This window comes from Chiloscyllium plagiosum, unplaced genomic scaffold, assembly GCF_037043375.1.
Source record: "Chiloscyllium plagiosum isolate Xiang-an unplaced genomic scaffold, Cpla_swu_hap1 HiC_scaffold_45, whole genome shotgun sequence".
In the NCBI taxonomy this organism is placed as follows: domain Eukaryota; kingdom Metazoa; phylum Chordata; class Chondrichthyes; order Orectolobiformes; family Hemiscylliidae; genus Chiloscyllium; species Chiloscyllium plagiosum.
The window spans coordinates 102,189,412-102,261,500 of NW_028270183.1; the positions used below are offsets into that span (position 1 = coordinate 102,189,412).

Sequence of the window (72,089 nt, forward strand, 5' to 3'; positions counted from 1 at the left end):
AAAAATCAAGCACCACCAGGTTATGAACCAACAGGTTTATTTTGAAGAACTAGCTTTCAGAGCGCTGCTCCTACATCAGTTCGTTGAAGGAGCAGCACTCCGAAAGCTAGCGCTTCCAAATAAACCTGTTGGTCTATAACCTGGTTTTGTGTGATTTTTAAAGTTTGTTTTAAGGAAGGAATTGTTTTTTCATTCAAATATACAGGCTGTTCAAGAATTCTATCTAGCCTTCCATGGTTTTCTTTTAGAGACCACACATTTATAGATTAGATTAGATTAGATTACTTACAGTGTGGTAACAGGCCCTTTGGCCCAACAAGTCCACACTGACCCTCCGAAGAGCAACCCACCCAGACTCATTTCCTTACATTTACCCCTTCACCTAAAACTACGGGTAATTTAATATGGTCAATTCACCTAACCTGTACATTTTTCGGATTGCGGGAGGAAACCGGAGTACCCGGAAGAAACCCACACAGACACGGGGAGAATGTGCAAATTTCACACAGACAATTGCCTGAGGTGGAAATTGAACCAGGGTCCCTGGCGCTGTGGGACAGCAGTGCCACCATGCCGCCCACAATTCATATAATTTTCACTGTAATCAGTATTTCAAATTTGCATCAGATTTAAGATGAAAATGAGGACCAATTAACGAGTACTTCCATGAATGGAAAACACAGTAAATTTAATTTACAGAAGCAAATTCAAGTTTGATCCGGATAAGCAAATAAATACTTTGAATGGAAATGATCCGAAAATGTTTACATCTACATTTGAACTAAGTCAAATGACTCTTTTTTTGAAATAATTAGACCGAAAACCTGTTTGAAAACATGAACAAATCAGGACTATCGACAAGTCTTGCTGTTAGTGCTCTTGGCCAATCGTAATAAAAATAAATACTACTTTGAGTAACAAGTATCATGTGTAATTGCTGGGCTGAAAAGTAAGAGGATAGCTCTTGTATTTATTGGCAAGAATTATAACCAAATGTTTACTGTGGTTACTGCACTCAGTAACAATAAGATCAAGATCAATGGCTGTTAGAATCCTTGGCCACTCGTAATGGAAGAATAAACACTGCTGTGAGCAATACGTATCTTGGATAATTACTGAACAGAAATTTCAGAAGACACTCATTGTATTTACTGGAGGGAATGATAATCAGATGCTTACTGTGGTGATTGATCTTAGGGACAATAAGACAGTTACTCAGATTATTCCACTGAACAGTAATTAAATGATCATGAGACCATTGCCTGGCTTTATGAATAGTGTTTTGTGTGAGCATTGATTTCAATAACATTGTGATAATATACAAGTCTGCAGGTTAGGGGAGTTGGCTATGCTAAATTTCCCATAGTGTTAATGAATGTTTAGGTTAGGTGCATTAGTCAGGGGAAATGTCGAGTAATAGAGCAAGGGAATGTGTCTGAGTGGGTTACTCTTCGGAGGGTCGGTGTGGACTTGTTGAGCCAAGTAGCCTGTTTCAATACTGTAGGGATTCTATGACTCCATGATTCTTTGGTTTAGGAATAGATTGATAAGCGAGTGCTAAAGATACTATTCAAAGTCAACAAAATCTTTATGTTTAGTAGAATTGCTTAGCAAAATGCATTGAAGCCATTATACACAAAGTGAGATAAGTGGAAGTAGCAAGGTATTTTGATTAAATAAAATGAATGTCATTATTTAGATATTTTAAATTTGAAAAACTACAGTGTCCTCAAATCTAAAATTTAGAGACAATGTAATGTGATACATACATTTATTAATGACCTGAAGATAATAAATTGCAGATTCTGTGATTATTGGAATGAACAACAGACAGAGCAAATCCAAAATTGGATTGAAAAGCAATTCAAACTCTGCTTAGATATTTTCTAATCACCATTCTAAGCTGCTTTGGCACATCTCTGTTGAAGATGGGAACTCAACCCACACTTCCTGGTCTCGTGGGAGACACTCTACTGGAGCTCCAAAGGTTTTTTTCATCCCACCAAGGAAGGGTGGGATTATAATTAATTGTGATTACTCAAATGAAAACTAACCAGTGTTCACTCTGATAATTGGGCTGGGAATTAACTCGTCTGTTTCTATGCAATTGACTGAGAATGAAATGGTAATTCACAATAATGATGGTACTAAGTATATAGGCTCTTATGTAAAAATGAATATCGTGACAATTGAAGGAAAAATAAACAGACATATCATGCGCTTATTTTAAATTCATGAAAAATACAACTGCTGAATATGTTTAAAGCATTTTTTCTGATAATGAAAAGATAATTACAATGCTTATCAGCAGATGTAATCACCAAAAAAAAAAGTTATTCACTGTGACTATTCAGCTGCAGGCAGCTCCCCTTCCTTACACAAATGTACAACTTCCAATAATTCAAAATGTACTCTGATTGATAAAGGGAAGAACAAACACATGTAAGTTTTTTCTCGTGTTAACAAAAAAAGTCACAAATTTGATTTTTTTTAGCTTTAAAATATTTAACCCTTGCTGAGATCAGAAATACAATAAACCTTCACGTGGAAGAAAAATATAATCAAATCAAATCAAAATATACATCGATATTCACAATAATTGGGAGATTGAACACTGCAATATCTTTCCATCAGTTGATGTACTGAGCCATAATTCCACTTTTATATCCTTACTGGATTGATCAGTTATTAGATATTAGCAATAACTGTTTGAACATACAATGTGCCGAAATAAACAGTAATTATTGGTGAAATGTCATTAGATATCTCTTACTCGATGAGGCTATGGTTACTTTGATTGTTGAAATGAGTGGCATTCAGATATTTCCAATGAACATTGGATGGAAAATCAATCTTTTTGGTATAGTCGTGAAAAAAATTTTTATTGGAGTATTGGCAATAAGAAATATAGGATTAAATTATGATGTGCATCGCACTTTACCAAATATTTTCAAGTTTTCTAAAAGGTTTCTAGTCCAATCATCAGTTTAAAAGGGGTAATTTTGGTTCAGCAGATCAGTAACTGCAAACATTTTTAACACATCTCCATCAAATCTGATAATTCAGAAAAAAATACCAAAGCATTACCTGTCTAAATGTCAAATTATATCTTTAGATTAGAGTCAAGTTCATTCTCCAGTTATTTTATTCCTATTTTTGACACCAGTGACTAAACATTGATTAGATTAAATGTCATATGTGTTCGCCATGAGTTTTCTCTCAAAGATCTGTGCAACACAGGAATGGGCCCTTTGGCCCATAACGTTGAGCTGAACATGATGCAAAATAAACTCACCCCTTCTGTCTACCCTTGGTCCATATCCTTCCAAATTATCTAAATTAACATTTAAAAAGTCCTAATGTATCTGCCTCTACCACCAACCCTGGAAGTTCATTCCAGACACCTACCACTCCCTTTGTAAAAAACAAATTGCCCCTCACATGCCCCTTGAACTGTCTCCCCTAACCTTAAACGCATGTCACATACTTTTGACGTTTCAACTCTAGGAAAAACATTCTGACTGTCAACCCTATTTACGTAACTCCTGATTGTATAGACTTACATCAATTCTTCCTCATCTTCCGCCACTCCACAAAAAAGCAACCTGAGTTTTTGCACGTCTCCAAATCCAGGCAGCATCCTGGTAAACGCCCTCCGTACCCTCTCCAAAGCCTCCTTACCCGTCCTATAATGTGGCGAACAGAAGTGAATACAATACTTTAAGTATGCCTTAATCAAAGTCTTATAAAGTTGCAACATGCCATCCTGACTCTTGTAACCAGTTCCCTGACCAATAAAGGCAAGTATGCCATTTGCCTTCCTTACCACCGTATCTACTTGCATGGTCACTTTCAGGGAGCCATGGTCTTGAACGCCAAGATCCCTTCGAACAACAAAGCTGTTCAGGATCCTGCCATTACCTACTTCTCCTTAATATTTGAGCTCCCAAAGTGAAATACCTCACAGTTGTATGGATTAAACCTTGCCTTTAATTTATCTGCCCATATCTGCAATGTATCTTTTTTCTTGCTGCAGTCTTTGACAACCCTCTACATTATCCACAACTGCACTGAACTTTGTATCGTCTGCCAATTTATTAATTCACCAAATTAGATTTTAATCCATGTCACTTACATATATTTGTCCCGCATCAGAAGGGTTCCAGTGCAGATCCCTGTGGGAAAAAGACAGAAAATGAGGAAAATGCATAATTCTTGAATAAATGAGGTTTCTTTCAATGACAAAACTCTTCTGATGAATAATCTCTGAAGGTGTGATTTTTGTTTTGAAATTAACCCAATATTTTAATTCTCAGTTTACTGATATTAATGAATATCCAGTACAAACTGCTTTGAAAATATTGAATCATTTTAAGTGTTGAGTTCTAACATTAATTATTCTTTAATTGGAATTTCAATTATCACATCATTATGAGAGTTGAATCTATTATTTCTTAGTGTCAGTATCATGATGAAATATTTACACTCGTTTCAGGTCAACACACCTGCAATCCAGCAAAGTTTTCTCACCCAACACTCATAGTAACTATCTCATTCTCTTTCATTTGAATTCTAGTGTTAATTAAAGGATTATTAATCAGTCTTATCAATTAAGAGATGGCTAACTAGTTTTCACATCGATATTTCAGTTCTTTCAAACATATTGCACAATTACATTGCAATAAGAGTTTTCTCATCATTCTTAAATTTGTTATCAGCTATTTTTGTTTCCAGTATCCACAGTTTTTTGCGTTCTTGTATTGATTGTATTTCATTTCAATGCTAACAATTCTATATTTCTGATTATTACGATAAGAGCTAAGTATTTTCATGTTAACCATTATATAAATTTCACGTGTTTCTTGTGTACACAAACCAGAATTAACAAATGTTTGCTCTATTCTTTTACAATAAATCTTGAATTCTTAGAAATCATAATTTTGTGAAAATGAGGGAAATTATCTTTCGCTTAATAGTCACATTGAATGACTAATGCTTTATTTCCAAGTCATGTGCATTACAAAGCAGTTTAATTTTGAGTACATAAATAATTGCTTCAAACAAATTTAATTACTTGATTATCATGAGATTTATATTTATTTAAGATCATTGTCGCTTCGTTCCAATATTTTTAGAAATTACTAATTCCTTTTATCGGTCCATTACACACTGGAATTGTCTAATACAATCCTAGTCTGATTATCACAATAAATATTTGAGCAGTTTTCCCTGTGAGTAACCACACTAAGTATGTGATTATAGTCCTGCCCTTCTTGCATAGGAACATTATGTAGGGCTCTGGTAATGTCTGTACTGAAAGACCAGGAGGTATGGATTCAATTACAACCTTCAACAGAGATGTGTCAAAGCACCTCAGATTTGATTAGAAAATATCTAAGTGTCTACTGAATTGTTTTTCAATGCAACATTTTCTCAACTTGTATCTGTTGTCCATTGTAATGTTCACAATATCTTGAAGTTATTTGCTTACGGTCACTGACTACACTATGAATGTTATTATGCTGCTTCCAAATACCTCTCAACTTTTAATAACTTTGCAGTCATAAAGATTCTACAGTGTAAATTATATTTAAGGTAAGGGGGAAAGATTTAAAAGGGATCTGAGGGGCAACTTTTTTCACAAAGTGTGTTTGCCTCATATGGAATGACCTGTGAGAGGAAAGGTGGTGGCTGGTACAATTATAACATCTAAAAGACTTTTGGACAGTTACATGGATAGAAAACGTCCAGAGGGATATGGAACAAACACAGGAAAATGGGGTTAGTTTAGTTGAGGGAATATGGCCGGGCTGCCTGAATGGCCTGTTTCCGTGCTGTATCAAGCTAGCATTGTACAATTCAAACTTGACTGTGATTGGTAAAGGAGAGAACAAATGAGTGTTGATTCTATTTTGTGTCCATAAAAAAGTGACATGAATTTTAAATAATTTTGTCACAAGAAATAGTCCACTCTTATTGTGATAAGAAATACAATGCATGTGAGCATTGAAGTGAAATATAATTAAATCAATTCAACTGTGTTGATATGGTTAAAATAAATATTGATATTCACAATGATTGTGAGTTTGTACGCTGCCATATCTTCACATTACTTCATGTACTGAGCCATTATTACACATTTATACCCCCTACTGAATTGAACAATAATTAGATGTTAGCAACACTGAGATTTTGAAAATCTATCAGTGCACTTTAAAGAAGGAGAAATTTATGTAATTTTATCCTGATCGATGATCAAACATTTGTGTCTGAATCAGGAAGAAAGTAAGGAGATAACCAAAGTGAATATCAGAGTGACCACGAGATACAGTTCATGGAATTTGATAGAAAAAGTAATTTGCATAATTTCATGGTTATTGAACGTTAATAATTAATTACCTCCGCAGGTACCGAAGCAGTCCAAGTCCAAATACACCAAGATCTGGACAATATCCAGGTATGGGATGACAAGGGGCAAGTAACATACATCCCACGCAAATGCAGGCAATGACCATCACGTATAATAAATAATCTAACCACCATCCCTTGACATTCGATGGTGTTGCAATCACTGAACACCCACTATCAACATCCTAGGAATAATCATTGATCAGAAACTGAATTGGTCTCACCACATAAGCACAGTGGCTACAAGAGTAATTCAACTGCTGTCTCCTGAAAGCCTGTCCAACAGCTACCAGACACAAGTCAGGAGTGTGATGGAATACTCCCCACTTGCCTGTATGAGTGCAGCCCGAACAACACTCAAGGAACTTGATTCCATCCGGAACAAAGCAGCCCGCTTGATTGGCACAGCATCCATAGGTATCCATCCCCCACCATCACTGATGCTCCGTAGCAGCAATATATACTATCTACAAGATGCACTGCAGGAATTCCCTAACCAGCACCTTTCAAACTCATGGCCAGTTCCATCGAGAAGGACAAAGGCAGCAGCTAGATGGAAAAACAACTATCTTCAAGTTCGCCTATAAGGTACTAATCACCCTGAATTGGAAATATATAGCTGTTCCTTCACTGTCGCTGGTTCAAAATCCTGGAAATCCCCACCCTAAAGTTATATACCCACAGCAGGTAGATTGCAGCGGCTCAAGAAGACAGCTCACCACCAATTTCTCAAGGGCAACTAGGGATCGGCAATAAATGCTGGGCCCAGCCAGTGACACCCACATCACATCAAATAAATATTTTAAAAATGTCTACAAGATCAAAACAGCTCCACACTGTCCTAGCTGCAATCTCTGCCCCTTCTTGAAAAAAAGATAAAAGAATCTGACCTTGCTCAACTTTCTCATCAAAATCGAGTACAGTATTCACCCCAGCCCTCTCTTATATGAACCAGCAGCATTTCTACCACCAACAGTAGATCCTCTTAAAATATTTTGTCAGTAACTTTTAATTAACTGGTTACTAAAATTACAATGCAATCTCTACATACAGATCAAATACCTTTTATGCAACAACACATTTTCTAACAACTTTTGTCGATCTCTGTCATTCCTTTTAGTTAGATGATGTAGGGAGGGATGGAAACACGACAGTGATGTAAGATATATGTAATGCAGTGAGACAGGAAAGCTAGTATGGCTCATGTTGACTCTTAGACCCCACACAGTGAAGCAACACATTCACTGCATAATAAACATAACACAACATTTCAACCCCACTCACACCCGGCATGACAGAAATAAAATGTGAATCAGTTGGACAGGATAGGTTTGTTACAGCTAGAGTTTGGAAGAATGAGGGGTGACATGACTGAAGTATCTAACATCCTGAATGGTTGGATAAGGCGGATGTGGAAAGGATGTTTCCACTTGTGGGTCATTCCTGAACTAGAGGGAACTGCTTTAAAATTGGGTTCACCCTTTCAGGACAGCGATGATGATATTTGTTTCCTATCAGAGGGCTGTGCAAGTTTGGAACTCTCTGCCCCAGAAGGTGGGCTCACTGAGTATTTTTAAGACACAAGTTGATAGATCCTTGTTAAGGGACGTTGGGGGAAGATGGAACACAAATCACTAACAGATCAGGCCTGGTCTAATTGAATGGTTGGGCACGCTCGAGGGGCCGAATGGTCACCTTCTGCTTCTCTCTCACATGATCCAAGGAATGAGATCTTTGTTTAAAATTAATTTACTGGGATGTAGGTGCCACTGGCTGTGGGCAGCATTTATTATCCAGAGGGCAGATAAGAGTGAACCACATTGCTGTGGATCAGGAGTCACGTGTAGGCCAGACAAGGTAAGGATGGCAGCTTCCTTCCGTAAAGGACATCAGTGATCCAGATGGGTTTTTCCTGACATTCGAGAATAATTTCATCAATAGACTCATAATTGTAGATAAATTCAAGTTCCATGTCTGCCGTGGTGGGATTCGAATCAGGAACCCCAGAATATTCGCTGGGTCTCTACATTAACAGTTCAGCAATGATAGCATGAGGCTGTTACCGAGCTACAAAGTGTGGAAACCAAAACCTTGATCAAATAGTTAGAATTAAGGAGTGTTGAAGGGAATGGGGGAAAAGAATTACCAAGTTTAGGTTCAAGGCAACTGAAACTAAAGCCATCAACAGGGAGGAGATTAAAACAAGAAACTCACATGCAGCTGGAATTGGATAAGTGCAGATACCTCAGGGAGGTGTGGAACTACGCAGGGAGGACAGGGTGAAGTCACGGGTAGATTTAAAAGCAGTGAACCAAATTTTGAAAATATCTTTCTGAACATGATGTAGATCAGGTTAAAACTGAGGTAGGTGTCTGACACAACTTGCTGCAAGGACACAGACAGCAGAATCTGAGGTGATCATAAGGTATTGGAGGTAGAATGTGGGAGACGAGCTGGGACTGTATTGGAGTAGTCATAGTGAGAGGGAACAAATGCTGGATGGAGGGTTCAGCAGCTGATGGACTGATGCTGAGGTGAGTAATTGGTAACTGAGCAAGTGACCACCATCTGATAGGACAAAGAAACTGATCCATCAGCCTGAAACTGACTGACCACGTGGCTGTCAGTGGCTCCAACACAAGTGAATGGAAACATTGCTCAGAGCCTGTTTCTGTAACAGTCAACACAACCAGGAAATAAAAAGTGAATAATGAGCTGAAAACAAGGTCACTGCTCTATTAGAGTCAAAATCATTCAATGTTCAGTTACTGAACATTATTGATTCACAGAATATTCTAACCTGCAGAATCACAGTAAAAGGGGAAAGTAAACAACATTCTTGGCAAAGACATAATGAACCAACTGCTTGTATAAAAACAGCTCAGCACAAAGGGGCTGAATCCTCCACAAACTGACAAACACAGATACCATCAGATTGATAGATAGAGATTGAAAAACCCTTCCCTGCTGATGGTGTATGATAGAAACCATTCTCAGTGTGATCTGTCTCTGAAAAGAGTCTCTGTTTCCCCTCAGAAAAGTAGGTGTGTCGCGCACTTACAGACTAACTTACAGACAAAGGAAACCTGATCAGGGGTTCGCATGTTAATTATTGCACACAACAAGAGCTTTGACCAAAACAAATTCCAGTGAAACCAACAAAGCAATGAGAAAGGTGAATTAGTCTTTATAATCATGCAGCCTCTCTCAATCAAATAATCCCAGTCAACTTCCAAACATTTTAAAACTATTAATCTCAATGTATACATATTTATTTACTTCCCTAATTTCCTCCAAAAATATATCTAATTATTCTCTTCAAAGTATATTTTATATGATCAATTCATAATCACAATTCATTTCCAATTATTCTTAGAGCAAATCAACTTGCAAACTAAAATAGTTTTCATGTCAATAATGATACTGAAAACTTTGTTATGTAGTTTAATCATATTTCAAAATATTGTTTTGGTTCATTATTGTAGTGAAGCTAAATTTAAAGTCTATTTATTTTCTCTGATATCCTTCCATTACTTTATTCCCTAATAAGAATACATGGTGTAATGGGTGACAAGCATTAAAATAAAATCGAATTTTCAATGCAAGAACTGATATAAATGATCACATATTCTTCAGTTCATTCATTGCCGTTGATGTTAAGAGTTATTTTCACTGTATGATCACGTTAAATTCACTTAAATAATCACAGTACAATTCTAACCTCGAAAGATATGTAAAGTGATTGTCAAGTTATAAATATTTCAAGTAAAAGCAATTTCACATTTTGTTCTGTTTTATTCCAGGAATGACGGAATGTGTTACATTATTATGGGAAACAGGAACAAGTGAAGGTGGTGCCTCTCTGACGTGAGGCCTTAAAGCTAAAGGGCCAGGTGGTAGTTACAGTGGGGGAGGTACCTAGTGCCCCGCTCTCCTTAGAAGGCAGTGAGAATGGTGACATTGGCTGGAACGGGTTAGATGGTGAAGCGCCCACGTATCGACAGAGGGACGGCAATGGGTGGGATGACGCACCGCCCTGTAAGGCCCAGAAGGCCATGTCCATGGCACCGCTGGGCATCAAAGCTCAAACTTGGACAGACAGTAGGGAGCCAAAAAGGGAACTGACAGAAATAAACCTTAACCGTTTACCTGACTGAACAACAGGTATTGGTGAATGAAAACCCAGCCTGATAGAGAAATGGTATTAATGGGCCTTATTGAGACAATATGGATGAATTAATTGAGGTATACAGTCTCACCGAAGATGGTGTCAGCCAAGATCTCTCAGGCCAAGATGCCCTGAAGTGTACAGCAGAACCTGTCCCTGCAATGAGAGGGTGGGGGTGTGAGCCGGTTCCCCCCAGTGCACAGCCGATCAGTGCCTCTAGGCATTTACAGATATTACAGGGACACACTGAGGAGGAGACAGGCTGAATGGGCTAAAATAATCTTGGTGCCTCAGGGACCCAAGGGTAATATCAAGAATCATACAGAGAGGAAGCCTGAGGTGTGTAAGGACCACGGAGGATTACGAAACCCCAACCTGTGATGAAATAGGTTTGAAGTATTTAAAAGATGGCATGGGACCCCATTTAACTGTAATTATAAACATGGGACTCCCAGTGGGAGATAATTCTAACCAAATGCTGAATTGGGCCGTGAGAGCTGAGGCAAACGCAGAAACACAGAGGAATAGCTGCAGTACAGGGAGGGTAATCAGACCCACAATGTTACAACGGAAGCAGGAAAGGGCACATAGCCAAGGAACGGAGGCAGAGAGAGGGAGATAGATGTTCACATTGTGTGTGGCCTGAATTCACGTTGGCACATGCATAGCCCATGAATATTCATTGATGCTGTGTTTGGAAACCAGCAGAACATAATATTACTATGGGAGCATTTATATCAGTTACCGATACGGATTTGCCCCTCACACCTCAATCACTAAAATGAAAGCCATTGGAGAGAGAATCGAGGAAGCTGGATGAAATAAACTTCTCCCGACGCAGATCACGGATATGGCAAAATATATTCAAATATGGGAGTCTGAAACTGAGGAAGGGACCATTCTGGGAGTTGCCAGTTTAGAACAGTTAGGAGCAACTATTGATGTAGAGACACGAACTGTAACATGGGAACAACCTGGCCAGGCCCGGGACAGGAAGAAAGGGAGAGGCGACATCTCCACAGTCGTTACCTTGCAGGGAGACTGGAACAGTCAGGGAATCTGGGAGTTATAGCTAGGACCCAAACAGCAGTGTGGGTTACTCAAACAGGAATGTGGGTTATTATCTATGGATACTGTAAAGATCTAGGGCCCTCTCACTCCCCACACAAACCGGATCCCATTAAAGCTGGGGCAGAGGAGGCGTTAATTGTGACAGTAACAGATTGAGAGAAGCAGGAAATAGTCAGACCGACAGTATCCCAGGCTAATTCACTGAATCCAGACGGCTCATCCCATCTCACTATTGAGTATACCTCCCTCAGTAAATCTGCCATTAAAGAGTATCCTACAGTTGCAAACCACACCATTGTATTTAATGGATTGAAATCACAACAGGATATAGTCTCAGCCCTTGATATTGTGAATGCGTTCTGGTTCCTAATGGCAGAATAAGCTGGTGTTTACTGTCGAAGGATAACAGTACACCTGGATCCAGTTACCTCAGGGATCCTTTAATATTCCATTATATCCCACCGATGTATGGCTGATAGAGTTAGTCTATTTAATCTCACCAACACCTCAGACAGTTGGTGAGAAAGAACATATCCAAATATTAAACATAGTATTGTGTCAGTTCAGGCAGGCCGGGCTTAAAATTAAAATTAAAATTAAGAGTGCAACTGGGAAGGTAGGTAGAGGTGTACCTGGGACATCATATCAGGGAGATCAAATCAGGAAGACAGAGGGGATAATCCCAGTGGAACGAAAGATCATGATTTTAAAACTATTCACCTGCACATCGCGAAGGGGTAAGGCAAACTTTAGATTGTTTAATTATTGGAGGCCTTTTGTGGAGAATTATCCAGAATTGGCAGAACCACCATAAGCCCTGACAGAAACACTGACATTAGCCAGGGGTCAGGGAGTCAGCAGAAACACAGACAGTCAGCATGCCTTTGGTATAGTTCATGACCATGTGTTGGTCGGGCTCGGTGAGGTCCATCACCTTGTCTGGGGGCCACATGGAGCATGAAGAACCGGTCAGAGAGTTAGTGGAAACAGCTAACTTTCCCAGTGAAGCAGCAATAATGAAGATTAGAGCTCACAGGAAAGTAGAATCCTCACACCAGCAGGGCAGTGAATATGTGGCTAAGGCGGGCGAAATACTGACTGAAACAGTGCAGACATTTGAGGAGATGGCAGTGGCAGTAGCTGCAGAAGTGAGAGAGTAAGGTTTAAAGATATTCCCAGAAACAGTCCCACAACTGGAGAAAGAGGAATGGGAAAAGGGTGGGGCAGTAATAGGACACGACAGAGTCTGGATGATCCAGCAGTGCCATCACACTGTAAAAGACAAACATTATTAAAAACATATCATGGGTCAGTCTGTATTGGGCAGGATACAATGCAATATCAGATGCTCCACTACAGGGAGAGGCCTGGAACAGGGGGAGATACAGCAGCTTTTTGTTGAAGGGGTGTAGTCTTGTACACACTGTATGAGCCAGGGAAAACAATCAGGGTAAAATGGAGGCAGCAGCAGGGACGCAGGGGCACATGGGTACAGTTAAAGATGGATTTTACACCCACCCCCAACCCAATCCCAGGGAAGGAGATCCTGCTGGGTCTTAATAAACAGGTTTACTCAGTGGGTGGTAGCATTCCCCTGCAAATTCTGACCAAGGGACACATGTTACAGGGAACATAGTTAAACAGCTCTGTGGCCTGTTTGGTACTAAACAGAAATCCCATCTCCCATACCAACCCCAGAGCTCAGGGACAGCAGAAGGAATGAAGCAGACACTGAAAGCTAGTCTGACTAAGGCCCTCCCAGAGACAGGCAGGGATGGGTTAGAGTACTCCCCACCATCCTAATTAAATTGACATCAACCCCAGCAAAGGGAACGGGGCAGTCCCCCTTTCAATTAGTGACCGGACGGACTATGCAGATACCACAGGGTGTGGTATTGGGAGTGCCCGAGATGTGCAATGGCAAGGATAGGGTTAAACAATTCTTGAAAGAACTGGCAAAGCAACTACATGAGCTGAGAGGGGAAGTTGCAGAGGGACAGAGAACCAGAAACTGGGAAAGGGAGCACAGAAATATCCGAGCTGACATTCCAAACCCAGGAGGTCGGGTCGGGGGAAAATGTTATCGGAACGCATGAAGGAAACCCAGCTGTACTTGGCTGGGGGAGCCACAGAGTTCTCGATAGGGAACGCTCCCATCATGCCACAGTAAGGAGCGTTGAATAAAGGTCACGTGTGCTGCTAAACTCAGGCCCCTCTTTGATACTTCTCCCAGCAACAGTTGTGCAGAGGCATGTTGCCGGCTGGAGGTCTGTGGCCAGTGCCGTTGTTCCACAAGGATCAGAGCTGGGACATCTGTTGTTTGCAACATATATCATTGATTAGCATGAAAATGTAAACAACTTAATTAGCAAGTTTGTAGATGGTACAATTGATGAAGCTGTGAACAGTGAAGAATGTTGTCAAAGGACACAGCAAGAAAGGTCAGTTAGGAGGTTATACGGAGAAATTACAGATAGATCTGAATTGGACAAACGTGTGGTGATGCATTTTGGGAGGCACATTGCATGAGGAATGTATACACTAAACGGAAGGGCCCTGAGCAGCATTAATATACAGAGGGATCTTCAGGTGCAAGTTCACAGCTCCCTGAAAGTGGTGAAGGAGGTGGATGGCAGGCTTGCCTTCTTCTCTCAGGGGACTGAATATAAAACTGTCATTAGGCCACCTTTGGGGTATTGTGGGCCATTTTGAGCACCGCATAAGGAGGATGTGGAGGCTTTGGAAAGGTTGAAAACAGGTTTACCAGGATGTTGTCTGGATTGGGAGAGGTTGGAAAGACTTGGATTGCTGTCACTAGAAAGTCAATGGCTGCGGGGTGACCCAAGAGGCACAGACAGAGTGAATAATCTGAGTCTTTTACCAAGATAGAAACGACAAATTCTAGAGGCCATAGATTTAAGGGGAGAGGGGGCACGTTTAAAGAAAATGAAAACCAAAACAACTGCAGATGCTGTAAACCAGAAACAAAAACATTTTCGGGAAAAGTTCAGCAGGTCTCGCAGCACCTGTGAAGAAAAATCAGCGATAACGTATCTGAGGAAGGGTGACCAGACCCTAATTATTAACTGATTTTTCTTCATAGATGCTGCATGACCTGCTGAGCATTTCCAACAACACCTGAACAAGTTAAAAGGGAGTTGTGTCAGACAAGTTTCTTATGCAGGAGGTGGTCAGTGACTAGAATGTACTTGCCTGAGAGATGGTAAAAGCAGAAACAATCACAATGTTTAAGAGGCATTTGGGCTGACACATATGCGGGCATGTGTTGGCAGGGATATGGATCATGTACAGGCAGATGGAATTAGTTTGGAATGGCATCATGGTCCACACAGACATGGTGGGCCGATTATTCCGGTGCTGTCCTGTTCTGTTTTCCAGGGGGTAGAATGTGTGGAGGGAGAGATAATATTTTGAGTGGAATATGTCTCTTCTGTAGAACACACAGTAAGTTGACAATTTTGAGAGAAGCAATGTAGAAAGGGAATATATGTTTGAATGGCACAGACACAGGGCTTAGGACAGCAGGAATGGGGGGCAATGTGTACAAATCATTAAAGGAGAGAGAATATAAAGTGTTTTGAGTAAACGTAAAGGATACTGGGCTTCATTAATAGAGGGAATGATAACATACTCATGGAAAAGATGCTGACCATTGACAAAGCTCTAGTTAGGTCACAGTTAATCATTGCATCCAATTCTGGTCACCAGATTCCTGATCAGGCTGGGAAAGTTAAAATACCACAGAGGGACCTGTTTCATACTTTGCTTTCTTTCAGGATGGAGGAGAAAGTGAGGTCTGCAGATGCTGGAGATCAGAGCTGGAAATGTGTTGCTGGAAAAGCGCAGCAGTCAGGCAGCATCCAGGGAACAGGAGAATCGACGTTTCGGGCATAAGCCCTTCCTGAAGAAGGGCTTATGCCCGAAACGTCGATTCTCCTGTTCCCTGGATGCTACCTGACCTGCTGCGCTTTTCTTTCAGGATGCATTGGCGACTCAAGGGTGAAACATTCTCCTGCCAAAGGTCTCACTGCTGTATTGTAAGAATACAAGGCCTGTACTCTTACAACACAGACAGAACACCTCAGTAGGGGCAGGCGGACTGTACCTTCGAAATAGAACGTATTGCAGGAAAAAATGTGGATTCCCCCGTAATCCCAGACAGAGGAATTTGCCGTTTCCAGACAAGACTGAGAGTCCTGGGTACAAGCCTGTTAAACTGCCTCCCGGTCCCATTATCTTACCTCCCCTCCATATGAGCATAGGTAAGTGAATCCCCCATTAACTGAAGGAAGAACCCTTCTGCCTTAATCTCTTCCCATCAACACATAAACATGAACAATACGATAATCAGTTTCTGTAATCCATCACACGTTATCACAGGACATCGCCATTCATCAAGCTTTGTAAGGTCATAATTACCTACTTTAAACTATATAATGACAATCGCCCATATGGCTGATATGCCTTTGTCTAATTCCTATTAAATATACTGTCTCTGTGGGTAAGGCAGAGATTCGTGAAGGTGAGTCTCTGCAAGTAGACACTCGGCTACTTCAGAGACGCTTTGAAACTCTCGCCGGCTGTCCGATAATAAAGCTACTGCTGTTCTGCAGAAAACTTGTCTCGTCTGGATTGTGGAACAGAATAGGCATCAACAAGGAAGGATATGAGTGATCTTCAGGGTGTGGCGTACAGACTTACTGGAGTAGTTCACTAATGAAGAAAATGCAGTCACTGAATTGATTTGAAGAAATTGCGATTTTCTTTGAAGTAAACAAGTTGAATATATTTTTGATAAAGCTGTATAAGATTATAACACCTAGATATAGCAGACAAAAATATCTGTATTAGATAGGTGATGGCACAACAATTAAGATCAGATGTAAAGTTTTGAGAAAGTGGGAGATGAGCAAGTGTTTCTGCTGACTGTATTGGCTGGAAATATGCAGAACATGCTGCCTATTACGGTGTTGCAAGCAACACGATGAATGATTGATAAAAACAAATACATCAGGTCTGAGGGAAATAAAATCTCAGAGTTTGGGGGACGGATGGGGAATGGGAATGTTGGATTCTGCTACAGAGAGACAGCTTGGATTTGATGGGCCTCTTTCTGTGCTATAATGCATTTTATTTGGACCTACTTAACTTGATCTGGTCACCGATTAAATTGTCATTGAGGTAAATCTGCTCAGTGGTCCTACTCAAACCAATACAGGCTGTCCCTTCACAGCAGGAGATAATGTTTACTGCTTTATACTGGGTTCTGGGAGGAGGGAGGGGGAGCGGTGGGTGGGGTGGTGCTAACGGTGTGTATAACAGTCTGCCAGCATTTATCTGAAATGAAAACACTAGTGCAGCCACACTAGGGACAGACTCTGGAAATGTGGGGAATGCCAGAAGGGAATTCTTTACCCATTCCCACCTGGAAACGAGCCAAACCAGACAGCCCGGGGAGAAGCTGTTCACCTGCTCTGTGTGTGTGTGTGTGTTGGACGAGGGAGATCCAGTAGATGTAGTGTACCTGGACTTTCAGAAAGCTTTTGATAAATTCCCACACAGGAGGTTAGTGAGTAAAATTAGGGCGCATGGTATTGGGGGCAAAGTGCTAGATTGGATTGAAAATTGGTTGGCTAATAGGAAACAAAGGGTAGTGATAAATGGCTCCATTTCGGAATGGCAGGCAGTGACCAGTAGGGTACCGCAGGGATCCGTGCTGGGACCGCAGCTTTTTACAATATATGTTAATGTATAGAAGATGGTATCAGCAATAACATTAGCAAATTTGCTGATGATACAAAGCTGGGTGGCAGGGTGAAATGTGATGAGGATGTTAGGAGATTACAGGGTCACCTGGACAAGATAAGTGAGTAGGCAGATGCATGGCAGATGCAATTTAATGTGCATAAATGTATGGTTATCCACTTTGGTGGCAAGAACAGGAAGGCAGACTACTACCTCAATGGAATCAATTTATGTAAAGGGGCAGTAGAGAGAGATCTGGGTGTTCTTGTACACCAGTCAATGAAGGCAAGCATGCAGGTACAGCAGGTAGTGAAGACGGCTAATAGCATGCTGGCCTTCATAACAAGAGGAGCTGAAAATGTGTTGCTGGAAAAGCGCAGCAGGTCAGGCAGCATCCAGGGAACAGGAGAATCGACGTTTCGGGCATAATTCCTGAAGAAGGGCCTATGCCCGAAACGTCGATTCTCCTGTTCCCTGGATGCTGCCTGACCTGCTGCGCTTTTCCAGCAACACATTTTCAGCTCTGATCTCCAGCATCTGCAGACCTCACTTTCTCCTTCATAACACGAAGAATTGAGTATAGAAGCAAAGAGTTGCTTCTGCAGCTGTACAGGGCCCTGGTGAGACCACACCTGGAGTACTGTGTGCAGTTCTGGTCTCCAAATTTGAGAAAAGACATTCTGGCTATTGAGGGAGTGCAGCATAGATTCATGAGGTCAATTCCTGGAATTGTGGGATTACCTTACACTGAAAGACTGAAGCGACTGGTCTTATATACCCTGGAATTTCGAAGACTGAGAGGGGATCTGATTGAGACGTATAAGATTATGAAAGGATTGGACACTCTGGCAGTAGGAAACATGCTTCCGCTGATGGGTGAGTGCCGAACCAGAGGACACAGCTTAAAAATAAGGGGTAGACCATTTAGGACAGAGCTCAGGAGAAACTTCTTCACCCAGAGAGTGGTGGCTGTGTGGAATGCTCTGCCCCAGAGGGCAGTGGAGGCCCACTCTCTGGATTCATTTAAAAATGAGTTGGATAGAGCTCTCAAAGATAGTGGAATCAAGGGTTATGTAGATAAGGCAGGAACAGGATACTGATTAGGAATGATCAGCCATGATTATATTGAATGGCGGTGCAGGCTTGAAGGGCTGAATGGCCTACTCCTGCAGCTATTGTCTATTGTCTATTGCGTGTGTGTGTGTGTGTGGGGTGGGGGGAGGGTAAGGGATTCACTCAGGCATCCATCCTGCTGAGACACCAGTGAATTTACTCATAACCACAAGTTGAAGGATTTTTTTTTCTTTTATTCACACCAAGTAATGAACAATGGTATTGGCAGTTCATAAAGTTTTTTGAATATAGAGAACTTAGTTTTGGAAATGTTCCCAACATTGTTGAACATGTACAGATTCACACTGGGTAGAGACTTTTATTTTCCTTCATTCATTCACAGGATAAGGGTGTCGCTGACCCGGCAGCATTTACTGCCCATGCCTAATTGCCCAGAGGGCAGGTATGAATCAAACCCATTGCTGTTTATATTCATATTAATCAACACGAATGTCAGACTATATTAATTATCATCAAACTCAAATCCATTTGATATTCATATATTTACAATCAGTGTTCAATTCACCAAATGTAGCTGAAGGTAATAATCTTCAAGTGATTCGAACAGAGAATACATCTGAATACTTGTTCAGCAAATTAAAGCCTGTTGTGTTTAGATAGTAATAATTTTAAAAAGTAAGGTGACTTGAGAATAATGGAACAAGTTGATTGTTGAGTATCTGATAATCTTGTTTTAATCTGGAGTTAATTTAGGATTAGTTAACAAATGGTAGGGAATCCCAACCCCATGGAGTGCACATCCAGTTCCATGTGGGAAAACCAGGACCCTTCCTGTATCAGCGACAAGCACAAGAACACGGAGGTGACACGGGAAATGTCAGGAACACCAGTTAATCCATGGTTAAAGTACTGCACTCACTCCTAGTCCCCACGTTGATGAGTTCTCACCAGAGAGGGTACAGAGGAGATTGATCAGAATGTTTCCATGATTGGAGAATGTCGGCTCTGAGGAAAGGTTGGATAAGTTGGGGATGTTTTCCGAGGAGGATGAGCTGAGATTTAATTGAAGTGATAAGATGCTGAGGAATCCAGATTGAGTGAATAGGAAGGAGCTATTCATAACAGAGAGGTCAGAAACTGGAGGTTTTAGATTGAAACTAATTCTCAGAAAGAAGGGGAGTGGATGGTGGGGAGCAGGAACTCACTGATGGGGAGGTAGAGGCAGTAGTCGGCATCACATTAGAATAAAAGGACATGGATGTAACTGAAATGCTAGAACATGCAGGGCTATGGACTAAAGTCTGCAGAATGGGATCATTGCGATTTATTTGACATTTCTCCAGAATATTAAACTCAAGTCCAATTTGAGAATTTATGAATATCAGCCGACCTGAATTCCAAACGTCAGAATAAATTTGTCAGTAAGTTACAGCACAGATCGAGGTCACTTTGTCCATCCTGTATGTGTTGGCTGTAATAGAACTATCCAGGCTTTACAGCGTTCTGTACTCACCAATGACAGCAACAATTTCAGACTGTGAACTCTGTCCTCTATGTTGTTATAATCTGTTTTTTTCAAAGTATTTCTTTGGCAGCTGCTCACCTTGTTTCCTTGTTTCTTTCCCAGCCCTAACTCCATTCCCTGTGGCCTTGAGAGACTACCATTTCTGCTGTTTAATTTCTCCTGCCTTCCCCCATGTGACAGAATGTCTTTTTGTCCTTGTCTCACCCCCACCTTGCTCACAACCTGTTACATTTCTGATGGTTCCCAGACATCTGTAACTATCACTGCGCCCTATGGGTCAATGGCACGAGTTTTGAATTCTCTTCCTCCTGAGATAATCAGAAATCTTTCCAGTTGCAGTTTCCCCCAGATTTTATTTTGAAAAAAAACAGAGCATTTGTGTCAGAGTCAAGTATTTGTGAGCCTTCATCCACAATTCTGAGCACTTAGACATAATCTATGACCCTCCCACAGATGTGCAGGTTTGCTGGATTGGCCGTGCTAACATGGCCTGTAGTGTGTAGGTTAGGTGGATTGGGCTTACCATGGTAAATGTGGGTTATGGAGGTAGGGTCATTGCAGACTCGATGGACCGAATAGTCTCTTTGTGCACCTCAGAGATCCTGTAATTCTAACTAGTTGTGATTGTCGACACGTTTTCCTCATGCCAGGTTCATTCAGCTCAGTTACACATGCTGCCTTTGTGTTTCTGTGGGTGCTCTCTCACTCCTTTCCTTCTGTTTTACAGCCATTTCACACTGTACGCGAGGGTGAGAATACATTTGTAAATATAAATACTCCAACCGAAACCCGCACAGGTCAGGACCTGTTTCTGCTGTTGATGTCGCTCACAGGGAACAGGAAAATAAAGGTACAGTCATACATCTTACAAGGACACAGAGGTGACAATCACCAGGAATGGCTACACAGCTTAAAACTCTATTCTCCAGAAAAAAGGACGCTGGAGAGACAACCTGGTTCAAGTAGGAAGCTTTGTGTCTGTATTTTCAGAGATCTGAGACTGCAATCATTAGGTTTGAAGCATGTTTCATTGCCCCAGGTCATCAAAGGTGCTATCTAAATGTGCCTCTTTCTTTGTGTCTTTTTGTCTGAGTTAACAATCAGATGGACAGGTCAGTCAGTATCTGAGTGCTTTTCCAAATCCCTGATCCCAAATCTGCCTCCCCCACAATCTCAGGTGCCTCACCACTCACTGGGTCATGTAGAAACTCTGCCGTTACAATGAGAACTGCCTTTGCTGTCAGCTCTCCTCATTCTTCTGCCTAATCCCCACTTCTCTTCATTAAATCCCAGCTGCCTCTAGTCCACCCACATGGACACGTTGAAGATCATGACAGGAGATTGGATTGAAACTGAGTGTTCAATAGCCAGAATGAAAGAGCAAGAAGGAAATAAGCCGGGTTTGTGGGTCTCAGGGGATACAGAATCCAGGCTGAGCCCTTTGTGGGCATTCCCGCAGTAATACGAGACAGCATTCCATGATGAGAGTTAAACCCAAGAGGCAGGAGAGGGAGCCACTGAACATTGGCAGGTTTAGCTCAAACACAGGAGGTTTGTTCAGTCAATAACAGTGTGTTAGACATGGATGTGAAGTGAACAGTGAGGGGGAAAGTTACCACAAGCTGCAGATGGACAACTTTCATTGGAACAGGAGGAGGCCATTCAGCCCCTCAACCCTTCTCTGCCATTCAGGATGATCATGGCTGATTTGTGGCCTAACGTGCAATTTTCAAAACCCTCCAAACTCATTAATAAACTCCTCTGCAACAGACAAGATCAATATTGATAAACTAACCATCTGCAAATGCTGGGAAATCAGGAATAAAAACAGACATTGCTGGAAAAAGTCAGCAGATCTGGCAACATCTGTGGAGAGTGAACCTTTGGGTCCAGTGACTGGTCAGGTGACCAGCTGCAGCTGACCTTTCTGCCTTTTCCGTAACACTCTCTGAACAGGTTCTGTTGCGAGGGGGATGAGACTGTCAATAACAACTGAGAAAACAGGAGGACGTGCTCAATCAGAATAAAACCCATTTTGGTCTTTCACTTTTAATTCAACTGCAAAAATTATTCATTATTATTTCTGAAATAGGAAAATAGACCAGTAAACAACTCTTCATGTCATTGGGTCTGGGAAACTGTTTATTCTGACCTGGTCCAACCGACATGTGAATCCAGACCCTGAATAATGGGGTTGACTCTGAACCATCTCCTGGGCAGTCAGAATGGATGACAAATGCTGCCCCAGCAAGTGATGCCATGATCCCATGAACAAACAACAAATCCAATCACTGTGGTTAGTTGTGAACTCGCTGGTGTTTCATCAAGTTGGAGTGAACTGCTTCCCACACCCAGAGCAGGTGAATGGCCTCTCCCCAGTGTGTATTCACTGGAGTACAGTGAGGCTGGATGGTGTACTGAACCCAGTCCCAAAGTGAGAGCTCCTGAATGGTCTCGTACTGGTCTCCTGTGACCGGGAGAGATATTCACCATCCCAGAGGATACTGGGTAAAGGTACCTTCAAGAGGGGTCTCGTGAGAGTAGATCAGGATAAACTGTTCACATTCAGGAAAGAATCAATAATGAGGAGGCACCGATGTAAAGGGATTCATAAAAGAAATACATGTGACATAAGACAAAATGTTTTCATGCAGAGAAAGTTTATGGTCAGGAATGCACTGCCAAAGAGTGTGGTGGAGCCAGGTACAATGAAGAGGATAAAATTGAACAGTCATTGGAAGGGGATGAATGGGAATGTTTATGGGGTAAAGGTAAAGAATGGCATTTGGTGAGGTGATCCTTTGGAGAGCTGATGAGCCAATCAGCCTCTTTTTGTCCTTCGGTGAACATTTCATTCTGAGCCCTCTAAGGAAATATCAGAGCAGGGATTGTGAAGAAGTCAGATTGATTGAGAGTCTCTGTGAACAAAAGTGAGACACCTATACAGAAAGACTTTGGGATGGATTGAATCAAATGTTATAAATTTGCATGGCCCCCAACAGTACAGCCATTACAAATGGGACTGATCAAGAGAGTGGAATTAGAGCAGCAAATACATCTTAAACATTGATGCAGCTAAAGGGGATGCTGGGTAAAGATACCACAGTTAGTGCTGACTTCATTCCAGATACACTAGCCAGGGAGCACATCCTTCCTGTATCTGTCCTATCGAGCTTTTGAAGAATTTTGTTCATTTCAAGTGTTTCATTTTAGATACTCCAGAGAAGACAGTTTCATGCTCTTCAATCTCTCCTGCCAGGGCAACACTGTCGTCAGAATTCAAGTCACTGGTGTGTGTAACTGGCTGCTTCATGGACTGGAACTGGCAATTGAGACTGTAAGGCTACTGTATAAAATATCTTCAATTGTATTGCCAGATTGCCAGAAGCATGTGGGGCTTTAAGAAAAAAACACAACTTACGGGCATTGAGTGTCAGAGCACTTCCTGTTGTGGGACATCCTGTTTAGATACAATCTATTGATAATTGTTAGAATTGACTTACATTAGCTCTGTAGAAGTGGTCAGAACATTATAACGGTCATTGGAGAAGCTAACAAATTTCCCATGGATTAAAACTTGTAAATAATAGAATAGGTATGGGTTCTTCTGGTAAATTGCGCAAAGTTATTCAAAATGGTCCTAATTTACTTTCAGAAACAAGTGAGAAAAAGGCACATTACTGAGGTCATTGCATTAGTCCTAATTTAGAAGTTCAGGAGAACTGACAGGAGAACTGGTATTGGGGGTTGTAATAATGATAGGGAAAACCTTGTTTTACATAGAGAGAGAGCTCCCAGATGGGAAACTCAGCTTTAACATCACATCAACTGCAGAGTCGTCCAATTGCACAGGTCCAGATCCTTATCGGTAATATGGAAGGAGAACGCAGCATTCTCAGCCCAGACAAATCATTCCCATGTTTTGCATGTGGTCGAATATTTAACCGGTCATGTGATCTGGGAAGACACCATTATGACAGGACCAGGGCGAGGGTACGCAAAAGTGGAGATTGTGGGAAGGAATTTACCTACCCCTCCCAGTGGACACTCACTGACACAGTCACACTGCGGAGAGGCCGCTCACCTGCCTCACATATGGGAAAGGGTTTACTCGATCTTACATTCTGCTGAGACACCAGAGATGACACAGTGGATTAAGATCCTTCACCTGCTCCATGTGTGTTAAGCATTCATTCAAATCTCCCATCTGCGGAGACATCAGTGCATTCCCATCGAGGAGAGGCCATTCACCTGCTCAGTGTGTGGGAAAGGATTCACGCAGTGACCTGCTTAAACACCAGCGAGCTCACTCCGGGGGAAGTTCATTCACTTGCTCTCAGTGTGGGGGGAAAATCACTCAAATGCAGCACCTGCTGACACCCCAGTGAGCCCACACAGGGGAGAGACCATTCAGATGGTCAGTGTGTGAGGGGGGATTCAGTGATTCATCCTGCCCCCTGAGACCCCAGCGAGCCCACACAGGGGGAGAGGCCATTCATATGGTCAGTGTGTGAGAGAGGATTCAGTTATTCATCCTGAGCCCTGAGACCCAAGCGGGTTCACACTGGTTAGGAGCTGTTTACCTCTCTTTGTGACAAAGGATTTGCTGAGTCTTCAACACGACTGAGAGCCCAGTGAGTGGTCACAGGGAAGTGGTCACCCACCTGCTCCGTGTGGGGTAGAGTTCACACATCACTGCAGGACTCTGATTCTGGAGTTACTGTCCATCAGAATCAGCACAGGACCTTGTATATGACGACACCGTTGGAGTTTTGATGTTGTGGTTGTTCATCACAGTAACTGGGCTGGAGTTGACTGAATTTATATTGCCACTTTCTGAACCTCAAGGTGTCTCTCTGTGCAGTTAGTCTCCACAAACAGCAATGTGACAATAAGCAATGATAATCTGTTTTGATTTAAATTATGATTGTAGCACTGCTGCTTCACAGCAGCACGTACAAGGTTGGAGTCCAGCCTTGGTCAATGTCGAGTTTCCACATTCTCCCCATGATAGTGTGGGTCCCCTCCAGGTGCTATCTCCCACAGTCCAAAGATAGGCAGGTTAGGTGGACCAGCCGTGCTAAATTGTCCACAGTGTCCAGGAATGTGCAGACTATGTGGATCAGCCATGGGAAATGCACTGTTGCAGGGATGGAGTGCTCTGGCTGGGATGTTCTTCAGATGGTCGGTGGGATTTGATGGGCCAATGCTCTCCTTCCTTACTGTCGGGATTCTATTCTATGATTGAGGATAAAGGCTACACAGCAGGGTGTCCTTGGAGAAGGAGCATGTGCTGTGTATCAATGCTCTCGATGCCTTGAGATAGAGGTGGGCACCGCAGGGGATACAGTGCTTTATCTCCACCGCTGCCCCCTCCATACAACTCTACTTTGATTTAGTCCCTTCTCACTTTGTCACTTGTAATGGTTTGCTTGGCCCGTAATGGGCTTTGTTTGGAAATCTTCAATTGGTTACACAAATGATTGGTTACTGCTGGTGATGATATGTCTAGATTAGAGTGGTGCTGGAAAAGAACAGCAAGTTAGGCAGGATCCAAGGAGTAGGTAAAGCAACGTTTTGGTAAAAGCCCTTTTCCTGCACCACTCTAATCTAGGCTCTGGCTTCCAGCATCTGCGGTCCTCACATTTGCACTGCTGGTGATTATGTTAACCAAAATCAAAATGGCGTAATGATGATTTTGATGGTGGGAAAGTTACTGTGATAATATTTCTGGGTCGGAGAAATGGGGAAAAAGAACGCTTCACAGCTCACAGAACGAGAACTGAAAAGCAGTTAAATCAAACCAAAGGTTCAGACAGGGAGGGAATATTTTCCCGGAGTTTGAGTAGCTGGAAAGTGATGGGGTCCGGGAGTAGACAGGATTTTGTTTTACAGGAGGTTGAAAGTTTTAAAACTGTTATATTCAGACAGTTTAATTTATTTTCTTTAATTTTATTTGCTGTGCAAAAAACTTTTACAACATTTTAAAACCAAACTTTACAAACCTTGTGTTAAAGATAAATGTTAAATAAAATCCATCAAACCATCCCTCACTGAAAAAAGATGTGGAAGTTCAATCTCCTGGAGAATCCCTGCCCTGCCTACTTCTTCCTACCTATATACATACCTGGAAGATAGCAGCAGGAGGAGACCATTCAGCCTTTCAATCCTGCTCCACAATTCAATGGGAAACAGCTAACCATCCAGCTCAGTCTCCTGTCCCTGCTGTGCTCCAATCCTCTTTCATGACTTTACCTCGAAGAACTATATCGAAGTCCTCCTTTGGTTTCACTGCCTTTTGTTCCAGTGACGTTGCGGTGTTACTGTGTGGGTGCAGGCAGGGGTAATGTGATGGTGCTGCCTCCTGGAGTATGTACTCAGCCTCCCTCATCATCCTGCAGTAACATCAACTGGGTTTTAGCAACTAGAGATAGAAACCGTTTCCAGGATATGGGCACCACTGGCTTAGCCAGCATTTATACCCCATCTCTCGTTACCCTTGAGAAGATGGTAGTGAGCTGCCGTCTTGAACCATTCACAGTCCATTTGGTGCAGATAGACCGACAATGCTGGGAGGTAGAGTGGTGCAGGATTTTGGCCGAATGATTCTCTATCTTTGGTTCTTCAAACACTGGGTAACTTCATCATGATCTGCACATGATTCTGAGATTTCATTCTGCAGATTTTCACCATCTCGCACCCTGTATAAAGGAATATGTACAGATTAGAAATACAGAACAGACAATTCTAGTTTCTCTGGAATATTTTTCCCCTTCCTTCCCCCAAAGCTGTAACCCTCCAGCCCACTTACTCTCTCCCACCATTCTGACTCTGCTACCCCCTAATGTACACCCTCCCCATTCTCATGGAGTTACTGATAAACAGATCCGTGGCACCACTTCCTGTCCCTGGTTAGACTCTGCACCCTTTCTGGGTTCACTTCCTTTCCCTTCAGTTGCTGCAAGTCAATAATGTAATAGCAGAATGAAACAAAAGGAAACAGAAAGGGAGGTGGCAGATCCTGGACAGAAGAACCTTCAGTCTGGGAGAATGGGTCAGATCCTTCTTTGTTTCCCATTAGTTGATTCCCACCATTACAATGAATTGGGGATGGAGAGTGGTCCTACATGGGTGTAGTGACACTTTGACCCCCCAACTGATTAATACTATGAGCAGATGCATTCCTCCTCCAGCCAATCACAGTGTGAAATACTTTCCGCAAAGTATACCTACCCAAAGCACATGCTCCAAAACCCACCCATTTTCTGTACATGTACAGTGCTGGGTTTCCCCACACACGTGTGGTCCCTGCCTCAGGGCTTGTGGGAGTTGTAGTCCCCATGAAGCCACTGGAGCCCTGTCTCTGGGAAGTGATTGAAAAGTGTAGACTGGAGGGTGTTATGTATAGGATCGCCATTCAGACACACAGAACATATGGACTGTCACTGAGTTTTACTGAGACATCTGCTTCCACAATCTGATTTTCTGATGTAAGGAATATAGATTCAGCCAACTGGGGCGTGGGGTGGTTCATAGGAGGAACAGACTTTAAGCAGAGGTGGCTCAATGGTTAGCATTGCTGACTCACAGCGTCAGGGACCTGGATTTGATTCCAGCCTTAGGAGACTGTGAGGAGTTTACACGTTCTCCCCGTGTCTGTGCAAATTTCCTCTGGGTGCTCCAGTTTCATCTCTCAGTCCAAAGATGTGCAGGTTAAGTGGATTGGCCATGCTAAACTCCCACAGTGTCCATGCCTGTACAGGTTAAGCCATTAACCATGGGAAATACAGGGAATGGGTGAGTCTGAATGGGATGCTCATTATAGGGATGGTGTGGACTCTATGGACGAATACCCTATTTCTGCACTGGAGGGACTCTATTCTATTCTCATGAAGAAGAATGTACTTATCTCAATGTGCTGTGAATCTGGGGAATTCCTTATTCAAAATGCAGTGGATACCAGGACAATGAGCAAATTTACTGAAGAGATACAGATGTTAAATTTGCAATGAGATGAAGGGTGAGAGAGAGCAGGTGGGAAAATCCAGGTGAGAGCGAGGTGAGCTCATCATCATGGTCTTAAATGGTGGAGCTGGTTCGAAGGGCTGCATTGCCTCTCCTGGGCCCAGGGCTTATCTTCTTACGGTAATAACTGGACAGCTGAATCCAAAACTCACCACCTTCACCAAAGGAGATTTTCAGAAAAAGCAGGATAGTCAGGTGGATGAGATAGTGAGGAAGTATGTAGGAGATAATGATTTTGCAATTTTAAACTGAGGTGAGTTAAAAATCACAACAACAGGTTATAGTCCAGCAGGTTTAATTGGATCATGATGAATAAGCGACGCTCCGATATCGAGTGTGCTTCCAATTAAACCTGAGGGACTATAACCTGGCGTTGTGTGAATTTTAAAATTTTGTACACCCCAGTCCAACACCGGCATCTTCAAATCATGTGAACGGAGGGGAGACAGTGATGTATGGTTTTAGGCTGTGTAGTACATTCACACCGTCCAGAATACGGTATTGTGAATATCTATCCTGTACTTTATTACAAAGACAAGGTCTCTGACAATGAAAACCAAAACACCCAGGTAACATCGCCTCACCTCATAATCTGATAAAAAGACTTGTGTTAAGTATGATTGAATTTAGAATATAGTTGGAAAGCGGGAAGATTAAATCCAATCCAGATCCTGTGCTTAAACAAAGGAGACTACAATAGGATGAAGCAGGAGTTGGCTAATGTAGACTGGAAGCAAAGACTTTAGGGTGGGACAGTTGACGGACAGTGGAGGAATATCAAAGATTTTTTCAAACTGCTCAGCAAAAGTATATATCAGTGAAAAGGGAGGACTGTAGGAAAAGGAGTAATCTGCCATGGGTGGCTAAGGAAATAAGGGAGTCTATCAAATTGAAATAGAAAGCATACAAATTGGCAAAGACCATGGAGAAACTAGGAGATTAGAAAAACTTTAAAGATCAACAGAAAGCCAGATGGGATTGAGTAGCTATCCCCAGGGCCAGAATAGCAGTTTACACTGCTAGAGGGGAACCTATTGTGTGGGGAACATATGGCCTCTGTAATTGTTGAAGCACTTAACTGTTACCATAGAGATAATCCTGATCAAGTTAAAACTCACAGCACACTGCAAAAGCTTATAGTCCAATAGGTTTATTTGAAAGTACAACATGGTGATGCGTGGTTTTTAACTTTGCCCACCCCGCTCCAACACCCGCTCTTCCACATCAGAATCCTGACAGACAGTCCCACTGAAACTGAAGTGCCTGTCAGATACCTGACTGAGCCACAGGGGTGTGGGAGAGGGGTATGTGATTTAACCACAAAGTGTTGAGCTGAACTTGACTTTTTAACTGCCGTTGCCATGGAGATAATATTGAGAGACAGCGTCCATTCAAAACCACAAACCACAAAGGTATAAGAATGGGAGTGGCACACCAGACGGGGGGTGGGGGGGGGGGGTTACCTGATGCTGCCTGGAGGTGCTCTGCATGTACACTATCAAGGTACCTGCCATGTCTCATCAATAAAGACTCAAAGATGACCTCTCAGAGTTCTGTGCCCAGTTATTCCTATCCAGCAGGGTTCAGGAATATGAGTACACAGCAGTCAGTCTTCACAGTGGAGGATACGAAGAACATGCCAGTACTTGATAAGGAGACTGAGGAAGGTGAGGACCAAGAAACAACCATCATCACAAAAGCGTTAGAGCTGGGCAAGCTTATGGCGGTAAAGGTAGACAAGTCTCCTTGCTAAGATGAAATACATCCCAGGGTGCTACCAGAGATAGCAGGAGAAATAGTAAATATACTTGGAGACAGAGCATCCTAGAGCAGAGGCTGGCCCTTGGGCCCAAACCGATCAGAATGTCCATCCACGCGAACCCCATTTCCCTGCACTTGGCCCATCTGCTTCTGACCCTTTGCTATCCGTGTATTTGTCCAAATGTTTTTACATATTGTTAATGTACCCACCTCAACCACTTCCACTGACAGCTCGGTCCATATACATACCACCCTCTGTGTAAAACAGTTGCACCTCAGGTTCCCTTTCATTCATTCTCCTGTAACCTTAAACTGATGCCCTCCAGTCCTCGATTCCCTGGTCAAAAGACTGAGTGCATTCACCTTACCCATGCCTCTCATGGTCTTATAGACTTCGAGAAAAGATCCCTCCTCTGTTTCCTCTGCTCTAAACAAAAAGAAAATCCTCGCTTGTCCAACCTCTTCCTATAACTCAGATCCCTGAGCCCTGGCAAAAATCCCTGTAAATTTCTTCTGCACTTTTTACAGTTTAATAACTGAAACCTTCATTACATTCATCACATTTCCAGTATTTCCCCACGGCGCTAGAACCGACGCGACAACGCCAATGGAATACAAGCCACGATTGATAATTAACTCCTTTACAACAATCCCGTTTTCATCGTTTGTTCCATGGTGCAGGTGTCCTGGTCTCTTTTTGGTTGCATGGTTAATTAAAACCTTGTCCTCATACAAAACAAATCTGTAACTTAATTGTTCCTGGAAAATATGCCATGTTTTTCAGACTTTTAAAAACAAACGAACTCTCTCTCCACAGTCACCACACTAACATGGACTTGGCTGTGTCTCAGTAATGTTTCCAGTCACAGTGATATGTGAAATATTCACCCACGAACAGAATACACACCTTTCCTTCCACATGAAAAGGCCAATGATATCCAGATCAGCACGGATCAAGTAACTATCAAAACTGAACATGAAGTTCAATCTGAATTTCTCATCCGCAAATCCACCATTTCAGTACCGTACGGAGAAAACAAGATACCACCGTTAATACCGGAAGGATCTTTATAAGACAATGTTAGTATTAAATTGTAGTTTCCTTGTTGCCCCAAAGCTTTAAATCTCAGTCTCACAATTTGTCTCTCTTGTTAACTGAAGACCAAATCAATCTCCTCACTTCTTTCCTCCACACCCAGTTCTCACACTCTCTCTCTCCTCTCCTTGAATTCAGCTTCCTAGCTCCTGCCTGCAGGCTATGAACCAAAAAAAGGGGGTAGCACGATGGCACTGCTGCCCCACAGCACTAGGGTCCCAGGTTCGATTCCAGCTTTGGGTGACTGTCTGTGTGGAGTTTGCACATTCTCTCCATGTCTGCGTGGATTTCCTCTGGGTGCTCCGGTTTTTTCCCACAATCCAAAGATGCGCAGGTCATGTGAATTGGCAATGGGAAATGGGTCTGGGTGGGTTACTCTTCCGATGGTCGGTGTAGACTGGTTGGACCGAAGGGCCTGTTTCCACACTGTAGGAAATCGAATCTAATCAAGTATATTACTCTGACTCAGAGCCTCCTAGGTGTTGGTGAATCCTCCTCCCACCTCCCAGGGTTTCCTTCCTGGTCAGACCCAAACTGATTTTTTTTCCCCAATCTGGAATCTCTTATTTATTTTCTCCACACCGACCCTCTCATAAGAACCATCCTGCACACACTGGCCAAATCATATCTCGTTGAACTAAAGTGAACCAAATTAGAACTTTAAATGCTGGCCCATCCTTGTTCCTTTCCATAACATTCCTGAATCTTCACACGAGTTCCGATAGCTTTCTGCAAAATGCTCCCCCCCACTGATACCCCAACCACTTGTCACGATAGCAGGGCTGGGATCATGCCCCTGGGTTCTGTTCTCAGAGGGAGGAAGGGAGGGAGCAGCCAATGACAGATTAATCCCACACATCTACAGCCTCCCTCCCTGGCACTGACCCATACTGCACATACGCCAACAATTGGCCAGCACTGCGCCCGTGCACTGGTTGCCCCTCCGACAGAGGTAAAAACAATGACTGCAGATGCTGGAAACCAGATTCTGGATGAGTGGTGCTGGAAGAGCACAGCAATTCAGGCAGCATCGGAGGACAGGCAAAATCCGAGGCCTGTCCTCGGATTTTGCCTGTCCTCGGATGCTGCCTGAATTACTGTGCTCTTCCAGCACCACTAATTCAGAATCCAGCCCCTCCTACAGCGCATGCTCCAGATCACACAGCAGCCTGGGTGATTGACAGCATCTGCTGCCCAATAGAGTGGAGGGAGCGGGGCTGGAGGACTGGGACAATGGGATTGTCAACAATGAATGAATGTGGAGGACACTGGGGGATGGGCAGGTCAGTGAGGGACAGGAGCAGTGCAGCAGCAGGAGGGGATCCTGGACAAACTGAGCAATGGGAGAATCTGACAGACGAGAAACTACAGGGAAGATTCTGTTTGGAGGCTCAGGCAGGGACAGCTGGGAGCTTGGGCATGTTTTCCAATCAGCCGCTTCAAAGATGCTGTTACTCAACTTTGAACCCAAACCTCGTGGTTCAGAGGTAAGGACACTACCACCATTTCCTGGTGGGCTAGTGGAATGAAGGGAAGATTTTCTCAATCTCTCTCACATGGAATATCCATGAGCTCGTCCCCCTTACTGTCAATGGTGGGGATGGAGGAGACAGAGCAGGCGGAAGGGACTGCCTTTCAAAACGAACTAACCGGCACTGGTGTTATTAACAAGATTCAAGACACAGTCACTAACACAAAGCTGGTGTACATGAACTTTATCCAGAATATTAACAGCTATAACTGGGTGACGCAGACCCCAATGTACAGAGTTAAGTCCTGGGTATTAATAACGGCTTTGTGTGTGAGAAATCACCTCTCATGAACATGAGTCAACTTTTTTGAAGAAGTAATAAAGAGGATTGATGAGGGCAAAGCGGTGGAAACATGGACATCAGTAAGGTGGTCAACAAGGTTCCCCATGGGAGACTGGTTAGCAAGGTTAGTTCTCAAGGAAGATAGCGAGAACTAGCCATTTGGATACAAAACTGGTTGAAAGGTAGAAGACAGAGGGTGGTGGTAGAAGGTTGCTTTTCAGGTTGGAGACCTGTAACCAGTGGAGTGCCACAAAGTATTGGTGCTGGATCCACTAATTTTCATCATTTATATAAATGATTTGGATGTGAATATTGGAAGTATTAGTAAGATGACACCAAAATTGGAGGTGTAGTGGACAGTGAAGAGGATTACCTCAGATTAAAACGGGATCTTGATCAGAGGGTCGAATATGCTGAGGACTGGCAGTTAGAGTTTAATTTAGATAAATGTGAGGTGCTTCATTTTGGAAAAGCAAATATTAGCAGGGTGTATACACTTAATGGTATAGTCCTCGGAAGTGTTCCTGAACAAAGAGACCTTGGAATGCAGGTTCATAGCTCCTTGAAAGCAATCGCAGGTAGATAGGATCGTGAAGAAGGTGTTTAGTATGCTTTCCTTTATTGGTCAGAGTACCGAGTACAGGAGTTGGGACGTCATATTGCGGTTGTACAGGACATTGGTTAGGTCACTCTTGGAATATTGCGTGCAATTCTGGTCTCCTTCCTATCAAATCAATATTGTGAAACTTGGAAGTGGCCAGAATAGTATTACAAGCATGTTGCCAGGGTTGGAGGATTTGAGCTACAGGGAGAGGCTGAATACACCGTTTTCCCTGGAGTGTCAGATGCTGATGGCTGACCTTATAGAGGTTTATAAAATCAGTAGGGGCATGGATATGGTAAATACACAAGGTATTTTCCCTGCGGTGGGGGTGGAGGCACGATGGGGTGTGGGAGACCGAGGCGGGGGGAGAAACCGACAGGCGAGGGAGACGGTTATTATACAGATCTGCAACACAACCCTGTTCCTGTTTTCTCCCTGTCCCCTTCAATCCCTCTGAAGAGCTCAGAACAAGTGCATAGTCCCTGGAAAGTAGAGCTTTAGGGTGACCAAGGGCTGTAGGTTGCATTTGGGACGCTGACTTTTATTGGTCTGTGCATTTATCAATAAATGGACCGGGGTTCAATTCCACTGTCCTTGATTCATGTCTGTGGCCAAAGACGCGCCTGTCTCTGATCCTGACTAGTGGATCCCCTCTCACTATAGCTCTGCCATTCTCCCTCCTCCCGTTCTGTGCAGCGGAGCTATCTGTGGTGTCATGAACCTGGCTGTTGCTGATTTCCCCTGAGAGTCCACCCCACCTGTTCCCAACCTTATAGAATCCCAAGCGGTGCACAGTATCTGTTTGAGAAGGGGAATGATCACTGGTGAGTCCTGCACTTCCTTCCTGAGCCTTTTACTTGATCTGATGGTCACCCATTCCCTTTCTGCCTGTGTAACTCTCCCCTGCAGTGTGACTAACTCACTAACCGTGCTGTCCCTAACATTCTCAGTATTGCTTCACAGTGAGTCCACTCACAACTCCAGGTCTGAAAAACAGTTTCTCAGTAGCTGCAGATGGACACACTGCCTGCACACATATCCGTCACGGACACTGGAAGCATCCCTTATGTCCCACATTGTGCAAGAGGAGCACACCACAGGTCTGAGGTCTCCTGTAACAACATCTCACTACATTCATCTAGTTACTCCCATTAAGAGAATTTAAATAAGTGAGCAACCTTCCTTCACTTCAAACATGCCCATGATACTAAAAACAATCTTTACTTAAGCTGATCTGTTGTACTTTTAAAAACTTAAATACTCCACAGGTATCACTGGCAAATTGACTATTCCCATTGGGACTGTGAATTTCTGAATGGCCTGAAGTAAAACAGAGTTTCAGCTTCACCTTCTCCCTGTCTCATCTCAATTTGTTTACATCCAACTCCAAAACACTCTCATTGATCCAAGCAGCCCTCACAGTGCAGCCCAGTCATTTTCATTGTCTGCTCACACCTACACTGCCCTCAGCCTCCTGTACTGTTCCAATGCATCTCAATGGGAGCTCAGGGACTGCATCTCATCTCTCAATTCAGCCCTTTGTATCCCCAGAGTCATCATGGACTTCAGCAGTTTCTGAATGAACAGACAGTTGTCAGAATCTGGAACGTTCCAACTGAAATGGTGCTGGAATTTGAGTCCACAAGGAATTTCAATGAGAAATTTGCAGGGAATTGGAAGTAGGGAGTTTACAGGTTAACATCATAAAGTGGATGATTGTGACTAAATCTGACAGTTCCTGCAAAGAGACGAGGCGTAATATGGATAAATCTGTGCTCTCTCTCAGACCAATACCTCCTTCCACAGCTACAGGGCCAAGAATTAAACACATACCCAAAGGGTGATCCAACCATTCTGCTTTTGGCTTGACAAAAATATTGAAGATATTTTCCCACAGTCAGAACAGATAAACCTTTCTCCTTTCACAGTTAAATGCCAATGATATTCAGATCGTGATGACTCTGTGGACTGTAGAAACTTGCTTTTGAGATCCCAGTCTCAATTATTCTCAATTAAGATCCTATAAAATGAATTCACAAAACGAAGCTCATAGTTAGTGCAAGATGAATAGTGAAGGCAAACACTTCTTTTGGTATGTGTTGGATGCTCCTCTTGAAATCGCACCGCCCCCAACCAGGAAGAAGACACGTGCATGCTCCTTGCTGTACCTTGGTCCCAGATAAAGATGACAGCCATAACCCAGCACCTCTCACTGCCTGAGGCCCAAGCCATCTTCCACTTTGCTGCAAACGTGGGACCAGGAGTTTCTAATTCAGATTAACGACCTGCACAGAGTGTAACTAAATCCTCCCAGTCTATACTGATACATTTCATCCAGTTTCTGCTGCCACTGTCCCCTTTCCCGTTTCCTCCTCCTGCACACACCAAGGGTCATCACGAGTCCAGTGACCCTTCCTCAGAACCGATGGCAGCTGGGAAAATTAGAATCCCCACAGGAAATAGGTCCTTCGGCCCAACAATTCCACACCCACCCAGACCCATTCCCCTACCCTATTACTCACCATTTCCCCGGACGAATGCACATCCCTGAACACTATGGGAAATTTAGCTGGGCCAATTCTCCTCCCCTGCACATCTTTGGACTACAGGATATAGGGGTTAAAGAGTAAATAATAGGTGGGGACAGAGCCCAAAGAGAGATTGGAACATTTGGAAAGACAAAAGAGTGGATAACGATCCGGCTGGGAGGGCGGAAAGCTGTTAATGGAGGAGGCAGGAACCTGATAGCATCTCAGTAGCGGTGGTGGAAATGGCGGCTGATGATCTACGATCTGTTGCAAAAAAGACCCGAAGCATCCAGTTGCCCCCCACTTTAACACACAAGGCTGTTCCCAGGCCAACATCTCTGTCTCATGCTTACTGCAGTGTTCCACTGAAGCTTGATGCAAGCTGGCAGAACACTTCAGAACATACCAAATGGCCTCCGATTTCAAGGACTGCAATTTCCCCTCCCGTGTATCTCCTCCACTTCCCACACCACTGCCCTTGGAACCCACACCTCCAACTGCAACAAGGATGGAAACCCCCTAGTCCTCACCTTCCACCCAGATACAATGCATCATTGTCTGCCATTTCCACCAACTACAATCAGACCTCACCACCAGAGATATATTTCCCTCCCCACCCCTCCCACATCCAACAGAGATTTTCCTGCACATCCAAACACCTCACCTTTTGTGTCCTTTGCTCTCGATGCGGTCTCCTTTACAGTGGGGAGTCAGGATGCCAACTTGTGGAACATTTCAGCGAACATGCACCAACCAACCCCACCGCCCTGTGGCCAACCAGTTCAGCTACCCCCCTCTGCCGCCACGCTGCCAAGGACATGCAATTCCTGGGTGGCATCCACCCCCAAATCCGAGCCACCCGACGCCTAGAGGAAGAACACCTCATCTTCCACCTTGGGACCTTTCAACCACACAGCATCAAGGTTTCCCCATCTCCTCTCCCCCACCTCATCACAGATTCAACCCACCAACTCAGCACTGGCCTCTTGAACTGTCCCACCTGTCCATCATCCTTCCCAATTATCCATTCCACCCTCTCACCACTACCCCATCTACTGGATTAGTGGTGCTGGAAGAGCACAGCAGTTCAGGCAGCATCCAAGGAGCTTTGAAATCGGCGTTTCAGGCAAATGACCTTCATCAGGAAGGGCTTTTGCCCGAAACGCCGATTTCAAAGCTCCTTGGATGCTGCCTGAACTGCTGTGCTCTTCCAGCACCACTAATACAGAATCTGGTTTCCAGCATCTGCAGTCATTGTTTTTACTACCCCATCTACATCTACCTAGCCTGTTCCTAGCTCCCTACCCCCAACCCCACACACCCCTCCCTATTTATCTCTCAGCCAGCTTCCCCCACTCCCACATTTCTGATGAAGTGCCTATATGCCCAATATGTCGATTCTTCTATTCTTTGGATGCTGCCTGAATTGCTGTGCTTTTCCAGCGCCACACTTTAAAGCAAGTTGGAAGAACAACACCTCATCTCCCACTCAGGGACCCTGCAATCCTCTGGCTTCAACATCGAATTCAATAATTTTAGGTCCTGAACTCTCCCACGTCCTAGTTTCGTTGCCCCCTGCCTCACATACCAGGCCTTGTTATTACATAGCCTGCTATTACACACTACCTATGGATAACCACTAACAGTCCCCATAAACAGCTATTTACTCTCCCCCAGACAGGATAACCTTTGTCCAACTGCTCCGATCTCTCTCTCTTTGGACTTTATCCCCACCTATCATTTACTCCTTAACCTCTACCTTCTGCATATAAACCAATAGTTTTTTCTCAGTCATATCAGTCCCTGAGGAAGCGTCACCGGATCCAACATGCAAACTGATTTCTCTTCACAGATGCTGTCAGATCTGCGGAGCTTTTCCAGTACCTTCTGGTTGTTGTGTGTGATTTACAGCATCCGCAGTTCTTTTTGGTTTTAATTTCCCCCAAGTATTTCTTTCAGGTCTAGCAGACTGAAACCGTGTTTATTAACCCTCCCAGCCCACACTAACTCCGTCTCTCTCCCAGTCCCTTCACACTCACTGCGACTCCTCCCCCCTCACAGTGACACTGCGCCTGCAAAGCTCATGGTCAGGTGTTGGCCCGCTGGACCCACCCCTCATTCACTTCTATTGGCTGGAGGATCACGCCAACTGTCCTATTGGTCTGAAGCTGTGTCAATCAGCCAGGCTCCATTGTGACATAAGTGGTGGGATCCTCCCAGGTGCATCAGAGGCTGAGGGGTGACCTCAAAGGTTTATTAAATCATGAGGGGCATGGGTAGGATAAATAGACAAGGTCTCTTCCCTGGGATGGAGGACTCCAGAGCGAGAGGACATAGGTTTAAGATTAGATTAGATTAGATTAGATTAGATTAGATTAGATTACAGTGTGGAAACAGGTCCTTCGACCCAACAAGTCCACACCGACCCGCCGAAGCGGAACCCACCCAAACCCCTACATTTACCCCTTACCGAACACTACGGGCAATTTAGTATGGCCAATTCACCTGACCCTGCACATCTATTTGGATGGTGGGAGGAAACCGGAGCACCCGGAGGAAACCAACGCAGACATGGGGAGAACGTGCAAACTCCACACAGTCAGTCGCTTGAGGCGGGAATTAAACCCGGGTCTCTGGCGCTGTGAGGCAGCAATGCTAACCACTGTGCCACCGTGCCGCCCAAAATGAGAAGGGAAAGATTTAAAATGGATCTGAGGGGCAATTTCTTTCACACTGGAGTTGGTGCGTGGATGGAATCTTCTCTCGGGAAGTGGAGCAGGTTGGTACAATTATACCATTTGGCATCTGGATGGGTATATGAATAGTAAGGGAGTAGAGGGATATGTGCCAAGTGTTGGCAAATGGGACTAGATTAGGTTGGGATATCTAGTCGGCATAGACCAGTTTAACCAAAGAGTGTGTTTTCATGCTGTACATGTCTATGGCTCTGCCCTGTGATGAGCTTCATCATTCACAGTGAATGGGACAGTATCTTAGAACAGGGGCTGGGGGCTATTCAGCCCATTGGGGCTGTACACTCTCCCTCTGGAGATGGTGCCAGTCAGTCCCAACTCACCTTCCATTTGGACATAGCCCTCCAAATCCTTCCTTTAAAAAAGAAAATTGCAAATTTATTTTGACAATAACTACTGAATCTGCATCCATCTGTCAATCAAACTGTTCCAGATGCTCAGAACTTACTGAGTCAAATAATCTTCACGTTTTTACCCTGCATTATTTGCCAGTTACCTGAAAGTAGTTCATAAAAATTGTGACAATGTTAATAATTTCTCATGCTGTCTCTATGTAAATTAAATTTACTGGAAACAATTCTGCTCCTCGTTGAAATCACTGCTTAACCTTCTCAGCTCCAAGGAGAATTTTCTGACCTTCTGCTAACTCTCTATAAAAGAGAAACCGATCTTAATTTTAATTTATTAGTGTCATAGAAATGTACAGCACAGAAACTGACCGCTTGGTCCAACTTGTCCATGCCCACCAGATATCCTAAATTAATCTCATCCCATTTGCCAGGACTTGGCTCATATCCTTCTCAAACTTGCCTGATCACATATCCAATCAGATGCCTTTTAAATGTTGCAATTGTACCAGCCTCCACACTTTCTCTAGCAGCTCATTCCGTCCACATACCATGTTCAGCTTGAAAACATTGCCCTTCACATCCCTTTTAAATCTTTTCCCTCACAACTTAAGCCTGTGCTCTCTTGTTTTGGACCCACCTAACGTGGGAAAAATGACCCTGGCTGTTCACCCTCACCGTGTTCCTCACGAGTGTATCAACCACTGAGGTCACCTCTCAGCATGCGATGCCCCAGGGAAAACAACCCCAGCCAATTCAGCCTCTCCCTATATCTCAAACTCACAACCCTGGCAACATCTTTGTGCATCTTTTCTGAATCCTTTCAAGTTTCACAACATCATTCCTATAGCGGGGAGACGAGGACTGAAAGCATAATTCGAGAAGTAGCTGAATCAATGCCCTGTCCGGCCCCAAAATAATGTCGCAACTCCTATACTCAATACAAAACACCTTCTTCACTAGCCTACCTAAGATTCCACTTACAAGGAAGTGTGAACCTGCATTCCAAGGTCTCTTTGTTCAGCAACACACCCCAAGACCTCCTCATTAAGTGTACAAGCCCTGCTCTGATTGGCTTTTTTCCAAAATGCAGAACCTCATATTTATCTAAATTAAACCCATCTGCCCCTCCTTAGCACATTTAATTGAAGTCCCAATGTACTGAGGTAAACTTCTTCACTGCCCATTACATCTCCAATTTTGGTGTCTAGTGTAAACCTACTAACCATACCTCATATATTCACATAGAAATCATTGATATACAGGACAAAAAGCAGTGGACCCAGCATCCATCCTGACAGCATATTTCTCACACAGTTGTTGGGTTGGGTAAGTTGTTGGCATGGACGGTACGGACTGAAGGGTCTGTTTCCATGTTATATATCTCCATACCTTCTAGACAATTCTGTATCTAAATAGCTAGTCCTCCCTGTATTCTACAGTCTCAAACTTGCTAACCGGTCTGTTATGTAGAACCGTGTGTCTTCCTGGAGTCCAAGTTAGTGACTTCCATGTACAAAGCCATGCTGCCTCTCCCTCATCACTTCTTGCCTTTCCAATTACATGTAAATCATGTCTCCGAGAATCACATCCAACAACTTCTCTGCCACTGATTTCAGGCTCACTGGTCTATTGTTCCCTGGCCTTTCCTTCCCACCTTTCTCAAATAATTGTGCCCAGCTTCCAGCACCTCACCTGTGACAATCAATGACACAAATATCTCAGCGAGGGTTCCAGCAAACACTTCCTTCGATTCCCACAAAGTTCTGGGTTACACCTGAGCAGGTCCCAGGGATTATTCCACCTTGCTACCGTTTAAGACATCCAGTACCCCCTCCTCTGTAATATGGACACTTATCACGTTATCACTATTTATTTCTCCAAACACTCTAGCTGCCACATCCTCTTTCAGTAAAAGAATCTCATATAGAATCTCTCTCACCTCCTGCGGTTCCACAGACAGCCTTGATGATTTTTGCGGGTACCTATTCTCTGCCTGGTTATCGTTTGTCCTTAGTGTATTTGTACAATCACTTTGGATTCTCCTTAAACCTATTTCCTAAAGCTATCTCATGTCCCCTTTTTGCCCTCCTGGTTTACCTCGAGTATACTCCTACTGCCCCTATACTCCTCTAGGAATTCACACAAACACAGCTCTCTGTACCTGCCATATCCCTCCTTCACTTTCTTGACCAGGTCCACAATTTCTTTCGTCAGGCAGCATTCTTTACACCTACCAGCCTTGGCCTTAACAGGAACATACTGTCTATGTACTCTCATTGTCGCAGGCCTATGGAGGCAATGGCAGATGAGGATACAGAAGCAATTATTCTCAGTAAAGAGGTAATGTTGGGAAAGATAACAGCCTAAAGGTAGATGGGTCTCCTGACTCTGATGGAATGCATCCCGGGAAAAAAGAAAAGATGGCGGGGGGTGGGATAGCAATTCGTAATAATTCATTAAAAGTTGTTGGATTCTGGGATAGTTTTGACAGACTGGAAGCTGCGAATGTGGTGCCACTATTTTTCAAAAAGGATCCGTTAGCTTAACTTCTGTAGTGGAGAAAATGCTTGAACCTCTCAAGGAAGTAGTGGTGAGATATTTGGGTAGAAATTGTCTACTATTTGCAATTTACACAAATGTTTTGGAGTTGAGGACCAAGTGTTCGGTGTCAGAGTTCACATTTGATACGAAGATGAGGTAAAGCAATGTCTGCAGAGGCCACTGTCAGTCTGGACAGGGATACAGATCGGTTAAGTGAGTGGGTAAGGGTCTGGCAGATGGAGTTCAATGTTGGGAAATGTGAGGTCATCCATTTTAGTCGGACGAACAGCAAACTGGATGATGAAATGGTGAAAACTTGCAGCATGCTGCTGTGCGGTGGGAGCTGGGTGTCCTTCTGCATGAATCACAGGAAGTTGGTTTGCAGCTCCAGCAGGTAATTAAGACAGTGAAGGGAATATTATCCTTTCATGCGAGAGGGATGGTTATGCTGCTGGTGAGGCCACACCTGGGGAAATGTGTATAGGTTTGGTCCCCTTACATTAGCAAGGATGTACTGGCACTGGAGGGAGTACAGAGGAGGTTCATTAGTTTGAGTTGGGAGTTGAGAGGGTTGGCGTATGTGGAGATTGAGAAAACTGGTTCTCTTGTCATTGTAATTTAGAAGAATGGGAGTTTGGATAGGAAACAATAAAATTATGACGGGAGTAGATAAGATAGAAGCAGGGAGGCTATTTCCACTGGGGGCAGGTCAAACAACAGAGCATTACCTCAAAATAAGGGGGATCAGAATTAGGACTGAGCTCAGGAGGAGCTTCTTCAGCTAAAGGGTTGTGAATCTGTGGAATTCCCTGCTGAGTGCAGCATTTGACGTTATCAACTTGCATGCCTTTAAGGCAAAATGTAGATTTGTGAACAGGAAAAGAATTAAGGGTTATGGTGAGAGAGCAGGAATGTGGAGCTGAGGCCATGAGAAGATCAGCCCTGATCTTGTTGAATGGCAGAGCAGGCTTGAGGGGGCAGGTGAAAGTTCTTGCCTTGTGCCATCAAAATTGGCCTTTGTCCAATTCAGATCCTTAACGTTTAGATCTGATATATTATTTTCTATAACTATTTTAAAAATAGTAGAATTATCAGAGAATCCCAACAGTGTAGAAGCAGGTCATTCAGCCTATCACATTGATACTGACCCTGAGAGCCTCTTAACCTCCCGCTGTAACATTGCATTTCCCAGGGCAACCCAACGTACTCATCCCTGAACATTATGGGCAATTCAGCCTGGACAATCCACCCAACCTGCACATCTTTGGACTGTGGGAGGAAACCAGAAGAACCAGATGAAATCCATGCAGAAACCCCTAATAAAATGATCATCCCTTTCTTATTTCCCAGTTCCACCTAAATAACTTCACTGGGCGTACTCCCAGGAATATCCTCCCTAAGAAAAAACATAATGCTATCTCGAATCAAAAATGCCACTCCCCCTCCTCTCTCGTCCCCCTTTCTATTCTTCCTGTAGCATCTATACCCTGGAACATTAAGCTGCCAGTCCTATCCATCCCTAAGTGATGCCTCTGTAATTGCTTTAATATCCCAGTGCCATGTTCAAAACCATACCTTGAGCTCATCTGCCTTCCCTGTCAGGCCTCTTCTATTGAAGTAAATGCAGTGCAACTGCTCAGTCCGACTTCATTCGTGCCTTGCCCTTGCCTGCCTTGACTATTTGATTTCTGAACTGTACCAGCCTCAGACATATCTCTTTCCTCACTGCCTTCTTGGGTTTACACCCACTCTCTCACTGGTTTAATGCCTCCCAAGTATCACCAGCAAGTCTCCCTGCCTAGACATTAGACACCTTCCAATTCAGGTACAATCCATCCTTCTTATGCAGGTCAACTCTACTCCAGAGGAGATCACAACGGTCCACAAAATGTGAATCCTTTTCCCCTGCACCAGCTCCTTAGCCACTCATTGAGCACCTCCTCCTCCTCCGTAATATGGACATTTTTCAAGATGTCACCATTTATTTCCCCACATTCTATATCTCCCATGTACTTCTTCACAGTAAACACTGATGCAAAATACTTGTTTCCCTATCTCGGCCATCGCCTGCAGCTCCACACAATGGCTTCCTTGCTGATCTTTGAGGGTCTCTATTTTCTCCCTAGTTAGCCTTTTGTTCCTCATATATTTACAAAAGCCCTTCGGATTATCCTTAACCCTATTCGCCAAAGCTATCTCACGTCCCTTTTTTGCCTCTTGATTTCCCTCTTAATTATACTCCTACTGCCTTTATACTCAAAAATTTTTTGGATTGGAATAAATGCAAAATATAACATCCTGACAAAACAAACGAGGGTAGGACTTACACTCAATAAAAGTACGGCCTTGAGTAGTGATATGGGAACAAAGAGACCAAGGGCTTCACGTCTTTGACGTTTGTGTTACATGTAGACAGGGTGGTTAAGAAGGTGCTTAGCACACTTACCTTCATTGTTCAGACCTTTGAGTACAGGAGTTGGGACGTTATGTTGAGGATGTACAGGATATTGGAGAGGCCTCTTCTGGAATACTCTGTCCGGTTCTGGTTGCGCTGTTATAGGAAGGATATTATTAAATTGGATCAGGTTCAGGAGAGATTTACCTGCATGTTGCCATGAATGGAGGGATTGTGTTCTAAGGAGAGACTGGATAGGCTGGAAGTTTTTCACTGGCGTGCACGTGGTTGAGGGGTGACCTTATTAGAGGCTTATAAAATCAGAAAGAGTGTAGATAAGGTGAAAACCCGGGGGAGAGGGGGATTCAAAACTCGGGTGCATTCATTTTGAGAAGAAATGAGAAAGGTTTCAGAAAAGACATTAGGATTTTTTTTAAAAATGTATACGTGTGAAATGAACTTCCAGAGGAGGTGGTGGCTGTGAATACAATTACAATATTTAAAAGACATTCAGATTAGTGCATAAATAGGAAATATTTGGATGGATGTGGACTAAGCGGTGGCAAGTACAATTAGTTCAGTTTGGAATTATGGTTGGCATGGACTGGTTGGAGCACATGGCCTGTTTCCTTGCTGTATAACATTATGGCTCTAATCCTCACTAACTCGAAATTCCTCCATCCTCAACTCTCCCGATCATTGTCACTCCATCCAGCCTCACAACTCTTCCTTATTTATATAATTCCTCACCAGCCACAGAACGCTCCCTATCTCATGTCCTCCAGTTTCTCAAATCTCTGCGATATGTGCCTTTCTTCAGTTCCAGCCTTGAGGATGCCCTCATTCACTCCGATTGGTTGGAAGACAAACTGGTACGGCCTGGTCCTCCAGTATGCCCTCTGCCTCCTATTGGCCTGCGCTGACATCAATCATTGGGGCCCATTGTCAGGTGAGTGGTGGGATCCTGCCTCTCTCTGCCCTGGGATGAGCTTCAACATTCACAGTGAATGGGGCAGTATCACAGAGCACAGGGGTTGGGGCTATTCAGCCCATTTGGGATGTACCCTCTCCCTCTGGAGATGCTGCATATCTGTCCCAATTCCGTTCCCATTTGCCAATGTCCCCCCAAATCTTCCCTTAAAAAGTAAAATTCCAAATCTGTTTATGAATAACTGCTGAGTGTGTCCAGCTGCATTCAGACTGTTCCAGATGCTTGGAACTTACTGAATAAAATAATGTTCACATTATTTGCCAATTACCTGAAAATAGTTACTAAAATTGTGACATTGTTAACATTTCCCCTCTCTCTGCAGATTAGCTATCCTAGAAACAAATTTGCACCTAGTCAAAATCACTGCTGAACCTTCTCAGCTCCAAGGTCAATTATCTGTGCTTCTGCTAACTCTCCACAAAAGAGGAACACATCTTATTTTCATTTATTAGTGTCATAGAGATGTACAGCACAGAAACAGACCTTTGGTCTAATTTGTCCATGCCAACTAGGAATCCTCAATAAATGGAGCCCCATTTGCCAGCTATTGGTCCGTATCATTGGAAACTCTTCCTCTTCATGTACCCAATCGGATGCCTTTCAAACGTTGTAAATGTATCAGCCTCCACTTCTTCATCTGGCAGCTCATTCCACACATACACCACACACAGCTTGAAAACTTTGCCCCTTAGATCCGTTTTTAAACTTTGCCCTCTCAACTTAAGCCCATGTGATCTTGTTTTGAACCCACCTACCTGGGGGGAAAAGACCCTGGCTGTTCACCTTATCCATGCCCTTCATGATTTTATAAATCTCCATGAAGTCACCTCTCAGTCTTTGACTCTCCAGGGAAATTAACCCCGGCGTATTCAGCCTCCCCCTGTAGCCCAAATCCTCCAACCCGAGCAAAATCTTTGTAAATCTTGTCTGAACTCTTTCAAGATTCACAACATCCTTTCCAGAACAGGGAATTTCGAACTTAAAACATAATTCCTGAAATGGCTTAATCAATGTCCTGTCCAACCACAATTTGACGTCCCAGCTTCTGTACTCAATGCATTGACCAATAAATATAAGCATACCAAACCCCACCTTCACTAGTCTGCCTACCTGCGACTCTCCTTTCAAGGAACAATGAACCTGCACTCCATGGTCTCTATGTTCAGCAACATTCCCAAGGACTTTCCCATTAAGTGTACAAGTCCTGCTCTGATTTGCCTTTCCAAAATCCAACAGCTTACATTTTTCTAAATTGAACCCAGTCTGCCATTCCTCGCTCCAATGGCCCATCTGGTCAAGATACCGTTGCATTCTGAACTAACCTTCTTCATTGTCCGCGACACCTCCAATTTTGGTGTCTTCTGTAAACCCACTGACCATACCTCATAGATTCATATCCAAGTCATTTATTTAAGGACCCAATATCTATTCCTGCAGGACAATGCTGCTCACAAGCCTCCAGTCCGCAAAGCAACCCTCCATCACCACCCTCTGCCTCCTACCTTCAAGCCAGTTTTGTATCCAAATGGCTTATTCTCCCAACATTTCATGTTATCTAACCTTGCTAACCAGTCTGCTTTGTGGAACATCGTTCATTGTCCATATAGACAACGTCCACAGTCTGCCTTCATCAATCATCTTTGTCACATCTTCAAAAAAACTCAATCAAGTTAGAGAGAGAGAATTTACCACACATAAAGCCATGTTAGCTATCCCTAATCAATCCTTGTCTTTCCAAATACATGTAAACCCTGTCCCTCAGAATCCCTTCCAACAACGTACCTACCACTGACGTTAGGTTGACTGTTCTCTTGGTCCCTGGGCTTTCCTTACCAACTTTTTAAAATAATGGCACCCATCTTCCAGCATCTTACCTGTCACAAACAATGATATAAATATTTTAGGGAGGGGCACTGCCATCACCTCCCTAGCTTTCCACAAATTTCTGGGATACACCTGATCAGGTCCCAGGGATTTATCCACCTTGCTAATGTTTAAGACATCCAGTACTTCCTCCTCTGTAATATAGACACTTTTCAAGTTACCACTATTTATTTCTCCAAACTCTCTAGAATAGAATAGCATAATAATTCTCCCACCTCCTGTTGTTCCATAGATGGCCTTGTTGATCTTTAAGGGGTCCTATTCTCTGTCCGGTTATTATTCTATCCTTAATGTATTTGTAAAATCTCTTTGGATTCTCCTTAAACTATTTCCTAGAGATATTTCAAGTCCCCTTTTTGCTCTCCTGATTACCCTCGAGTATACTGCTGTAAAAACGTGATTCTGTCCTCTCAATTCCTCCGCCTCTGCCATATCTGCTCCCAGGAGAAGCAATTCCACTCCAGGACATCCCAGAAAGGGTTCCTCTTTCACGGACCAGATTTCCCTCCCACTTGATCAACAATGCACTCCAACGCATATCCTCCACTTCCTGTACCTCCGCCTTCCCCCCACCCCTCCAACCACAATAAGAATATAATCTCCCATTCCTCACCTGCCACCCACTAATCGCCATTAACCTCTGCTATGTCCGCTACCTACAGTCAGACCCCACCACCAGGGATATATCTCCCTCCCCAGCCCTTTCTATCTGCCGCAGAGATCATGGGAACTTTGGTGCTGATGTGCTGCCCCACGGATGCCTCAGTCACTCACCCTGCCAAATGGCCGAGTGAGATTATCACTAGATGGATAATCCAGACACCCAGATAACGTTCTGGGGCCCAGGGTTTGGATTCCGTCATGGCAGACAGTGGAATGTGAATTCAATAAAAATTTGGAATTAAGAATCTATTAAAGATCATGAGTCCATTGTTGATTATTACGAAAACAAATCTCATCAGATTCGCTAATATCCTTCAGGGAAGGAATCTGCCATCCTTACCTGGTCTGGCCTACATGTGACTCCAGACCCACAGCAATGTGGTTGACTCTTTACTGCCCTTTGAGCCCAGCCAGTGACATCCTCATCCTGTGAATGAATAACAAAGAAGGTCAAGTCTTGTACACAACCATACTATTCTTACAGAGAAGTCATCTCTTTGTAAATTTGCTTCTCAACTCCCTGCTGACTATTGGGGAGTGGGGGGGGGGTCAATAGTACCATCCCAATAAGGAGATCATCCCTTTCTTATTTCTCAGTTCCACCTGTATAACCTGCCTGGATGTACTCCCAGGAATACCCTCTTGAAGACCAGCTGTAATGTTATCCATAATAAAAAATAGCTCTGCCCCTGCTCTGTTGCCCCCTTTATATCTTTGCTATAGAATCTATACACTCGAACATTAAGCTGCTTGCCCTATCCATCATTAAGTCATGCCTCTGTAATTGCTATAATATCCCAGTGCGATGTTCAAACCCATACCCTGAGCTCCTCTGCCCGACCTATCGGGCCTCCTGTGTTGAAATAAATGCAGTGTAACTGCTCATTCTGTGCCTTGCCCTTGTCTGCCTTGACTGTTTGACGTCTGAACTGTACCAGCGTCAGACTTAGCTCTTCCCTCACTCTATCTCTGGGTTTACCCACATTCCTTCACTGGTTTAATGCCTCCTGAATAGCACTAGCAACTGTTCCCTTTCAGTGCAGGTACAATCCATCCTTCTGATGGAGGTCTATTCTACCCCACAGGAGATTCATAGAACATAGAACATAGAACATAGAACATAGAACAATACAGCACAGAACAGGCCCTTCGGCCCACGATGTTGTGCCGAACTTCTAACCTAGATTAAGTACCCATCCATGAACCTATCCAAATGCCGCTAAAAGGTCGCCAATGATTCCGACTCTACCACTCCCACGGGCAGCGCATTCCATGCCCCCACCACTCTCTGGGTAAAGAACGCACCCCTGACATCTCCCCTATACCTTCCACCCTTCACCTTAAATTTATGTCCCCTTGATCCAATGATCAAACAATGTGAACTCTTCTATTCCGATGTCATTGATACCAATAAACTACAGCCTCCCCGCAAAATGGTTATTCTCCACTTTAAGAATATTCTGCTCCCTCTCTGAGACATCCTTATACAAAAATTACACATTCGAATAATAAACCTTACACTCATCAGGTCATCATAAAAGGATTACATGACACATTGAAGGTTTGGGGAGACCTTTTGAGAGAATGCGATGAATTCAAATGAGAATTTTTAAGCAGCAAATGGGATTGATCTGATACACAATACTTACACACACACAATGCAAATATCCAGGTCCTGATATACTGAGTAATTCAATCAGAGTTTGGCAGAACATTTACTGAGATTCCCATCTGAATGTCCACCTGTAATATCCTGTAATACAAGTTTATAAAATCTGTCACTCTCAGTTCAGGTTAGAAACTCACACCAACCCTCCTCGTGGCCCAGGATGACTGTACATATTACCCTTGAGGACAAAAGCAGTCAACTCAGGGGGAAATCTGTGGGTTTCTAGGAGATTCCAACTTGATTAGATTAGATTGCTCACAGTGTGGAAACAGGCCCTTCGGCCCGCCGACACCGACCCGCCGAAGCGCAACCCACCCATACCCCTACATTTACCCCTTACCTAACACTACGGGCAATTTAGCAAGGCCAATTTACCTGACCTGCACATTTTTGGACTGTGGGAGGAAACCGGAGCACCCGGAGGAAACCCACGCAGACACAGGGAGAACGTGCAAACTCCACACAGTCAGTCGTCTGAGGCGGGAATTGAACCCGGGTCTCTGACGCTGTGAGGCAGCAGTGCTGACCACTGTGGCACCGTGCCGCCCACTTGAGATCTCATGTGACTGAACACAGCAGTTCTTTGACACATTGGAGAAAATGATCCAAGCGTCAGTGAGATATGGGCAACAAGAATTACTTTCTTTTCTTTCATTCCGTGCTGCCGCTCTGCCTCATCAATAAGACATGGGTGTGAAAGGCTAATGCCTAACGATGGGCAAGTTGTCTCCATCCTGATCAATGGGTAGGAAGATCCTTTCAATCACTCCAAAGCGTATCCCTAAAAAGATAGCAACTCTGTCTGCTTCCCACTGCCCAGTGCTCCCAGTAAATGTTTGGAAGAATGGGAAGGGGGGTTATCTCCTAGAAAAGGCATAACTGTAAAGGTCTAAAAGGATTATGAAAAGAGAGAGATGCACAGGAGAAGGGGGCAACAAGTTGCCAGATGGGGTGTAACTTGGGAAAATGGGAAGTTGCTCATTTTGGAGGAGATAATAAAAGAACAAAGTACTATTTAAATGGTGGAAACCATAGAAAGCTGCACCACAAAGGGACCAAGGGTAATTGTTCAGGAAACACAGAAAGCTACCACACAGTTACAACAGGGAACCAGGAAGGGGAATGGAATATTTTGTTTTAAAGGTGTTCAGGATTAGAGCTTGGAGTATATACCTGAGAGTAACGTGTGGAAGTGCTGGTGAGACCACCATATATGCAGTAATGAGAGGAGTTTTGGTCCCTTGAGATAAGGAAATGTGTCACTTTATTGGAGGCATTTCAGGGAAGATTCAATGAGATGATCCCTGGTTTGGAGGGATTATTTTTTAAATAAAGGCTGAAAAGGTTGGGACTCTACTCACTGGATTTTGGAGAAAGAGAGGTGATCTCATTGAGACAGATGGGATTCTTAAGGGGTTTGACAGGATAAATACTATAAGGATGTGTCTGAGGGTAAATACTGAGAGGGGAGTCTGAAACCAGATTTTGAGTCACGGAATCAAGGGGTCTGTTTTGGATTCATCAAGATAAGGCGACACAGACACGGGTAAGGGGTTTCAGCAGCAATGGAGCTGGGGTGAGGTGGAGAAAAGCAACGTTGAAGAGATTGGAATTCCTGGTGTTGTGATTGTGTGGATGTCTGATCAGAAGGTCACCTTGGGGTCAGATGTAACAGCAATATTGTGAAGAGTGTCGTTCTGCCTCAGAGAGTTCCCAGTGGGAGGGAGGGGCTCAGCAGAAAGGTAAAGGTAAGACAATGGGTTTAACCGTGACAATGTTTCATTGGAGGAAATTGCAGCTAATCGAGTAGTGGGAATGTGATAAGCAGTTTGATAACTGAGTAACAGTGGAGTAATGGAGAGGGATGATGGGGAGGGAGAGCTGGGCATCGTCAGTGTACATGTGAAACCTAACAGTGTTTTTGGACGATATCACCTCCTGGCACGATGTACGTGAGATGCAGGAGAGACCAAGGATAGATCGTTGAGGGACACCAAATGCAAAGAATTCAGAAAGGAAAGGGAGAGTCGAGATGGAGCAGGATTTTCCAACAACGGTGAGGTCAAATATTAGTTTTTCACAGAATGGGAGAGAAGGGCACAACCAAAAAAAGACCAATAGACAGAACAAGGAACAATATCTATGAATTGGCGAGGGGGGTGATGAGGCGGCAGCGGAGGAAAGAGAGTTGGAAAGTGAGTTTACCGAGATTAGGGTAAAGGGTCAAGGTGAGCTCTGATTAGGCTTGACAAGAGACTGTAGAAAGATGTAGGTTTAGGATAAAAACCAGGAACACCACGTGAGGCAGTTTGGCTCTGTGGGCTCGTGGGAGGGAGGGAAGGAGCAGATCGGATTATCTCAGTCTTCGTGACAGAGAAACTCCGTGTGCTCCTCACTTGTTGTTGGAGGGTCGGATGGAGGAGACAGGATGATGGACAGTGTTTTACAAAGAAACAAAACTAGGGTTAGTGATATTTAAAATGAGTGAACAAACCTGATGTAGCTTTTATCCAGATTATTAAAACAAACGGCTGAAGTCCTGTTTCGAATCCCATCTTGGCAGATGGTGGAATCTGAATGCAAGAAAAAAAAACAATGTATTAAGAATCTCCTGATCTCCACGAAACTATTAACAATGGCAAAAAAAATCCTGCCAACCTGACAGCGGCACAGCCAGCTATTCACTGTATTAATCACTGCAAAGTCTCAACACAGGAATGAAACTGGATGGACCACTCGGCATCTAAGAAGGCACCATTTAATACAACCACAGATTCAGCCCTCTTAGTGGTGCAATGTCCTCCTCACTAGCATATGGTTTTTGATGCCAAAATGTGCAGAGCTGTCTCACAGACTAGTCAAGGAACAGCCTGACATAGTCATACTCACGGAATCATCCCTTACAAACAATGAGCGGACACCACCATCACCATACCTAGATATCGAGAGTGTGGTGCTGGAAAAACACAACAGTCAGGCAGCATCCGAGGAGCAGGAGAATCGACGTTTGGAGCCTAAGCCCTTCATCAGCCTGACCTGCTGTGCTTTTCCAGCACCAGACTCTTGACTCTGATATCCAGCATCTGCAGTCTTCACTTTCTCCTGAAATCTCTGGATATGTCCTGTCCCACCGGCAGGACAGACCAGGCAGAGGTGGTGGCACAGTGGTGTACAGACTGGGAGGATTTGCCCTGGGAGTACACAACATTGACTCCGGAGACCAGGAAGTCTCATGGCTCCTGCCGATTACCACGTACCGTCCTCCCTTGGCTGATGGATCAGTTCTCCTTCATGTTGAACAACATTTGGAGGAAGCACTCAGGCAATAAAATGATGTCAAACGTACTCTGGGTACAGGATTTCAATGTCCACAATCGAGACTAGCTGTGCAACAGAATTACTGACTGAGCTGGCCAGGTCCTAAAGGACATGTCTGCTCAACTGAGTCTGCAGCAGGTGGTGAGGGAACCAACAAGAGTGTAAAACATCCTTGATCTCATTGTTATGAATTGAGCAGCTGCAGATACATCTGTCCATGACAGTATCAGTACGTGCGACCATCACACATTCCTTTTGGAGACAAAGTCTTGCCTTAAAGTTGAGAAAAACCTCCATTGTGTTGAGTGACACTATCACCGTTCTAATGGGGACAGACTTCGAAGAGATGTAGGATCTCAAACTGGGTATCTCTGAGGCACTGTGGGACATCAACAGCAGCAGAACTGTACTCCAGCACAATCTGTAATCTCATGGGTTTGTAAATCCCGGTCTCACCCACCACAATGGACAGGAAAGGAGGGCATGCCATGAGCAGCACCAGGCAGACTTAAAAATGAAGTGCCAACCTGGTGAAGCTATCAAACAGAACTACTTGCATATCAAACAGCATCAGTAGCAAGCAACAGAGCTTAGTGATCCCACATCCAATGGATCAGATCGGAACTCTGCAGTTCTGCCACACCCAGTTGTGAACGGTGATGGACAATTAAACAACTCACTGGAGGAAGCATCACAGATATCCCCACCTTTACTGATGGAGGGGTCTCACACATCCATGCACCAGATAAGATGACAGCATTTGCAGCAATCTGCAGCGGAAGTGCAAAGTGGGATGATCCATCTCAGCCTTCTCTAGTGGTTTCTAACATCATAGATGTGAGTTTTAAGCCAGATCGATTCAGTTTGAATAACATCAAGAAATGGTTAAGTAGTGCAAAGGCTACGGGCCCTGCCAACATTCTGGCAATAATACTGATGGCTTGTGCTCCAGAACTCGCCACCCACCAAGCCAAGTACCGCTCCAGCACCGGCATCTACTGACAATGTGGAACATTGCCCAGGGATGTTCAACACAAAAACACAGGGCAATCCAACCCAGCCAATTTCCCTCTATCAGTCCACACTCGATCAGCTGTAAAGTGATGGAAGATGTCATTAACAGGGCTATCAAACAGCAGCTGCTCAGCAACAGCCAGCTGAGCGACACTCATTTTAGGCACCACCAGGGCCACTCAGCTCCCGATTGTGTTACCGCCCTGATTCACAACCTTACAACCAGCTGAATCCCAGAGGCGAGGTGAGGGTGACTGCCCAGTCCCACTACAAGACCACTAACTCTAGCTGATTCCACCCTTGTCTCAGCTCATATACACTCATCCATCTTGTGTTATCTCCAGACTTCATACTCCTGGCCAGTTTCCCACATTCAACCTCACTGTAATCTCAAGAAAAACCCTAAATCTCTGCTGCCCAAGTGCTCCCTCGTACCAAAACGTGTTGATCCATCAAAAGGCTCCTATTCATAATCAACAACATAGAGCCACAGCGATGTACAGCATGGAAACAGATCCTTCAATCCAACCTATCCATGCCGACCAGATACCCCAACCCAATCTAGTCTCACCTGCTAGCATCAGCCCCACATCCCTCAGTTTAAAACTCTCACCCTTGATTTAATTCCTGGTTGTGATCATCCCTAGCTCGCTGCATCTCACACCCTTTGAGACCTCGACAACTCATTCTGTTCAAGAGTCTTAATGACCTGCTAATTCATTACTTCACTTGCGTGGCTGCTTTTACAGTTGCCAAAGCAACAAGGTCTAAAATTCGCAGCTAAAACCTCACAGGTCTGCTTTCCCCTTTTAAGACATTCCTCAAAACTTGCTTATTTGGCAATGGCTTTGGTCAGTTAACCTAATATCATCCTTCTCTGGCCTTATGTCTAAAGTTCCCAATAATATTTTTGTGAAATTATAAGCAGGATAATGAAACTACAAACTGTTCTTGATTTGGACATTATCTTCAAATCATCACTGTTGCTGTAATGAATACTCTGTAATGTCTCTTACCCAACCACATTGTGGGAGCACCTTCACTACACAAACTGCAGCTGCACAAGAAAGTCCCCAGGCAACAGGGCTTTGGCATTAATCACTGGTTCTGTGGAAGAAGAAACACAGTTGATGTTTCAGGGAGTGCAAAATGGATTACAGGGAATGTAAATGGTGCAGAATTTGATAGTTAGAAATGGAAGGAAAATACACTTGCTTATTGGAAAAAAGAATTCTTGACTGTCAAAGATTTTCCAGAAAAAAATTAATAAGCAGCATTTGGTCTGGGGCTGGGCAGCAGTGAAAAATTAACTTACAAAAATGTCTGTAAAAGTAATAGTAAAATATACTAAACAGACCAATAATACACCCATTGTTCTAGATTAAGGAAGCTAGATATTGGCAAAGTGGTCATGAGGAAGCCCAGAGATGAAGCAGAACAGTGTAAGCTGTTATGATCCCACAGTCATAGAGATGTATAGCACCGACACAGACCCTTCGGTCTAACTCATCCATGGAAACCAGGTATCCAAACCTAATCTATTCCCATTTGCCAGCACTTGGCCCATATCCCTGTAAATGCGCCCTAATCATATCATGTGTCTATTTAGATGCATTTAACATGTTTTAATTGTACTAGCCTCCACTAATTCCTCTGGCAGCTCTTTCCACCCACTGCATGAAAGAGTTGTCCTTTAGGCTCCTTTGAAACTTTATCCGTTCACCCTAAAGCAATGCCCACTACATCTGGACACCACCACTCCAGGGAAAACACCTTGTTCATTTACTCTATTCATGCCCCTCATGATTGTATAAACCTCCATAACATCACCACTCAGCCGATGGCACTCCAGGGAAAACAGCCTCGCCTTTTATACCTCACCCTACAGCTCAAATCCTCCAACCCGAACAACATCTATGTAAGTCTTTTTTGAAACCTTTCAAGTTTCACAGCACCCTTCTGATAGGAGGCAGTCCAGAACTGCACACAATATTCCAAAAGTGGCCTAACGAATATCCTGTACAGCAACATGACCTCCCACATCCTATACTCAATGCTCTAACCAATAATGGAAAATATACTGAACACCTTCTTCATCATCCTATCTACCTACAACTTGACTTGCAAGGACTATGAATCTGCAATCCAAGGTCTCTTTGTTCCGCAAACATCTCCAGGGCCTTGCCATTCAGTGTATAAGTCCTGCCCTGATTTGCTTTTTCAAAACGCAGCACCTCATATTTATCTAAATTAAACACCATCTGATCAATATCTCATTGTAATCTGAGGTAACCTTCTTCATTATCCACAATACCTCCAATTTTGTATGACCTGCAAACTCATTTACGATACCAAATCATTTAAATGAATGACGAAACAAATCCAGAAATAAACATCCATTTCTCTGAGTTTGAATGTGCTCTGTGTAAATCCTGCCAATCTGTACCAGAGAAAGACTGCACCTTGCCCCCTACAAAGCTGCACCTTGCCCCCTACAAAGCTGGCGGCTCCGCACGTGTCCATTGAATTCTTGCCCCAAATAAAGATGGCGGCGCGCACTCATGCCTGCAGCCACACTGAGGCAATTCCCCGTTTACTGAAAACACGAGACTGGGACGTTCAAATTTGTGTTTTCCGCTGTGCACATTTTGTTTGTAAAACCTCTCCGCTCATACAGAATCTCTCTCACCTCCTGCGGTTCCACAGACAGCCTTGATGATTTTTGCGGGTACCTATTCTCTGCCTGGTTACTCGTTTGTCCTTAGTGTATTTGTACAATCACTGTGGATTCTCCTTAAACCTATTTCCGAAAGCTACCTCATGTCCCCTTTTCACCCTCATGGTTTACCTCCTACTGCCCCTACACTCCTCTAGGGATTCACACAAACACAGCTCTCTGTACCTGCCATATCCCTCCTTCATTTTCTTGACCAGGTCCACAATTTCTTTCGTCAGGCAGCATTCTTTACACCTACCAGCCTTGGCCTTAACAGGAACATACTGTCTATGTACTCTCATCGTCGCAGGCCTATGGAGGCAATGGCAGTTGAGGATACAGAAGCAATCATTCTCAGTAAAGAGGTAATGTTGGGAAAGATAACAGCCTAAAGGTAGATGGGTCTCCTGGCCCTGATGGAATGTATCCCAGGGAATAAAAGAGATGGAGGGAAGGGGGTGGTCGGGGTGTGTGTGTGAGAATAACAAATAGATCTTGTGATAATTCACTAAAATTTGTTGGATTCTGGGATGGTTTTGACAGAATGGAAGCTCAAATGTGGTGCCACTATTTTACAAAATATTAGCTTAACTTCTGTTGTGGAGAAAATGCTTGAACCTCAAGGAAGTAGTGGTGAGATATCTGGGTAGAAACTGTCTCATTGAGCAGACAAAGCATGGATTCATGAAAGACATGTCACGTTTAATGCATTTACTGGAATTATTTGAGGACACGACGAGTGCGTTGGACAAGGGGGACTCGGTGGATGTGGTGTACCTGGATTTCCAGAAGGTATTCGATAAGTTGCCACACAAAAGGCTGCTGTATAAGGTAAAGATGCACAGCATTGTGGGTAATGTATTATCATTGATACTGGATTGGTTAACCAACAAAAAGTAAAGAACGGGGATAAATGTGAGTTTGGATTTGTGTTGGCACTAAACTGTTTACAACTTACACAAATGTTTTGGAGTTGAGGACCAAGTGTACGGTGTCAGAGTTCACATTTGATACGAAGATGAGGTAAAGCAATGTCTGCAGAGGCCACTGTAAGTCTGCACAGGGATACAGATCAGTTACGCGAGTGGGTAAGGATCTGGCAGATGGAGTTCAATGTTGGGAAATGTGAGGCCATCCATTTTGGTCGGACTAACAGCAAACTGGATGATGAAATGGTGAAAATGTGCACCATGCTGCTGTACAGAGTGAGTTGGGTGTCTTTGTGCATGAATCACAGGAAGTTGGTTTGCAGGTGCAGCAGGTAATTAAGGCAGTGAAGGGAATATTGTCCTTCCTTGCTAGAGGGATGGTAATGCTGCAGCTGTACAGATTGCTGGGGAGGCCACACCTGGAGTACTGTGTACAGGTTTGGTCTCCTTACTTCAGGAAGGATGTATTGGCATTGGAGGGAGTACAGAGGAGGTTCACTAGTTTGAGTCAGGAGTTGAGAGGATTCGTGTATGTGGAGAAATTGAGAAAACTGGTTCTATAGTCATTGTAATTTAGAAGAATGGGAAGTTGGAGAGGAAAAAAATAAAATTATGAAGGGAATAGATAAGACAGAAGCAGGGAGGCTATTTCCACTGGGGCGGGTCAATCTACAGAGCATTACCTCAAAATAAGGGGGTGCAGATTTAGGACTGAGTTCAGGAGACGCTTCTTCAGCTAAAGGGTTGTGAATCTGTGGAATTCCCTGCCGAGTGCAGCATTTGACGTTATCAACTTGAATGCCTTGAAGGCAAAAGGTAGATTTGTGAACAGGAAAAGAATTCAGGGTTATGGTGAGAGAGCAGGAATGTGGAGCTGAGGCCATGAGAAGATCAGCCCTGATCTTATTGAATGGTAGAGCAGGCTTGAGGGGCCAGAAGAAAGTTCTTGCCTTGTGCCATCAAAATTGGCCTTTGTCCAATTCACAACCTTAACTTTTAGATCTGGTATATTATTTTCTGTAACTATTTTAAAACTTGTAGAATTATCAGAGACTCCCAACATTGTGGAAGCAGGTCATTCAGCCCATCACATTGATACTGACCAGGAGAGCCTCCTAACCTCCCCCGAAAACATTGCATTTCCCAGGGCCAACCAACCTACACATCCCTGAATATCATGGGCAATTCAGACTGGATAATCCACCCAACCTGCACATCCCTGAACACTGAGGGCAATTCAACCTGGACAATCCACCCAACCTGCACATCTTTGGACTGTGGGAGGAAACCAGAGCGCCCGGATGAAATTCATGCAGAAAATCCCAATAAGGTGATCATCCTTTCTTATTTCCCAGTTCCACGTAAATAACTTCACTGGGCGTACTCCCAGGAATATCTTCCCTCAGCAAAAACATAATGCTATCCCGAATCAAAAATGCCACTCTCCCTCCTCTCTTGTCCCCCTTTCTATTCTTCCTATAGCATCTATACCCTGGAACAAAAAGCTGCCAGGCCTATCCATCCCTGAATGATGCCTCTGTAATTGCTATAATATCCCAGTGCCATGTTCAAAACCATACCCTGAGCTCCTCTGCCTTCCCTGTCAGGCCTCTTCTATTGAAGCAAATACAGTGCAAATGCTCAGTCCGACTTCATTCTGTGCCTTGCCCTTGCCTGCCTTGACTATTTGATTTCTGAACTGTACCAGCCTCAGACATATCTCTTTCCTCACTCCCTTCTTGGGTTTACACCCACTCCCGCACTCGTTTAATGCCTCCCGAGTATCACCAGCAAGTCTCCCTGCCTAGACATTAGACACCTTCCAATTCAGGTACAATCCATCCTTCTTATGCAGGTCAACTCTACTCCAGAGGAGATCACAATGATCCAAAAACGTGAATCGTTTTCCCCTGCACCAGCTCCTTAGCCACTCATTGAGCACCTCCTCCTCCTCCGTAATATGGACATTTTTCAAGATGTCACCATTTATTTCCCCACATTCTATATCTCCCATGTACTTCTTCACAGTAAACACTGATGCAAAATACTTGTTTCCCTATCTCACCCCTCGCCTGCAGCTCCACACAATGGCTGCCTTGCTGATCTTTGAGGGTCTCTATTTTCTCCCTAGTTAGCCTTTTGTTCCTCATATATTTACAAAAGCCCTTCGGATTATCATTAACCCTGTTCGCCAAAGCTATCTCACGTCTCTTTTTTGCCTCTTGATTTCCCTATTAATTATACTCCTACTGCCTTTATACTCAAAATTTTTTTGGATTGGAATAAATGCAAAATATAACATCCTGACAAAACAAACGAGGGTAGGACTTACACTCAATAAAAATACGGCCTTGAGTAGTGATATGGGAACAAAGAGACCAAGGACTTCACATCTTTGACGTTTGTGTTACATGTCGACAGGGTGGTTAAGAAGGTGCTTAGCACACTTACCTTCATTGTTCAGACCTTTGAGTACAGGAGTTGGGACGTTATGTTGAGGATGTACAGGACATTGGAGAGGCCTCTTCTGGAATACTCTGTCCAGTTCTGGTTGCGCTGTTATAGGAAGGATATTATTAAATTGGAGCAGGTTCTGAAGAGATTTACTAGCATGTTGCCATGAATGGAGGGATTGTGTTCAAAGGACAGGCTGGGAAATTTTTTCACTAGCATGCACGAGGTTGAGGTGACCTGAGAGGTTTACGAAATCAGAAAGAATGTAGATAAGGTGAATAGCCAGGGGAGAGGGGGATTCAAAACTCGAGTGCATTCATTTTGGGAAGAAATTAGGAAGATTTGAGAAAAGACATTAGGGTTTTTATAAAAAAAAAATGTATATGTGTGAAATGAACTTCCAGAGGAAGTGTTAGCTGTGAGTACAATTACAATATTTAAAAGACATTCAGATTAGTACATAAATAGGAAATATTTGGATGGATGTGGACTAAGCGGAGGCAGGTACAATTAGTTCAGTTTGGAATTATGGTTGGCATGGACTGGTTGCACCACAAGGCCTGTTTCCTTGCTGTATATCATTATGACTCTAACCCTTACTAACTCTAAATTCCTCCATCCTCAACTCTCCCGATCACTGTCACTTCATCCAGCCTCACAACTCTTCCTTATTTATATAATTCCTCACCAGCCACAGAACGCTCCCTATCTCATGTCCTCCAGTTTCTCAAATCTCTGCGATATGTGCCTTTCTTTAGTTCCAGCCTTGAGGATACCCTCATTCACTCCGATTGGTTGGAAGACAAACTGTTACGGGCTGGTCCTCCAGGACTGCCCTCTGCCTCCTATTGGCCTGCGCTGACATCAATCATCGGGGCCCATCGTGAGGTGAGTGGTGGGATCCTCCCTCTCTCTGCCCTGGGATGAGCTTCATCATTCACAGTGAATGGGGCAGAATCACAGAGCACAGGGACTGGGGCTATTCAGCCCATTTGGGATGTACTCTCTCCCTCTGGAGATGCTGCAAGTCTGTCCCAATTCCCTTCCCATTTGCCCAAAGCCCCCCAAATCTTCCCTTAAAAAGTAAAATTCCAAATCTGTTTATGAATAACTGCTGAGTCTGTGTCCAGCTGTCATTCAGACTGTTCCAGATGCTCAGAACTTACTGAATAAAATAATGTTCACATATTCACATATTATTGGATTGGATAGGCATATGGAGGATAGTGGGCTAGTGTAGGTTAGGTGGGCTTGGATCGGCGCAACATCGAGGGCCGAAAGGGCCTGTACTGCGCTGTATTGTTCTATGTTCTATTTGCCAATTACCTGAAAACAGTTACTAAAATTGTGACATTGTTAACAATTCCCCTCTCTCTGCAAATTAAATATCCTAGAACCAAATCTGCACCTGGTCAAAATCACTGCTTAACCTTCTCAGCTCCAAGGTCAATTATCTGTGCTTCTGCTAGCTCTCCACAAAAGAGGAACACATCTTATTTTCATTAATTAGTGTCATAGAGATGTACAGCACAGAAACAGACCTTTGGTCTAATTTGTCCATGCCACCTAGGAATCCTCAACAAATGGAGCCCCATTTGCCAGCTGTTGGTCCATATCATTCGAAACTCTTCCAATTCATGTACCCAATCGGATGCCTTTCAAATGTTGTAATTGTAGCAGCCTGCACTTCTTCATCTGGCAGCTCATTCCACACATACACCACACACAGCTTGAAAACTTTACCCCTTAGATCCGTTTTTAATCTTTGCCCGCTCGACTTAAGCCCATGTGATCTTATTTTGATCCCACCTAACTGGGTTAAAAGACCCTGGCTGTTCACCTTATCCGTGCCCTTCATGATTATATAAATCTCCATGAAGTCACCTCTCAGTCTTTGACTCTCCAGGGAAATTAACCCTGGCCTATTCAGCCTCTCCCTGTAGCCCAAATCCTCCAACCCTAGCAAAGTCTTTGTAAACCTTGTCTGAACTCTTTCAAGATTCACAACATCCTTTCCAGAACAGGGAATTTCGAACTTAAAACATAATTCCTGAAATGGCTTAATCAATGTCCTGTCCAACCACAATTTGACATCCCAGCTTCTGTACTCAATGCATTGACCAATAAATATAAGCATACCAAACCCCACCTTCACTAGTCTGCCTACCTGCGACTCTCCTTTCAAGGAACAATGAACCTGCACTCCATGGTCTCTATGTTCAGCAACATTCCCAAGGACTTTACCATTAAGTGTACAAGTCCTGCCCTGATTTGCCTTTCCAAAAGCCAACAGCTTACATTTGTCTAAATTGAACCCAGTCTGCCATTCCTCGCCCCAGTGGCCCATCTAGTCAAGATCCTGTTGTATTCTGAACTAACCTTCTTCATTGTACACGACACCTCCAATTTTGGTGTCTTCTATAAACCCACTGACCATATCTCATATATTCACATCCAAGTCATTTATTTAAGGGCCCAATATCCATCCTTGCAGCACATTGCTGCTCACAGGCCTCCAGTCCACAAAGCAACCCTCCACCACCACCCTCTGCCTCCTCCCTTCAAGCCAGTTTGTATTCCAATGGCTAGTTCTCCCAACATTTCATGTTATCTATCCTTGCTAACCAGTCTGCTTTGTGGAACATCGTTCAGTGTCCATATAGACAACGTCCATAGTCTGCCTTCATCAATCATCTTTGTCACAACTTCAAAAAAAACTCAATCAAGTTAGAGAGAGAGAATTTCCCACACACAAAGCCATGTTAGCTATCCCTAATCAATCCTCGTCTTTCCAAATACATGTAAATCCTGTCCCTCAGAATCCCTTCCAACAACTTACCTACCACTGACGTTAGGTTTATTGTTCTCTTGTTCCCTGGCCTTTCCTTACCACCTTTTTAAAATAATGGCACCCATCTTCCAGCACCTCACCTGTCACAAACAATGATATAAATACCTCAGGGAGGGGCACTGCCATCACCTTCCTAGCTTTCCACAAATTTCTGGGATACACCTGATCAGGTCACAGGGATTTCTCCACCTTGCTACTGTTTAAGACATCTAGTACTTCCCCCTCTGTAATCTAGACACTTTTCAAGTGATCACTATTTATTTCTCCAAACTCTCTAGAATAGAATAGCATAGTATTTCTCCCACCTCCTGTTGTTCCATAGATGGCCTTGTTGATCTTTAAGAATTCCTATTCTCCATCTGGTTATTATTGTATACTTAATGTATTTGTAGAATCTCTTTGGATTCTCCTTAAACTATTTCCTAGAGATATTTCAAGTCCCCTTTTTGCTCTCCTGATTACCCTCGAGTATATTCCTGTAAAAACGTGATCCTGTACTCCCAATTCCTCCGCCTCTGCCATGTCTGCTCCCAGGAGAAGCAATTCCACTCCAGGACATCCCAGAAAGGTTTCCTCTTTCACGGACCCGATTTCCCTCCCACTTGATCAACAATGCACTCCAACGCATATCCTCCACTTCCTGTACCTCCGCCTTCCCCCCACCCCTCCAACCACAATAAGAATATAATCCCCCGGTCCTCACCTGCCACCCACTAATCGCCATTAAACTCTGCTATGTCCGCTACCTACAGTCAGACCCCACCACCAGGGATATATCTCCCTCCCCAGCCCTTTCTATCTTCTGCAGAGATCTTGGGATCTTTGGTGCTGATGTGCTGCCCCACGGATACCTCAGTCACTCACCCTGCCAAATGGCCGAGTGAGATTATTTTTTCTCTATCCCCAGTTTCACTTTGACTGTGGCATGGCACATTTTACTGCTGCAAATGTGTTGCTGGAAAAGCGCAGCAGGTCAGGCAGCATCCAAGGAGCAGGAGAATCGACATTTCGGGCATGAGCCCTTCTTCAGGAATGGCCCATGTCCGAAAATTCGATTCTCCTGCTCCTTGGATGTTGCCTGAACTGCTGCGCTTTTCCAGCAACACATTTTCAGCTCTGATCTCCAGCATCTGCAGTCCTCACTTTCTCCACATTTTACTATTCCCTCACTCACTTATACCTGTCCTTTATTTGACGTCTTTATTTCTGGTTTTGTCTGTGGTGGGCCAGTGACAGCCTGATGTGGAATTCCAGATTGTTATGATGTTGAAAGTTATACTGCACCTTTAAGAGAGGTAGAATGTTGTTCTGCACTGAGAGCTTATGAGAGCAGTGTCGGAGGTTACTGGAATATTGAAAATATATAACATTTGGCTGTGAAATAGGTACCTGAGATGGTTGCTATTTTGACGACAATTCAAATTTAACCAACGAGTTTCAATTACGTCTCAGTAAACTAAAAGTCAATCGATTTCGAATTGATTATTCTGCCAACATCGAAGCAATGAGATAATCCGATTTTGGGGTATAAGAAAGGCAGGCATGTTGAACGTCAGACAAAGTTACTGTCATCAAGGGAGAAATATAGGAGAAAAAGACAAGCTAAAAACAAAAAGACAGATTGTGAAATGAAGTGGAATGACGCTGGCATTTTGTGCAACTAACATCAAATAAATGTTAGCATGAAAGCTGCTGGGTTGCGCTGTTGGATCTTATCATTACCTCGATCACATGTGCCCCACACGCTGACAAATGATGACTCGGCCGAATCTCAGTTCATCTGCTGCTGAAACTCTCATTTTCCCCCCCTTTTATATCACTGGAGGAGACTTTAAATGAAAGGGCTGGCGATTTTGGTCGAATGACAAATTGTAGTTCTTGAGGAATGATGCTTTATAATGAACATCAAACGCGGCTGTAAAAATTCAGCGAAGGAACAGAACAAAACATGCAGTGACACTGCTGGAAGAGTGCCACAGAGCCCAGAACAACTTAGTGTTACAGTGGAGCTAATGGCAGTTAATCTCTCAATAATGATCAAATAAAACGGGAGGAATAATAGGGTTTTTTTAACAACTCCAATGTAGTGTGTCATTGTAATGCGAAATGACTTTTGTAGTGATTTCAAGAGCACTGTTTTGATCAGTCATGGCAAGACAAACAAGAGCAGCACAATAGGAGGAATGGCGTCGGGAGAGCATCTTGGTAATAGAGATCATAAACCAGTCAGCTTAACGTCAGACTGAAAGCCACCTAGCGCAAGAATTAGTCTAGTATTTTTGACAAGGTGTGTTTATTTTACCATGGCAAAGTGGTCAAAAGATAAACGTTTGTGACATTAATGGAAACGTAGCAAGTGAGGTGCCATACTGGCTTAGTGGCAGGAAATCAAGACGAATTGTTAACAGATAATCTCTGGTCCATGTCAGTAAAGGCTCCGACATGATGAATGATTTCACAACCACCGGGACTGAAATGGATCGACTGGTTTCAAGTTCCCGATGATGGGATGGGACACGTTTACCCATCAAGGGTGACAGCAGCAGCACAGACAGAATAGTGCCGATGTGTGCATTAGGTTATGGAATACCTCAGTGAAATGGGAGGAGCGATGTAAAGGAAGGTTCGTGACCATGCAAGGGAGGGAAATCTCTGAAAGTGCCTGGGTTTGAATTCTGATTTATGAAATGGAGAAGTGTGATATTCCGCATAAGTAACCAGTGTTGCGGAATATCATATAATCTCGTGTTCCCAGGGCTAAACTAAGAGAGACTGAGTGGCGCAGCATCGAAGATCAAACTGGAAATGGGCATGATGATGAGCCCGCTGTGACGGTGTGAAGGTGCATGAAATGCCGGGGCTGCGACTCCACACTCACCTGTAGTAACTTCTGTTGACATGGAGCAAGGAGCATTGTGATATCAGATTGGGACCTCCAACTTATATGGAGCAGCTTCTGTTGGCATAAAGCAGGGGGCATTGTAGCAGCAGGCTGGACGTTCCAACCTCACCTGGAGCAGATTGTATTGATAAGGACCACGGAGCAATGAGACATCAAGTTGGAGAAAGGATACTCAGTTATTTTAATCTGAATTAAAGTAGTATTTAGCAGCACCCATGTTTGTAGATTGAGTGAATATCTGTCGCAGTGAAATCTCGCAACAATAAGGGAAAATGTGGCAAAGATACAGCTTGTGGAGAAGAATCTGTGCAGAATGAAACGCAGGTAATATTTTCTTTTTCTGCCTTTTATCATAAGACTGACTGCGTATTTGGTTAAATTGCAGCAAGTGATTTTCAGCTCGTGTCATGATATTAAATTACCTGAAAACCCATACAAGTCATTAAAGCAAACTGAACTTCCAAAAATTAACGGTATATAACTAGCTCAAAGGTAGAGGACAGAGGGTGTTGCTGGAGGATTTTTTTTCAGACTGGAGTCCCGTGACCAGTTGAGTGCTCCAAGCATCAGTGCTGGGTCCTCTACGTTTTGTCATTTAATTGGAGGTGTAGTGGACATCGAATAGAGTTACCACAGATTAGAACAGGATCTTGACCAGTTTGGCCAATCGGCTGAGAAGCGGCAGATGGAGTTTAATTCAGATAAATGTGTGGTGCTGCATTTTGGGAAAGCAAATCATAACAGGACTCCCACACTTAACGGTAATGTCCGAGCGAGTGTTGCTGAACAAAGAGACCTTGGAGTGCACATTCGTAGAATTCTGATATTTGAAATTTAACTTTAAAGTGGAGTCGCAGGTAGATAGGATAGTGAAGAAGGCGTTTGGTATGCTTTCCTTTGTTGGTCAGAGTTTTGAGTATGAGTTGGGAGGTCATGTTGCGACTGTACAAGACATTGGTTAGGCCACTGTTGGAATATTGCGTGCATATCTGCTCTCTTTCCTATCGGAAAGAAGTTACGAAACTTGAAAGGGTTCAGAAAAAAAAATGAGGATTTTGCCAAGGTTGGAGAATTTGCGATACAGGGAGTGGCTTAACAGGCTGGGGCTGTTTTCCCTGGCGCTTCGGAGGCTGAGGCGTGACTTGTTAGAGGATTTCAAAATTATGAGGGTCAAAGATATGGTAAATAGAAAAAGTCTTTTTCCCTGGAGTCTGCAATTCCAACATTAGAGGGCATAGTTTTAGGGTGAAAGGGGAAAGATATACATGAGACCGTTTGGGCAACGTTTTCACACAGAGATTCATAAGTGCATGGAATGTGCTGCCAGAGGAAGTGGTGGTGGCTGGTACAATTGCAATATTTAAGAGGCATTCGGATGGATATACAAATAGAAAGGGTTTGGAGGGATATGGACGGGCTGATGGCAGGTGGGACTACATTGAGTTGGGATATCTGGTCAGCATAGACGAGTCGGACCAAAGGGTCTGTTTCAGTGCTGTGCAGTTCTCTGACTCTATGACTCTATTTGATGTTGACATTATGCTGGAGTGTATCTTGATTTATGGAGGAAAAGCAGGGAACTAATGTTGAAATTTACAGGATCAACGATGATCCCATTCAATGTCTGAACATACAAGATGCTGAATGGAAGCTTCATCATGACAGAGATGTTTTCATTATGGATCGCGCTGAAACACGAAGTGGGGAGGATTGGACTGAAGCAGTGGTGGTGATTTTCTTTCCTGGTTAATTTTTTGAATATGACTGCTATTTCTCCTGTCCATGTTAACGTCACAACTCTGAAGCATGAAAGCGTGAAGAACATATGGTGCAAGTGGCGCAAAGTCTAACGTGCCTGACTCCAGAACAGAACATTGTAGGTTTCACTCTCTCTAGCTCGAGGTTAACGCAGGTATTTATTAATCTCACAACCTAATCTTCCTCATTGTTCTGAAGCCGAGATGAAGTTTGAGCTCCTGATATGCAGACACGAGAATCTCTTTCAGTACACGTCCTGGATAACATCACAATCAATGTCGCAGCGTCATGTCATGTGAGGAAGACCAAATAGTCCCACAAACTGCGAATCGGCACTTTTCAATTTCACAGAGCCAACGACACAATCGGTGCAGTTCCTCGTAATGGCAAGGAAACAAAATAAGTATCTCAGTCTCATGTTGGCTCATGGAGTGCCAAGGCACCTTCTCCTACTTTAAGAGGCTGGAACATTGACTCTGATGTTCGTGGAGACATTGATTGATTCGAAGCATTGAAAGGAATCCTATCACAGATGCCCGTGCTGTTGATGCTGAACAAAACAGCCGTTACTGGGAATTGAACGCGGGCTGCAGTGGTAAAAGTGCCAATTCAGAATTATGACACGACCAGGGACGAGTACAGCGGTCAGACGCACGGAGGGTGACAACCCCTAAAATGTGGTGGACGCGTTCTTGGCAGAAACAACCGCTTGAATATCCTCATTCCATTTTCCATCCCTTTGCCTTGTATGCCTTAGCATCACAAATACACATTGAATACATCTGAAGGTTGTGTTGATTTCATCACAATGAATTGCAAAGTTTTTACTGCCTATCTACTGAACACTTTCTGCCTCTTACATTTAGTCTACACCACTTGGCGTTTGTCCGAGTGGAATCATTTCTTTCATCCGAACATGCCTTTATCTCTCATTGTTTTACACAATTCAATCATGTTTCCTCACCAACTCCTCTTCTCCATTTAAATTAGAACAGAGAAACTGATCGTTTCCAAAAAACACCCTTTGCTGAATACTGCATTGTGTCCTTTTCCTGAGCTTGATGTTCCAGTGATCTCCGGAACATACCAGTAAAAATTGCTACATGAGCACTGATCTCACAACCGCAGTATGTAAATTGATCGATTGGTTTTAAGGTCCTAATTGTGGGATGGGGTCACGTTCGCCCAACAACATTGACTGCAGCCGCACAGACTGAACAATGTAAATGCGAGTGCATGATTGCCAAATGTTTCAGTGAAATTGGAGGATGAACTGAAAGTAGGGTTACTGATCGTGTAATGAGGAGAAATCTCCGAGAATGGGTGGGTTTGAATCCTGATACACAGACAGCAGAGATGTGAAAGGGCGAGGGTTTGAAGGAGCAAAATCATCACCTCGACGAATATTTTCATGTCAAAAAAAATTGATTCGCTCCTGCTTTTGTTAAGCATGTCTTACTCTGCATAAAACGGTAACAATTGACAATACTGGAAGTCAAATTGCAGATGATCTTTCTGGTGCCACAACGCAAGGCGCTAACCACTGCACAATACCGGCACTAAATGGAATAGCATGATGCAAAAAGCAGTAAAGATAGTGGCAGAGGATATGTGAGGAACAGGACAACATGAACAGTAGGAATACTTGACAAACAGTGACTGAGACATGCAAACTCATGGTGGGCTGAATGGTTAACCTCGGTATCTCCAGAGCCGATGGATATTTAATCACTTAGTTTGTTGAAGGCGAAGATTGATATAGTTCTCCAGAAAATGAAAGACTCAGGGAATAGTGCAGGGAATTGCTGGAATGTATTTCTGCAAAAGAAATATAGTTTACCATCGGCTACTTTACCAATTTCGTCATACAAGGAAGTGACCACTGCTGTGGAATATCATATAGTGCCAGGTTTCAGGCCTGAAATACGAGAAACTGTATGGTGCAGCAACGAAGATCAAACTGGAAATGCGGATGGCCATGAGCCAGCAGATATGGGTTCAGTAATGAAATCATTGAGTGCGAAGTATTTCACTGAAAGTACAGAGTGAATTGAAATGCCGGGGACTGGGAGTTCCACCATCGCGTGGAGCAGCTTCTTATGACGTGGTATACGTTGCATCAGGCTGGGAGCTCCATCCTCAACTGCAGCAGCTTCCATTGACACGAAGCAGGGAGCACCGGGACATTAAGCTGGAAGTTCCAACTTTACCTGGAGCAGCTTCTATTGACATCTGCACTGAGAGAAACGCAGGCAATGTTTACGCTCTCTGAGCTTTCTCATATGGCTAACTCTGTTCTGTGCAGGAAAGGATTTGTTTTGCTTATTTCATTTTATTCAATCTCTTGTCAACTCGCACAGGTCGTTAAAGTACTTTCAGACTTCAAAAATTAGCTTGAATACGATGTTGTGATTAGGCATTAGTTTATCAAAAGTGATGGAGCAAAATCAGTAAAGTGAATTTGAAATTCATCAGATGAGCGGAGATCCCATTGAATGGCTGAGTAGACACAAAGTGAATGGAAGTTTCATGAGGACGAATGTCTTTTCATTACAAAACCTCCCGCTGCACAAAGAGTGGAGCATTGGAATGAAGCATTAACGGTGATTATTTTTCCTGGTTATTCAACTTGTGAACATGAGTACGATTGGTCATGTCTGTGTTTGGATCACAACTCTGCAGAATACCAACCTCAAGCACGCGCAAGCACAGTGTCACAATGGATAATGCGCTTGGTTACGGTCCAGAGATTGTTGTTAAAGTTTCAACTTGGTTTAAGAGCAAGACTGGCAGGCTTCAAATTCACATACAAGCTAATCTCCCGCACAATGTAGCACATACAACGGGCCAGTGGCACAATGGATAACGTGCCTAACTACAGATCTGCTGTGTGGAGTTTTGAATCCAACCTGGCTTGCGGGCAGCACTGACTTTATTGCACTAATAACTGACTGGTCTGAAGCCGAAATGAGGTTTGCACCTTGAACTGCAGGGACAAGAGTCCCTTCATTAAATGCATCTGTGAACGTCAGAGTCAATATCCCAGAGTCATTACTGTGAGGGGGGGTGGGGGGGGGGGGAAGCTGAATTCGTCACTCACGTTGCCCTTTACACCTGTCAACTTTCCGAGATTCACTGTGGCACCTGCAATTGTAAAGGAAACAAGACACAGAGCCAAGTCTCAGCTTTGTCAATTTTGGTAAAACCTTTAGGAAGCGGGATCAGAGGAGAATGGCGAGTGATCTGTCTGAATGAGCAGAGACTGCCGAGTGACCGTCCGCCTTTTTTCAGTGGCTGGGACATCATCTCTCATTTCTCGACGTCATTAATTGATCCGAGGTCCTAAAACCACTCCACTTGCAGGTGGTCTGCTTTTGCTGATGTCACTGTCAGGATCAAAACAAACCCAACTCCCGGACTGAGAATGAAAGCCGGGTCACAGCGAAGGAAGCGAAAAAAAATGGTCCTGCTAGCCCACCATGGACAGCTACACAAATGTGTAGAATGGCAGCCCTCAAGGTCGTTGTACATGCTTTCGTCAGATGCAATCGCTTGAATATCTTTATTCATTTTCATCAGTTAGCCTTGTATGCATTAACAACTCAAGTTCAGATCCGTGTATTTCTGAAGGTTATGTGGGTTCGCCTCTGCGCATCCCTTCAGACAGTGAATCCAGATTCAACCATCCGCTTGCTGATGAGATTTTTCTGCATATCTCCTCAATCCTTTCCACCTCTTAACTTCAGTCTACGCCTCTGTTGATCGGTCAAGAGGAAACGTTTCTTTTAGTCTGCATTGTCCATGTCGCTCATTATTTAGTGCATATGAAACATGTATCCTCACAGTTTCCTCTGCCTTAAGAAAACAACCCCAGTCAAAACAATCTGTCTTCATAACCTAAACTTTTCAACTTGGTAAATTTCTGCACGGTTTCCAGTGCGATCACATGACTACTGTAATGTGAATTGCAGAACCGCACGCAATATTTCGGAGGAACCGAATGAACAAATGAAATAAATGACTGGAGAAAGCCACAGAAACGTGTCTTTTCCAATAAAACATCTTTTGCTCAATCCTGAGCTGTGCACTTACCCTGAGCCCGATGCTCCAGTAGTCTATTTTACATGTCAGTAAAAGGTGTTCAAAGTTTGGGTGAAGATTTGTACGGACAGGCCAATATAAATGCCGGAGAAAAAACCACAGAAGCGCTTCATAGGAGGCTCCCAAGCACTGAGGATGTCACCTAGACAGGGGACGAAACGTTTGCCACAAACATTTCCAGCTCGGCGAAGAGAACCACAAGAGTAAAAGGTGCTCCACGAGGATTAATTACAGAACAGCTGTATCTAAATGGATTGAATTGCTTGAATATGCCGACCATGGGCTTGAGCACTTTCACACAAAACAGTGACCGCAGCAGTACAGAATGAACAGTGTAAATGTGAGTATTATATTGCGCAATACCACAGTGAAATGGGAGGGTGGACGTTTAGGCGAGTTAGTTCTTGTGGGAGGGAGAGATTTCTCCGATAAAGGGTGGTTATGATATGTGAAACGCAAAGATGTGAGACAGCGGGTGTTTGAAGAAGGAAACCTATCACCACGTAGAGTATTTTCATGTAAAACAAAGATTATTTTTCTCAGCGTTTGCTAAGCACATATTACATGGAGTAAAACGGGAAAAATGCCGATTGCTGTGACAGTGATTCGAGCAGAACTTGCTGTGTTGACAATGCCAAGGAAGAACCATTTCATGACCCTTGCGCCACATGGAAAAGCACGATGCAAAAAGCAATAAGGATCGTGGCAGAGGTTATGCCAAGAACGGAACCACACGCACAAAGAGTTAAACAGTGACTGAGATGTGGGAACTCAGATTCGGTTGAATATATCGCTTCTATGTCCCGAGAGACTGTAGAGATTGCAACACTGAGGTTGTAGGATGTTACGTTTGCGAGATATCTACAAAACTTCAAAGGGTCATGGGATACTGCAAGGTATTGCAGAAATGTATTTCTCAATAACACTGTATTTTAACATCGGTTACTTCACCAATTTCCT

General features: G+C 43.6%; 1 long non-coding RNA gene across 2 annotated transcripts; it reads right to left on the reverse strand.

Moving 5' to 3' along the window:
* Positions 1 to 26,239: 26,239 nt before the first annotated feature.
* Positions 26,240 to 59,622, reverse strand: LOC148136836 (uncharacterized). 2 transcript variants are annotated; one of them, XR_015754442.1, is made up of 4 exons: positions 59,515 to 59,622; positions 47,758 to 47,844; positions 43,931 to 44,035; positions 26,240 to 26,713 (listed from the first exon to the last, which is right to left on the reverse strand). It is a non-coding gene; the product is annotated as an uncharacterized LOC148136836 (long non-coding RNA). The 2 variants fall into 2 exon arrangements; XR_015754443.1 differs by lacking the exon at positions 26,240 to 26,713 and adding an exon at positions 35,188 to 35,332.
* Between the last annotated feature and the right edge of the window lie 12,467 nt (positions 59,623 to 72,089).